The sequence below is a fragment of the Malaclemys terrapin genome, chromosome 8 (genome assembly GCF_027887155.1).
Source record: "Malaclemys terrapin pileata isolate rMalTer1 chromosome 8, rMalTer1.hap1, whole genome shotgun sequence".
Lineage (NCBI taxonomy): Eukaryota > Metazoa > Chordata > Testudines > Emydidae > Malaclemys > Malaclemys terrapin.
Window position 1 is genome coordinate 70,845,725 of NC_071512.1, and position 72,089 is coordinate 70,917,813.

The following is a 72,089-nucleotide window of genomic DNA, read 5'->3' on the forward strand; positions in this document are numbered from 1 at the left end:
TTCAGTTAATGTTTGAAAGGAGGGTCCATTGCAGAGGTTTTCTAGTTCTTTGAGATGAGGTGGAAGATTAGCTTGCAGTAAAGCCAGATCAATTAATGATGGTGATTGTGAAATCCTTCAGTGCACCCTGAGTGTATGTCTACACACTGCAACTAGACACTGGAAGCTGGCCTTTGCCAGCTCACAGGGCTCGGGAAAAAGGGCTGTTTAATTGTAGCATAAATGTTCGTGCTTGGGCTGCAGCCCGGCTCTAGAATCCCTCACCTCACAGGGTCCTAGAATCTGAGCCTCAGTGTGCTTTCAGTATTCAAAGAGCAGAATACCACACAGAGGAGCACATACATCAGGCTTGGGGTTGACCCTCTGAACAATCTCATTGACTTCTTCCTGAAAACTCTAGAGAGAGCTAGTCAATTTCCCCCAGGCGACAAGTTAGGGGAACAAGCCTCCCATTCAGTTCCCTGAAAACACCAACAGAGTTAGTGAAAATCCAGACAGCCTTAAAATAAATAAATAAATAAAAGTGCATGTGAGGAAACAGATGCTGAACTAGGTTAGCAGCTCATGGTACCTCACACCCAAGATATCACCTGCTTATTCAAATATGATCAAACACTCAGCTGAGATTTTCTTATTATCTGATATGCACAAATTCAAAGTTGTGGTTCCTACAGTAATTACTTTGAAACGGTGTGTATGCAAACCATAATAAAAAAAAATAGAAGGCAGCAAAATACTATATAGTCTAAGGGCTTGTCTACACTTACCTGGGGATCAACGAGTGGCGATCGATGCATTGGCAGTTGATTTAGCGGGTCTAGTGAAGATCTGCTAAATCGACCGCAGATCACTCTCCCATCGACTCCTGTACTCCACCAGATCGAGAAGCGTACGGGGAGTTGATGGGAGAGTGTCTCCTGTCAACATCGCGTAGTGTGGACCCCGCAGTAAGTAGGTCTAAGCTACATCGATTTGAATTACGCTATTCAGATAACTCATATTGCATAGCTTAGATCGAATTTCCCCTGTAGTATAGACAAGGCCTAAGAGAGTTACAGATGCTCTGGAAACATAACACTGGCATTCCAAACTTCCTTCTTAACTTAGTTTTTGCATTTAATTGTAGAATGCTGTTGTAATTCAGTAGGTAAATTTCCAAGCTTTCAACAGTGCTAGCTAGGCACACTCTCCCTTCAATTCAGAGCAAATTTAAGAAAGCAATTGTCATCTGTCTGGGATTAAAACAAGCGACTCTAGTATTTACTAGAATACCACTTTGAGTAACAAAGGAAAAATGGTTACCTACCTTTTGTAACTGTTGTTCTTCAAGATGTGTTACTCATGTCCATTCCATTCTAGGTATGTGCTTGCCACGTGCACAGTTGTTGGAGACTTTTGCCTTAGTGGTACCCGTAAGGTCAGCTGTGCCACCCCATTGAGTGCCGCGCTCGTGCGTCAGTATATTAGGCGCCGCCGATCCTACGCCCTTTCAGTTCCTTCTTGCTGGCAATTCTGACAGAGGGGTAGGAGGGCAGGGAATTGACATGAGCAACACATCTTGCAGAACAGTTACAAAAGGTAGGTAACTGTTTTTCTTTGAGTGCTTGCTCATGTTGATTCCATTCTAGGTGACTCACAAGCAGTATCCGAGGTGGGCTCGGAATTCACAGTTTGGCAGCTTGTAGTACTGCTCTACCGAAACCAGCATCGTCCAGGGCCTGCTGGGTGTGTAGTGGGACATGAACGTATGGACAGAGGACCAGGTGGCCGCCCTACTGATGTCCTGGATAGGCACTTGGGCCAGAAAGGCTGCCAAAGAGGCCTGTGCCCTGGTCGAGTGGGCGGTTACAATCACCGTGGGTTGCACCTTCGTCTGATCATAGCAGTAGCGAATGCCGGCAGTGATCCAAGAAGAATTCTTTGTGCAGACGCTGGGAGACCTTTCATCCTATCAACCTCATCGACTTGCAGAATGGCTTGGTCCTTTCAATGCAGAAGGCTAGTGCCAACCTGACGTCTAGGAAATACAGCCTATGCGCCTCAACTGACATATGCGGCTTTGGAAAAAAGACAGGTAAAAAAGGGTTCTGACTTGTATGAAACTGAGAAGCCACCTTGTCCTTGGCCACTTCAGCTGGACCTTGTCTTTGTAAAAGACTATATACGGTGGTTCCGAGGTGAGTGCCCTAATCTCGGAGACGCGGTGACCAGGACATGACCTTCCAGGACAGGTGAAAGAGAGAGCAGGAAGCCAGAGACTTGAAGTGGGGACTAAGGAGCTATGACAGCACCAGATTCAGGTCCCACGGAGGAATGGGGTCCTTGATGTGCTGGTAAAGGCACTTGAGGCCCTTGAGGAACCTGACCATCATGTCCTTGGCAAAAACTGACCTACCCTCGAGTAGTGGATGGAAGGCCAAGATAGCTGCCAAATGGACCTTGATAGATGAAGGGACAGGCCTTGGGAGCTTGAGATGCAGAAGGTAGTCCAGGATTAACTGCAGTGATGCTTGCTCAGACTGAATGCCTTTATCCGACGTCCAGCAGTCGAACTGCTTCCATTTGGAAAGGTAGGTTGCTTTGGTGGAGGGCTTTCTATTGCCCAACAGGACCTGTTGGACTTCGGCTGAGCACGGCCACTCCTAAACATTCAACCATGCAGCAGCCAAACCTTCAGTTGCAGTGCCTCCAGGTTCAGATGCAGAAGACTGCCGTGGTTTTTTGACAGCAGATCCGGTCAGAGCGGCAGCTGTAATGGAGCGGCCACCGAGAGGTCCAGCAGTGCCCCATGGGTTCCAATATGGCCACTGAGTGGGCCACTGTCCCTGCTGCCATGTGGTTGCTGCAGGTGCCATGCCTGTCTCACGAGTCAGCAGCGAATCGACCCTTCTTGGTGAGGTGCTGAACTCCCATTCCAATTCGGACTGCTGTCCTTCCGGTGACCAGGGAGGAGCCGTCGAGACCCGAGTCTGCGGACTGACTTTGGTCAGTGACCAGTGAGGGAGGGCGAGGAATGACACTTGCCCAGTGAACGGTATCGGGGTGAAGGGGATTGGTGCTGTGACAAGGAGCAGCTCTTCCTGGGTGGGGACAGATATCTGGGAGACCGTCTAGGCAAAAGCCACCTGGGCTGTGGTGATCTGTGATGGGAAGCTCCCTGGTACCGGTGGTATGGGAACTGATGCCTCAACTCCACTGTCCCATGTCTTGTACATGGAGAGTGCATCGAGGATCTGGGCCTTCTAGCTGGAGACCTAGGGTACAGTGCCAGGGTCCAAGGCCACGGAGATGGAGATCTGTGGCTGCGGTCTGATGACCGAGGATGCTCCACTGCCCTAAGAGGCTGTCCTATGCTCGGGTTGCCCTTAGATATTGGGGTCTTAGCCAAATCTGCCTCCTGGTGCAGCGCCTGCAGTGCCGGTCGTCCTACTTGTTTTCTTTAGCCACCGGGCCCGCTTCGGGCAACAAAGGCCCTGGGAGAGACCTGGGTCCCCTGCCACTCTCCGGAGTCGGATCCCTGGTCAGACTTGGGGGAGGGGGGAGAGTCTGACCTCTGCAGTACCCCTATGAAGCCCCAGGGCAGACACATGGCCTGACATCAGTCTTTTGGCTCAGACCCCTTTCCCTTCCGGTGCCGTGTGTGTGTGGTGGGGGGAGGGAATCGTCTTCTTTTGCCACTTCTTAGGCACCAATGAGGGGGAACGGTGCTGGGTGGAGCCCAGTGTTAGCGGTGCACTCCACACCAAAGCTGAAGTGCTCGGCCTGGGGTCCGAGTGGGAGAGCTCCAATGCAGGACAAAGCGCAACCTCCATTAGGAGGGCCCTCTAGCGGATATCCCGCTCCTTTTGGGTTCTAGGTCGAAAGTTATTACAGATTTGACACTTGTCCTTTCTATGGGACTCCCCCAAACACTTCAAGCAGCTGTTGTGGAGGTCACTGATAGGCATTGGCCTGCTGCATGACGAACATGGTTTGAAGCCTGGACAGCAGGGCATGCTTCACTCCGGGACGAAGTCCCAGACTCTAACTACTAACTAACCTAACACTTAACTTAATGGCTAACTAAGTACCTACAATCTGTGCACAAAGAAGATAAAGGTTGTAAAGAAGTGCTAATGCTCTTGTGATCTGCAAGACTAGGCACTTCAACCAATCGTCACCAATGGTAAGAAGAAACTGAGAGGGTATAGGGTCGGCAGTGCCTAATATACTGACACGAGTGTGGCACTCAAGGGGGTGCCACAGCTGACCTTACCGATACCGCTAAGGCAAAAGTCTCTGACAACTGTGCACATGGGCACGCACACACCTAGAATGGAATCGAAGAAGAAAAGTGATTAGGGATGCAATTATAGAGCCTTTCTCAGTTTGTAAAGACGAATCAGTATGATGTGTTATGCTTCTTTTATGATTGACTGATGCAGGTGTGGTTTAATGAACTAGAATATGGCATAAAACTGTACCTTCTTCAGAGCTTTTATATCGGGGTGGCCAACCTATGGCTCTGGAGCCACATGCGGCTCTTCAGAGGTTAATATTCGGCTCCTTGTATAGGCACCGACTCCGGGGTTGGAGCTACAGGCGCCAACTTTTTAATGCACCAGGGATGCTCACTGCTCAACCCCTGGCTCTGCCACAGGCCCTGCCACCAATCCACCCCTTCCCGCCCCCTCCCCTGAGCCTGCAGTGCCCTCACTTCTCCCCCCTCCTCCCCAGAGCCTCCTGCATGCCACGAAACAGCTGATCAGGAGGTGCGGGAAGGGAGGGGAAGGCGCTGACCGGTAGGGCTGCCGGTGTATGGGAGGCGCTGGGAGCAGGAGCTGATGGGGGCTGCTGATGTATTACTGTGGCTCTTTGGCAATGTACATTGTTAAATTCTGGCTCCTTCTCAGGCTCAGGTTGGCCACCCCTGTTTTATTTCAGGATATATCCTGTAGTCCTGTTTTCGTTTGATCCATTTGGCACAGTGGACACCAGTTGATACTACTTTATTTTCAAAATCCATCTCCCACAAGTTTTATACAGGTGTAACTCAACTGTACAGACGAGGACTAACTCTGTTGAATTCAAATGTGAGATTAGAACCAGGACTATTATGTCTGATGAGCATCTCAAAAGAGCATTGGTTTCCTCAGAGGGAAGTAATTTAAATCCCAGGCAATCTGTTAGTTCTCCTTAGCATTGCTCTCAACTGACTATTACCTGTCTCCTTAAATAAAGGTATTTCTAAATAAAGCTCTTGTAGGAACCATAGCCCTGTGTAGGTCTTTTCCTATAAATACAAGAAATGAGCAAATTCATTATAATACTATTTCACTAAAATAAATACAAAGGAGATCTGAAGACATACATTTTTGACTGGTTGATGGCATTTTCAGTAGTTTTCCTGCTGCATTACAACCATCTCAGCATTCTGCAATCTGAAGTAGAACTGATAGCAATATCATATGACTAAGTCAGTCATTGAAAGGCAGACCTTTCTGTCTATAAAGGAGCAATAGATAGAATCCATTCCTCTGATGCCTGCCAAGGCTGCTTCTTGAAACTATTGCTAGTAATTGTAAGTCTCTTAATGCTGCCTTCTACTGGTCTATTTGAGCTATCGATTTAAAAATTCAGTTTAGTTTAAAAACCTATTTAATATGTATTTTGTTTTAAGAGGTAGGTTTGTTTGTTTTTGAACACCCCAATAAATCAAAGACATGTGAAAAATGTTTTTTTTTAAAACATTGTTTTCAAATTCAAACCATTTGCTGAGCAATGGGCCCTGTCTTGATTCTTTAGACTTGAAAAGGGGATCAATGGGGATATGTTTTATTTGTTTCTTATGTATCACCATCTTGCTTCCATCCTATTGATTCCCTGGGAATCTGAAATGATGGTTGTTTGGCAGAACACGTAGGAGCAATGTGTGCGTCAGGGAATACAGCAGAGAAATTTTAAAACATTGTAAACTGTGTGCTTGGTGCTTTATACTTCGTCTGTTCAGTAGCCTGACTGCATCCTGCTTTGTACTGTGATCCTGTCAGTTAGACAGACTAAGGATGCCAGGCCCAACTCATTAAGGAATTCAGTCCCTTTCAAAGAATATCTAGGTATGACAGGAAGTGGTACTGGTGGACCAGCCAATATTGTCTTCTACAGACCTGCCTAGTTTACTGTTGCTACACTGTCTTCTCCCTACAAGACCGGAGTTTATCCTATCACTAAGATAAATGCAGCTGGAGTAGAGACATGTTTTCTTCATGGTGAAAACTACTAGAGCTCCATTGCTAGGATAAACATTTGTGCACTGTCAGACAAACCCAAACTGGATCCAGTTTCAGAAACTGAGGAGAGTGCCACCAGAGAGGGAAAAGCCTAAGCATGACCTGAGCAATTTGTTTGCTAAATGTGTGCTGCTATGAAAATACTAGTAACACGAACTACTGCAAATAGGTACTTAAAAAACAAAACAGTGGGAGGTAAGGCACACCACGAGTTTCCTTGAAAGACACGTGTTTTGGGGGGAAAAAAAACATCCTCCCCACCCAGGAATGGATTTTAAAAAAGGGGTGGAAATCCCATACATCTTTCTAAACGTTTGTGTTATTGGTACTGAAATTACTTACCCCACCCTTTCCTGAAATTCTATGGGGGAAAATACACCACTCCCACCATTAAAATGAAAACGAAGGAACAAATTCACCAAAGTCAGTAATATCTCCACAAAAGGAGCTCTGCTACAATTTTTTTTTGCCTGTCAGCAATTCCCTGGAAAGAGTCCTGTTCCTTAACCTGTCCTCACCAAAATCCATTCCGTAATCTTCCCTGCCAAACCCTTCAATCTTTCCATTATCCACCCCAGTACCTCTACACCCAACAGTATCTCAGAATCTTCTCTAAGTGGCAGCTATTTCTCACAGCAGTAGTGATGGCCAGTGTTTTCTTGTGAGCTCTAGCTGTGGGATGGGTAATTGAGGAAGGTGTTCTTTTTGATTCTTTAGAGAGTAGATCTGCTTTGGTACTAGAGATCTCTTACTCCTCAGGTGTTATCAGTGTACACTTCACATGAGGTTAGCTTTAAATTCAAGGAACACTTAGCTAGATGATTCATTGGGATTTACCACAAAAATAAACTGACTCGGGGTGGAAGTGCTCTTTAAGAACTCCAGTCTTCTGCAGCACAAGTGCAGCCAGGCTGCATGCATTTTCCATTTAACCACAACAATCCATTTGCATTAGTTTCAAGGCTCTTTTCAAGGAAAATGACTAGACTTACCGTGGGTTCAAGTGACCTTCTGAGGACTGGATACACTTGCTCTACAGGCAGATTCAATGCGGCACAGAATGATCAAATCATACCCAAGAATCTGGCCAAGTTTTAGATTTATGCTGTATAGAAAATGTACTTTCTGATGTCCCAAGTTCCTGATAATGCATCAAGGACTCTTTTGCTAGAAGGTCTTAATAGAAACCTTCAGGAGTACTTTATTCAAGCACATCTGTTCTGAGAATTAGCCAAGTGCTTTATTGTTATAGCCTGGCATCTGCTTGAAAACTAGTCATAGTTAACTATATCTAAATGATGTACATTGTACTGAGTAAGACGTAAATGTAATTTAAGCTTTGTGATTTTTATAAGCCATTCGTTACTAAATGTGAATGAACTTTACATTTTATATTTACACACTGAGAAACATCCTCCCATGCCTTGCTAAAAAGGGATAATTTAAAAAGGTGTTAAAGCTCAAGGCATTTAATCCTTTTAAAATCATACACAGGAGGTAAAAACTCTTTCCTAAGTAGGGAGGGGATATGGCAAGACTAGAAAGTATAAGATTAAGCTGGTATTTACAGATACTGATGAGTAGCCATCAGATGTGCTGAAACAGTGTCTGCAAAACTTAAGTTTTGTTTATAAATGTATGAGCTAGAAACTCTTAAAGAAAATGTTCTCTAATGGCTTGTCTTCACTGCAGTGTTAGCTCAAGGTATAACTAGAGTTGCCTCTAACCCAACTCCCATCTACATACACAAATCTCTAGCTTGAGTTATCTGGTGTTTTAAATTCGAGTTAGATGGTCTGCCATGGGCGGTGGGTAGATGCTGAAGTACTACTGAAGCATGAGCTAATAATGCAGTAGGGACATAGCTACAGTCTTCAGCTATAACTCTCAGCTGTTAATCAAATCACTCTGTGTAACTTGAGTTGTTTTTGTAGCATGGCTGCTCTCAAAATTTAGTAATTTAGCAAACTGTTGAAGTCAAGGCTTAAGTGTTAAAAGACCCTACACATAAGAGAAGCACCATGGCTTCGGTGAGTTGGTTAGTGAAAAAGGGTAGAAAGAGAGGGACATTGCTCATGGACCGTGGAGGCATGGCAGGTGCATCACTTACTTCTCAAGTGTGGACGATGAGTCAAAGCTAGTTTGGGAAGTTGATATGAGTACCTGAACACTTGTTCCTGTAGGTTATTCTGCTTTTCTTTAGCAAATTTAAGTAACTTAACTTGTGATGTGGCTTTAACTCTACAGTATAACTAACCAACCCCAATTAACCACCAATTATTTTGTTTGCTCGCTAAACTTCAGAAATAAACCAACATACAGGAATTAGCTTTTTTATTTTTGGTAGTGGGGGGAAAAACACCTTTCAGCATGAGTGGTGTGTGTCTATTAGTTTTAGTCATCTTAGTTGTACTAAAGACAATTAGTCTTCATTAATGACTTAGATATTGGCATAGAAAGTACGCTTATTAAGTTTGCGGATGATACCAAACTGGGAGGGATTGCAACTGCTTTGGAGGACAGGGTCATAATTCAAAATGATCTGGACAAATTGGAGAAATGGTCTGAGTTAAACAGGATGAAGTTTAACAAAGACAAATGCAAAGTGCTCCACTTAGGAAGAAAAAAATCAGTTTCACACATACAGAATGGGAAGAGACTGTCTAGGAAAGAGTACGGCAAAAAGGGATCTAGGGGTTCTTCTTCGAGTGCTTGCTCATATCCATTCCATTAGGTGTGCGCGCGCCGCGTGCACGATCGTCGGAAGATTTTCTACCCTAGCAACACCGGCGGGTCGGCTGTGGAGCCCCCTAGAGTGGCGCCTTCATGGCGCTGAATATATACCCCAGCCGACCCGGCGCCCCCTCAGTTCCTTCTTACCGCCCCTGACGGTCGTTGGAACTGTGGAGCGCGGCGTAGCTGTTCTCCACTCTCCCTAGCTTATCCAGTTATTCACAGTTATAGTTGTAGTTCTAGTTGTTTATAGTTATATAGTTGGTTATTCACTTGTTTATAGTTGTTATATAGTTAAAAAAAAAAAAAAAAGGGGGGATTAAGGGGGTTGTCTCCCCCCTTTTTCCCCGGCCGCGTGGTCGGGCTCATGCCCAAGGCTCCCGGCTTCAAACAGTGCGCCTCCTGCGCTAAGCCTATGCCAACGAGCGACCCGCACGACTCGTGTCTGAAGTGCCTGGGAGAGTCCCATCAAACAGATAAGTGCAAGATCTGTAAGGCCTTCAAACCGAGGACCAAGAAGGAGCGGGACTTTCGACTCCGGCAACTCCTTATGGAGGCAGCACTTAGCCCGGACGCTCCATCGGCGCGCCAGGCCCCGGCACCTAGCACCTCGGTGCGCAGTGCCCCAGCGGCACCGACCATGCTGACCACGGCAGACAAGCCTCCACGGCACCGGACCTCATCGGCACCGCACTCACAACAAGTGCCTCGGCGCCGTTCATCATCCCCGGGACATAAAAAATCCCATAAGGCGGGGACCTCAGTGCCGAAGACGCCGGCTCCCCCGGTGCCGGGGGTAGAGCCGCGTCCACCTGTGGAGCACCGAAAACAGGTGCCTCCAGCTCCGGCTCCAAGGCCGTTGAGTCCGGTGCAGACAGAGTCACCACCGAGACCGGCGGTGATACAGTGCCTCCCGTCGACACCGGAGACTTTCGCGACGGCGAGAGACTTGATCGCCCTCACGGAGCCGGCACCGCCACAACCACCGGCACCGTCGGCACCGTTGACTCGCCCGGTCCAATCTAGGGGAAAACCTGCCTTGATGCGCCCTCCATCGCAAGGGCTGGAACCGCGGCACCGGTCCAGGTCCCGAAGCAGGTCCCCTCGCCGCTCGCAGTCCCGGCGCCGGATATCACCTCGGCACCGGTCGTACTCGCGGCCAAGATCATCGCGGCACCGCTCTACATCTCGGCACCGTTATGATCGTCGGCACCGATCAACGTCGAGACGTAGCTCTCGGCACCGGTACGATCGACGTTCGACTTCGAGAGGCCGCTCCCGGCACCGGGCCTACTCTAGGTCATCGTCTCGATCCAGGTCCGACTCCCGGCACCGGCGAGGCCATCTCTAGATCGGCACCGGACGGCACCGTATCCCACGGGATTCGTCTCGGCGCAGTCGGCACCGCCATGGCCATCGAGATCGGTGTCTCGCTCCTCTGAGGACCTGCCAAGATCGGCATACCCCCCTCAGGGGCAAGCCGGGGAGCAAGATTTAGGCCATTGGCAAGAGGGAGCAGAGGACCCTGACCAGGGCCCATCTCACTGGTCGTTCTGGACCCCGTGGGCATACCACCAGGCGCAAGGGGCTCCAACAACCTCTCGCTCGGGTCACTCTGATACAAGGGCACCAGAGTCCACCATCTCTCGCCCTCCTCCAGGGGGCATGGAGGCCTCTGTATCCGCACCACCTGACGTCCCGGACCCAAGGGCAGGTGATGCTCCGACCCAGGAACAGGGAGACCAGGATCCTCCCCTGGATCCCTTACCACCAGAGGCATCTTCCTCTTCCTCTCCGGTTGAGGCAGTGGTGGGCACGTCGTGCACAGGTCCACCCCCGATAGATCTTCGGGCTCATCAGGACCTGTTACGTAGGATGGCCCGTAACATGGACCTACAGACGGAGGAGATAGTGGAGGTGCAGTACCCCATTGTAAATATCCTCGCGGCGGATGTCCCATCAAGAGTGGCGTTGCCCCTGATCCGCACGATCCAGGCGAACGCAACTACGATATGGCAAACCTCTGCCTCTATCCCACCTACAGCGAGAGGGGTGGAAAGAAAGTACTTTGTCCCTTCCAAAGACTACGAGTACTTGTATACCCATCCCCAGCCGTGTTCACTGGTGGTGTCATCAGTGAATGCAAGGGAGCGCCACGGTCAACAAGCTGCAGCGCCCAAATCAAAGGAGGCTAAGCGACTCGATTTGTTTGGCCGTAAAGTTTATTCAGCTGGAGGGCTGCAACTTAGAGCGGCTAACCAGCAGGCGCTCCTGAGCCGCTACAACTTTAATTCCTGGAACTCTATGGGGAAGTTCAAGGAATTGGTTCCCCAAGAGTCCAGGGAAGAGTTTGGGGCCTTGGTTGAGGAGGGTAAGAAGGTGGCTCGGACCTCCTTACAGGCCTCCCTGGACATAGCGGACTCGGCCGCGAGAACCCTGGCCGCAGGTATCGCTATGCGCAGGACCTCCTGGCTCCAAGTTTCGGGTTTACCCCCTGAATTACAGCAGACCCTACAGGATTTGCCCTTTGAAGGACAGGGGTTGTTCTCGGAGAAGACGGACTCTCGATTGCAGAGCCTCAAGGACTCCAGGACAATCATGCGCTCCTTGGGGATGCATGTTGCGGGTCCCCAGCGCAGACCATTTAGGCCCCAGCCTCAACGTTTTTACCCCCCTCCACCTCGTCAGAGACAGGACCCTGCCAGAAGGCGAGGGCGAGGTGGTAGGAGAAGATGGGCTGGCCCTCAACCCGGTCAGAACCAGGGGCCACCAAGACCACCTTCAGGTCCTAGACAGAACTTTTGAAGGTGCGGTCGAGGACGGCGCCCCAGTCATCCCCCAGGATCCAGCTCCCTCCTTTCGGGATCGCCTCTCCCACTTCCACCGTGCTTGGTCCCTTATAACTTCGGACCGTTGGGTCCTCCGCACGGTGGAGAGGGGATACGCTATCCAGTTTTCTTCGATCCCCCCCTCCGACCCCCCTTCCCCGTCCCTCTTCAGGGACCCTTCTCACGAGCAACTTCTTATACAGGAGGTTTCTACGCTCCTTGCCATGGGGGCCATAGAGGAGGTTCCGATAGAGTTAAGGGGCAGGGGATTTTATTCCCGTTACTTCCTGATCCCCAAGTCCAAGGGAGGTCTGCGGCCCATCTTGGACTTGCGCGGACTCAACAAATTCGTAGTAAAGTTGAAGTTCCGCATGGTCTCTTTGGGGGCCATTATCCCTTCCCTCGATCCTGGAGACTGGTTCGCCGCCCTCGACATGAAAGACGCTTACTTTCATATCGCAATTTACCCGCCTCACAGACGCTTCCTGCGATTCGTGGTAAACACGGTGCACTACCAATTTACAGTCCTTCCCTTCGGCCTATCCTCGGCCCCAAGAGTGTTCACGAAATGTATGGCTGTCGTGGCAGCGTACCTTCGTCGGCAAGGGATACAGGTGTTCCCGTACCTAGACGACTGGCTGGTGCGCGGTCGCACCAAGGAGCAAGTTCAAGCTCACGTCCACAGAATAGTGCACATATTCAACGAGTTGGGCATCCTACTCAACTAGGACAAATCCACTCTAGAACCTACCCAGAGAATAGAATTCATCGGCGCAGTTCTAGACTCCGGGCGTGCACAAGCCATCCTGCCAGACAACCGCTTTGGCACCATCACGAACCTCATTCAAGGGCTCAAGGCCTTCCCAACTACCACGGTGAGGTCGTGCCTTACCCTGCTGGGTCACATGGCTTCCTGCACGTACGTAACCAGGCATGCCAGACTTCGGCTTCGCCCACTTCAAACCTGGGTGTCATCAATATACCGTCCACATCGGGACAGCCTGAACATGGTGGTCACGGTCCCGAACTCGGTCCTGGCCTCCCTCACCTGGTGGCTAGATCACAATGTGGTCTGCGAAGGGATGCCATTTCACGCCCCACAACCCTCTCTGCACCTGGTCACAGACGCGTCATCTCTGGGTTGGGGCGCCCATCTCAACGAACAACATACCCAGGGCCTGTGGTCTGCACCCCAGTTAGCCCTACACATCAATGTTCGGGAACTGATGGCGGTGCGCCTGGCGTGCCAGGCATTCCTCAATCTCCTACGTGGCCGCTGTGTGTTAGTTCTCATCGACAACACCACGGCCATGTTTTACATCAACAAGCAAGGAGGAGCACGTTCGTCAATTCTATGCCAAGAGGCCATTCGCCTGTGGGACTTCTGCATCGCCCACTCAATCCATCTCACGGCATCATTCCTCCCTGGAGTCCAGAACACTCTAGCGGACCGACTCAGCAGGTCCTTCCAGACGCACGAGTGGTCTATCCGTCCGGACATCATACATTCCATCTTCCAGAAGTGGGGGTTTCCCCAGATAGACCTGTTTGCATCTCGAGACAACAGGAAGTGCCACGTGTTCTGCTCCCTACAAGGTCGAGCTCCGGGCTCCCTCTCGGATGCGTTTCTCCTTCCCTGGAAAGACCACCTGTTTTATGCATTCCCTCCGTTTCCTCTGGTCCACAAGGTACTGCTCAAATTGCGCAGAGACCAGGCACAGGTAATTCTGATCGCTCCAGCGTGGCCGAGACAACATTGGTACTCCACACTGTTGGAACTCTCGGTTCAGACACCGATCCCGCTTCCATTATGTCCGCATCTCATCTCTCAGGACCACGGCCGGTTGCATCACCCCAACCTGCAATCACTCCACCTCACGGCGTGGCTGCTCCATGGTTCACCCAGGCAGAGCAGCAATGCTCGCACTCTGTCCAACAGATTCTGCTGAGCAGTAGGAAGCCCTCAACACGGACCACGTACCTGGCCAAGTGGAAGCGGTTCTCCTGTTGGTGCGAACAACGAGCCACGTCCCCGTTGCAGGCACCCATTCCTCTCATTTTGGAATATCTCCTCTCCCTAAAACAACAGGGGTTGGCGATATCTTCAATTAGAGTTCACCTGGCCGCTATATCGGCCTTTCACCCAGGGGAACTCGCGTCCTCGGTATTCTCTAACCCGATGGTCGTTAGATTCCTCAAGGGCTTAGACCGGACGTACCCACAACAGCGTCATCCCGTCCCGACGTGGGATCTCAATCTGGTTCTCTCCAAACTCACAGGTCCTCCGTTCGAGCCACTGGCCACCTGTTCACTTCTGTACCTATCCTGGAAGACAGCCTTCCTCGTAGCCATCACCTCAGCAAGGCGCGTTTCTGAACTCAGGGCGCTTACATCTGAGCCCCCTTACACAGTTTTTCATAAGGATAAAGTGCAGCTTCGTCCACATCCTGCCTTTCTCCCTAAGGTGGTTTCTACATTTCATATCAACCAGGACATATTTCTCCCGGTCTTTTATCCCAAACCACATGCCACTCGCCAGGATCAACGTTTGCATTCCCTGGACGTACGAAGGGCCCTGGCCTTCTATATTGACCGCACAAAGCACTTTAGAAAGACGACGCAACTCTTCGTTGCAGTGGCCGACCGAATGAAAGGCTCACCGGTCTCCTCACAACGCCTATCCTCCTGGATTACGTCTTGCATCCGGACTTGCTATGACCTGGCAGGTGTCTCAGCACCGCACCTCACCGCTCACTCCACGAGGGCCCAAGCCTCCTCGACTGCTTTCCTGGCACATGTTCCGATACAGGACATTTGTAGAGCGGCGGTTTGGTCATCAGTCCACACGTTTACAGCTCACTATGCACTAGTGCAACAGTCCAGGGACGATGCTGCATTCGGATCAGCGGTTTTGCACACAGCAATGTCTCACTCCGACCCCACCACCTAAGTTGGGCTTGGGAGTCACCTAATGGAATGGATATGAGCAAGCACTCGAAGAAGAAAAGACGGTTACTCACCGTTGTAACTGTTGTTCTTCGAGATGTGTTGCTCATATCCATTCCAAACCCGCCCCCCGTCCCCACTGTCGGAGTAGCCGGCAAGAAGGAACTGAGGGGGCGCCGGGTCGGCTGGGGTATATATTCAGCGCCATGAAGGCGCCACTCTAGGGGGCTCCACAGCCGACCCGCCGGTGTTGCTAGGGTAGAAAATCTTCCGACGATCGTGCACGCGGCGCGCGCACACCTAATGGAATGGATATGAGCAACACATCTCGAAGAACAACAGTTACAACGGTGAGTAACCGTCTTTTATAGTGGACCACAAGCTAAATATGAGTCAACAGTGTGATGCTGTTGCAAAAAAAAGCAAACATGATTCTGGGATGCATTAACAGGTGTGTTGTGAGCAAGACACGAGAAGTCATTCTTCCGCTCTATTCTGCTCTGGTTAGGCCTCAGCTGGAGTATTGTGTCCAGTTTTGGGCACCGCATTTCAAGAAAGATGTGGCGAAATTGGAAAGGGTCCAGAGAAGAGCAACAAGAATGATTAACGGTCTAGAGAACATGACCTATGAAGGAAGGCTGAAAGAATTGGGTTTGTTTGGTTTGGAAAAGAGAAGACTGAGAGGGGACATGATAGCAGTTTTCAGGTATCTAAAAGGGTGTCATAAGGAGGAGGGAGAAAACTTGTTCACCTTAGCCTCGAAGGATAGAACAAGAAGCAATGGGCTTAAACTGCAGCAAGGGACGTCTAGGTTGGACATTAGGAAAAAGTTCCTGTCAGGGTGATTAAACACTGGAATAAATTGCCTAGGGAGGTTGTGGAATCTCCATCTCTGGAGATATTTAAGAGTAGGTTAGATAAATGTCTATCAGGGATGGTCTAGACAGTATTTGGTCCTGCCATGCGGGCAGGGGACTGGACTCGATGACCTCTCGAGGTCCCTTCCAGTCCTAGAATCTATGAATTTGATAGACTATAAAAAAAAAAAAAAAAAAAAATCAAAGCTCCCTGCTCTTTTATATCAACAGGTTAGTTTTCTAAAATGTCTGTTCATAGCTTGTTCTAGTGTTCCATCTCCATAAGCTGTGCTCAAAATAAAGAGCATTATGATGATTATTTGGCTGATGTGCTGTTTAAGGTTCTATTAAAGCTGTGTTAAAAGTTTTGATGCAAGTCATCTTAATCTCCCCACATACACACCTCTGTAACATAGGCATTAAAGAATACACCTCTACCCCGATATAACACGGTCCTCAGGAGCCAAAAATACCTATCACATTATAGGTGAAACCCCATTATATCGGGGTAGCAGCGGCAGGGCTCTGACAGTGATTTAAAGGGCACGGGGCTCCCCACAGCAGCCAGAGCTCCGAGCCCTTTAAAGCGCTGCCGGAGCCCCGGGATAGTGGCGGCAGGGCTCCAGCGGTGATTTAAAGGGCCCAGGGCTCCCCACAGCAGCTGGAGCCCCAGGCCCTTTAAAGCGCCGCCCAAACCCCGCTGTTGGAGCCCTGGGGTTACCGTGCTATATGCAAACCCGTGTTATATCAGGTCGCGTTATGTCGGGGTAGAGGTGTATAACAAGTACGGTTTCTTACACTCAAGAACTCATATGAAAGAGTTTTAAATGATAATAAAACCAGGTTTCACTGAAGAAAGAACATAGACATATTGCATAGGTTTAGTTAAATAGTAATGAGTAAGTACTAAGAGTGATCTTTCTTTCCCCTGTTGCTACTGGAGTGGGGACAAGAGAGAGGTCTATATCCCCTTCCACCTGCCTTACAAAGTACTAGTTCTGGATTTGATGGTAAAGTTTATTGCTCCTCAAAATATTTGTATTTCACTGACAATTAAGCACCTTTACACAGTCTTTCCCACATGATTTTAGAATAAATAAAACTGCTTGGCTTTACTATAGTTCTGAAAATTAGTATTGCATACTTTCAGATAGCCTAAAAACATTGATTTATAGCACTGCTGCTTCAATAATTGAGTAAGAATGCTAGCCTACATTGTTCCCTTGGCTTAGCAATGTTTAAAATTATAATTGTTTGGTATTTATCTTATGGTAATGTCCAGAGGCCTCAATCAGGATTGGGGCCTCTTTGGACTTGATACTATTCATATATTTTTGCAGATATGGTCCCTACTTTATTAACATCGGTCATAGCAGTATAATTCTCAATCAAAGAATAAACGACCAGCTGCAACTCACTTTCATTTGAATGAAAAAAAAAAAAAAAAAAAAATTCTGCTGGTACTGTGCCCCCAACACAATACCAGGGCATTAGTTCAGTACTGTTTCCAAGGCAAAACAAGAATTCCTGATTCACTAAAACTGATTCTTATCCCCATTTTTACTTTCTGAGAGAGCACATCAATATCCTCAAGGCTGGAAGAAAACATCATTCACCCTGGAGCCTAGGAATGTGTCTTCTGACATTAGGGTGACTAGACAGCAAGTGTGAAAAATCGGGACGGGAGTGGAGGGTAATAGGAGCTTATATAAGAAAAGACCCAAAAATCGGGACATCTGGTCACCCTATCTGACATTAAAGCTCTGAGGCATAAACATGTAAAATAATTCAGTATTGTGTTTCTGTAAGAGGTAAACGCCTCATCCTCACAAAAAAAAAAGAGCAGGTATAACGCAAAGTGAAGGGAAAAGGAATAATTTATTAGAGATTTAACAAGCGGATTAATATACATTTTTCATATATCTGTCTTCTGATAGGCTACAATGTGTTTAAAAGCATTTGGAACCTTTAAGAATGAAGAGAATTAAGTCTTGTTTTAAAAACATTTGAAATGCTACTACGCACTGTTCAACAGTCCTGTTGATCACATTGCTTCTTCCCATGGCTTGGTAACACTTGAAAGAGATGGAACACAAAAGGAACCTGGAACATTATAAAGGCATGTTAAAAGTATAAATGACTGGAAAATTACTGTGTTCAGTTGTCAGAAGCTTAACTGGAAAGTTGAAAGATCTTAAGATATAGAAAATTAGTGAATCATGTCTGAGCCAGCTAAATTTGACTTACTACATACAGCATGTATTAGTTTATATTAAACTTAAAAAAAAAAAAAAAAAAAAAGTAAGGTTAATCACAGAATGCTGTAATACAAAACCCCCAGGAAAATTATAGATTAGTTGCCATAAAACACTACCAGAAAGTGGGAAACAAAGGTAGCAATGAATAAAGTTTAGCTTCAGTCTTCATTACTTCATTATGAGACATTGCTAGATTTTCTGTTCTCTAGTCTAAAAAAAGGAAAAAGTTACAAGAGAAACTAAGTGCAGGTTGCGTCCCATAAACTGGGACACAAGCTGTCATTAAATGAATGTATTACTTAAAAAGACAACGTCAAGGATTGTTTTCTGCTTATAACCACCCCATCAAAACTGAAACATTCTAACACAGTGTGGTGTTGCTATTTTTTAAAAAGGAACATCTAGGGCCAGCTGATCAGCTGATATAAGTCAGCATAGCACCACTGAAGTCAATGGAACAAGGCCAATTTACACCAGTTCAGGATCTGGCCCATAAAATAAAGAATTATATGGATTTAGAGAAGGAACAGGGAGGAAAGGTTACATTTTGAGACTAGAAACATTCATGGTGTCCCTCTAAGTAAATAAGTGACCGGATTCACTAACTTTCTCCCTGAAAAAGTCCCCTTTATAATTTTAAAATATCTTACTTATTTTAACAGAGGTTTTCAAAATTGTAAAAAGAGTATAAATTCCTCCCCGCACCTACACTAAAAAGAGAACTTGGAGGTATTTGAGTGCTATGGAAAACATTGCACAAAAAAGGATACAACAAGAAAGGATACACTCTGCATGACAGTATTACTGCAGTATTTACGCAGGAATGTTTCTAAAGAAGAACAGCAGAATGTGGTTTAATTTTACTTGATTCTCAGTATTGCATTTACACAACTTGACTACCTATTACAAGATTGTTTGATAAAATATAGCTGTTTTGATCCCTTATCTGCAAATTAGTGAGAGCTCATGTGTGCACCAATGAGGACTCCCACACCCATAAGCAAGTGAGGCTCTTTACAAATTGAGGAACTATTAGGAAAATGCCAGCGTTTACTGTCCCATTCATTCATTGGCTGCATTTTATAGAAGGTTCTGTTTTTCCATCAGCTCATTTTTATTTATTTATTTATTTATTTTATTTATTTATTTATTTTAAAATCGTGCTTCCATCCAATGCAGTCTTTTAGGCTACCTCTCTCCCTGGAGCCAGTAACCTTTGCGACATTAGCTTCTTCATTGCTCTCTCATAAAGCTGGCATTTTATTTATATCAGAACTGGGCACCCAACTGTTCATGAAAACATTATTTAGTGACAGGAAAGGGGAATTCCAGCCAATGAAAAATATACAGTTTTGATTTTTCATCTTCTGGGAAAGCATGTGCATTACAGTATCTTCATAAAGAAGAAAGTAGTAATACTTTGAATAATTACTGTCCATTAAATTTAGCTATTTTCACTATTTAATAAAATAATTTGACACTAATAAAGTGCCATATAAAGTGACACTTAAGTAGTATGGCTGTATCAATTTACATTTGCTGTGTATACAATTCACATTTTACAGTATTTTTATTTTACTTGAATTTACAAAATTTACTTATAAACCTGAATCTCCAGATTTCATACCATAGAAACCACTATTTTGCATCAAAAGCTAGTGCACATCAAGTCATTCTGGCTCTTGGCAACCACAGAAGAAAATATATTCAAATAAAATTAGGGTTCATGTTTGTTATTCTTTAGCAAAAGCAAAGCAATTCAAAGTTAATGAAACTTAGACCTCCACTGCGCCACTTTGCCCAAGTTCTGTAGTGGCCAACTGTACACACAACAGTGTTATGTTTTCCATGATACTTAGATACAAAAGCCTGGGTTTAAATGAAGGTGTTTTGACTAACTCAGTTTATTAGACTTTTAATTTTAATTTGCTAACTGCAAATCTAATCCTTTTACATTGTAAATAAAGCTTATGCAAGTATGACAGCTGACTCCAAAACAGTACTGTAACTCTGAATTGACTATTAAAAACATGATTAGTGATCAAACCAAGGTCTAGTCATTTCTGTTTACATAACCTGAATGCCAATTGAAACTTGTAGTTAGTGTAGTCAGAAACTGGCCTAGTGACTTCTTTTTTTACAAGGAACAAATTGAGAAGACTAGAATGTCTTCAACCAATGTAAGAAAATATCTGTGAACAGCATTTGGTTTTTATTTGATAAAAATCAAACAGCTAACTTCGCTGAATGGAACCAAAGCTTATTCAAAAGTAGACAACACACCACCACAATATTGCACAAGCCAGAAGTTTCAGAGGGAGTCTTACCAACAATTCAAAAACATTAGAAATACCGCTAAAGACAATACATAGGTTAGATAGCATGGCCTCCAGTGGACACAAGACATCTACAAGAAAATGTCTATTTTAATAAATATTTCATTAGCAACAGCAATGCTGAGCATCTCAAAACAATTTTAAGAAAATGTGCTGTTATTTTTCCTTCAGAAACAGCAACATTGAAACCAACTTCATTTCAACTAACAATTATCAATAAACAAATTTAAACACGAACTTTTTGGACATATTTTCTCAGATACGCTCAAATTAAGACCTCCTCTATACTAGGAAATAGGAATGTTTTCAAACTAACATGATGTTAAATATGCTTTTGTTGGCAGTGTGGACAGATATCCTAGGGATAACCACAAGCAGCAAACACATTTTCAATCACAACTGTCCAAGTCCACAGAAAGGGAAAATCTTGTTTAATATCACATTAGCTAAAACTTTTTCTAACACCATGCTATTTCCTAGACAAGCAAGGCTTAAAGGGACCTGCAATGATGCACAGATCCCACGGATTAAACATAGGGTCACCAAAGCAAAGACTCCTTGGGAGATGCCAGCAAGGAAACTGAAGTACTATTTATGGGGTTATAGCAATGAAGCAGTAATTACTTCTGAGGTCGATAGCCCTGCTGGAGTATGATTCTGAGGTGTTAGACTGGCAGTATCCTACACTCTCCTATGTGCCACAATCCCTTAAAGTTAACTGTAGGGTCAATGGTTTGAGGATTGAATGTCAACACACATCACTACTACATTTGAGGACTGGGATATAGACTCTATGATTCTAAAAGGGAGAAGTGAAATGTTAACACAGGTCAAAAGTGACAGTCTCCTTGCACACTGGCTTCCTGATAGCGGGGGTGGGGGGGAGAGGGAGGAGTTCTACAAAGGAAATCTAAGTGCTCAAATAATGGACTGTTTTCTTTTCTTTTCTTTTCCTTTTTAAAGTCTGAATGTTCTTTTTTCCTCTCTCACTAAATCTACTTACCTTTAGCATTGTTCTATCTTTTTCTTTTCTCTTCTTTGGAATCCTGTTTTGGTCTAGCAGATCGTGCAAATTGCTAAGGTTTTGTTAAGGATTACAAGTCCAAATATAAGTGATAATTGTTAGCGGGAAGCCAGAATCAATTAGTAGAGAAATAATAATTTCACTAGAAGGTAAATAAAACTTTGGAGAACGAATGTTTGGAATGTATACATAACATGCATGTACTCAATCCAACTTTACCTCTTACTCCAGTCACGTGAAGCTACACTTACCCTTTCTTCAAATCAAACGGAAATATTTCACCATCACAGCACTTATTTGTAGTTAAAAAGTGGATTATTTTCTGTGTGATCCATGATTTAAGTGGCATATATTAACTAAAAAAACCCCTCTGAATTTAAACTTGTTACATCACATGATTTTTTTTTTTAAACCTGAATATAAACTTTAGAAAGGAACACCTTGTTGATTTGTAAAGAGAGTTTAAGAGCGAGTCAGAATCTTCCACAATAATGCCTCTGATTCTGCAAACACTTACACACTTGTGTAACTTTACTTTAGTCAATGGGACTACTTATGTGAATTACATAGAATATGCGTAAGTGTTTGCAGGACAAAGACGTAAGTGGTGATTTTATTTTAAATCTTAAAGTCATACATACACATTTACTCTTCTGTCTCAGAATGAAAGTCTAACCCATAAAGTTTTAAATGATCATTGAAGCAAATGTGAATTAAGTGATTATTACGGTGTCTATAATTTTAATAAGAAATACCTATTCTTTTCTATAGTAATTTATGAAAGAGTGAGTTTACAAGACAGGAAGCAAGAATCTCAGGAACTGACCTAAATTTAAAGGCACTAAAATGAAAATGTTCGGAAAAGGATACAACCACCATGGGCTTTTCAAACAAAACATATCCATTTACTTCTTTTAAGGCTTTGGTAGCTGATTTTTCATTAGGAAGGCCAATGAAAGCCTGTCCTTTCATGCGACCTTCTTTCATCAAACGTATGTCAAACCTGGAAATGAAATTGGGAAATGGATGAAAGGTTTAAATTTTATCCCATCTCCATCACAATTTACAATAGGCATAAATTTCACATGCTGCAAGTTGAGGAGCGAATGGAAGTGGCAGTGATGCCTACATTCTGATACAGACAGGGTTATGTCATTAGACACGGATATATTTTTCAAGACAAACTTACTAGCAATTTGTAAAAAATCACCAATAGAAGGCAGGACAGCAAGTTGCTGTACTACTGCAACAAATACCGCATACACAACCAAACATTTAAACACAGTGTTTCTCAAACTGGGGCCGCCGCTTGTGTAGGAAAAGCCCCTGGTGGGCCGGGCCGGTTTGTTTACCTGCCCCATCCGCAAGTCCAGCCGATCGTGGCTCCCTCTGGCCACGGTTCGCTGCTCCAGGCCAATGGGAGCTGCTGGAAGCGGCGATCAGTATGTCCCTCAGCCCGTGCTGCTTGCAGCGGCTCCCATTGGCTTGGAGCAGCGAACCGTGGCCAGTGGGAGCAGCGATCGGCCGGACCTGCAGATGGGGCAGGTAAACAAACCGGCCCGGCCCGCCAGGGGCTTTCCCTTCGCAAGCAGTGGCCCCAGTTTGAGAAACACTGATTTAACAGATGCATAAGCACCTAGGACTTCAATCATTACAATGCTGTACACTTTGGCCAATCCAGCGACATCAGGAACTGGGATTCGGCTCTGTGTTCTAAAGGCACAGTACACTGTTTTTATACCCAAACGTACCACTCCACTCAGTAGGTGGCAGTTGTGTGCACACCAAGTAAATGATAAATGTTGCATTAGAAAAAAAAAAGTACCCAGTCCTTCCACACTGTTATGCAGTAGGTATCAAAAAAATATTCTGTTAGTAGGCACACCGCTTCCAGATAAAATACTTAATAACTGTATTCAAAAATTTCTACTCTCCCCTAACAATTAGCATTTTCAGGCCAAAATGATTTTCTCCCCCCAAAATTAGAAGCAGACAAAAGGGGCTCAAAATGACTGCAACTTTAACTGTAGTTTTCACTATTGCTGTAAAAGTTAGTGCACAGTTTAATTTTACCAAGAATTGAAATAACTTACATAATTCGTTCAGTTTCTGATTGAAAGTCAACATATCTTCCAAAAATAAACTTGAGATCCTGAAATTAAAATGGGTGTGTAAGGAAAGACAGCAAACAAAGAAAAACAACAGAACATTTTCATAAATCTTTACTCACCTTTTCTTGAACTTGTTTTGACAAATTCTTCACATAAATCCTGCAGTTTGGATCACCTGGCTCATAGTTTTTGAAAATGGAAAGTTTTTCCATTTCTTGACCATGACAGAATGATGGGGAAAAATAATCAATATGCATGTTATATGACTTAATAAATCTTCATCTCACTGCTTTTTAAAACCTCATTTAAAAAAAATATACATTGTAACAAAAACAAATATCTTACAACACAAATAGTAAATTATAGACTATGTAACAGTAATGTAACTTAAAAATGTAAAACAAAGTATCAATAATTTAAAAATATTGATTTGTACACAATAGTTAAAATAGAATCTAATCTAAAGAAAATACCTCCTCTAGAAAGTCTGCCTTTTTCCAATTCCCTTCTAGAAACAAATTCTGATGGTATTTCATCATCGCCTTCTTCTTCTTCTGTGTCCTCTTTATCATTAGAGCTAGGAGCTGGGAAGATCTTTCCAAATCCTGCATTAGTTATTTCTTCTGAAGTTGCATAAAGATCTGAAAGTTGAATATAACATTGTACTCAATGTTTGTAAGAGTTGATTCACGTTCCAAAAGAAGGGGGGAAGGGATGGACTGCAAGCCAGAAAATCATGAAGTTTTAAAGGGGTTAAGTTCTGAATACAAGTCAAGATAGAAAGGAATTTTAGTACATACATAATGATTATTTGTCTTTTGCAGATGCATGAAGAACGTGTCCTAATACCTACTTTGACAGAAGACATCTGCTTCATATAATGCTCCAACATTTACTTTACTGGAGAAAACACCTTTCAGCAAGACCCATTTTTCCCTCTTGTCACCATTACGCTGTTTTATAAGGTTTTCTAAATTCTCATTTTATATTCCATAAGAATATCTACAGGAACTTCATAACATTGGGAAATAACGCTATTACTGTCTTTATAGTGTGGGGCATAATGAGCAAAGTGCACATCGGGGCATTACAGAAACTGACAACTACAGGAAGGATGCTCTCTTCAAAGATCTGAAAAAGAAGCTGAAGCACACATGAAGTGTCTTGAAATGCCTCTTTACACCATATGAAGTCTTCAGCATAATTTGTAAGATTGTTAAAAAATTTAGAACACATAATTCACTTTAAAAAGACAAAGATAATACATCATCTTGTGTTGATGAGGCAATCTTAGAGCCTTAAAATCCCACCCCCATCCTGCATTTTGAATTGAAACTGAACAGAGTCTTGTAAAAGACAGAATTCCTGAAAAAAGTGAAATTTAAGGCAGGTTTACTGATTGAATGACATGCTACACTGTGGTGAGCATGGTGGCATTGCTATGGCACTGTAGCTATGCCACCATAATGCCATAGCATAGATGCAGCCTACAGTGATAGAAGAGGTTTTTCCATCGCTGTAGGAACACTGTCTCCCCAACAGATGGGAGTTTACACAAGGTGTTAGGTCAGCATAGCTCTTCACCGTCTGAGCATCGCAGCTATATCGACCCAAAATTTAAGTGTAGACTAGGCCTTAGGGTTGAATTCCGTAAAAGAAAACTCACATTAAATAAATATAAAAATAAACCAGCACTATTTACAGAGTCGTCATTCTCCAAGTCACAGAACATAAAAATATTCAACTCATATATGATGTTGTTATATACATATTATCTTGCCTGTTCTTTGCATCTTAAAATAGTTCACAATATTTAACAGAAGAATTTAATGATAAGCATTCTTACCATTGTTTTGGTCTCTCTCTAAGCTTTTCTGAAGAACATCCGGAATGTCTGCAGAAATTTGGAATTTAATTTTTTTATGACCAACAGATTGCAGCTGCTCAAACACATCCGAAGGTGATAGTGTAGGGTGCAGATTACTGTTTAAAACAACAATATTTCAATCTCACTTAAAGTTTAAATGGTCAATGGAACAGACATGGTCAAACAAAATATATGCATCTTTTCCAACTATATTTCATGCTGTTTACTGTTAGCACATCAGTTTTCTGTTTCCAAAAGAACTTTAAACTTTAGACTTAACTTTTTGTGGGTTACATTTAGTTCATCAGTGATGAGACACGTTTAGTTGGCAAACAGAAAAAACGAAGACCAGAAATTACCTTACACTACAGGTAGACTCACATACAAAGGAAAATTATCTTAAGAGAAATATTAAATGGAATAATATGAGGCACAACCAAATACACTTTCTTAAAGATTGCATACCAAGGAAAATAAATTAGGCTTGTTTTGTGTCTCTACACAAAGGAGAGTTGAAAAGATATTCGTTTTTTTTTTTTTTTAAAAAGCTTAGCTTCAATCTTAGGCTCAAAATTAGATGGATGTTTCTAACCATGAAAGAAGTGAAGTTCTGGAACAGTCTTCCAAAGGGAGAAGTGGGGGGAAAAAAACTAAATTGTTTCTAGACTTAGCATAAGTTTAGAGAGGGGATGCTATGACGAGGTTGCCTAAAATGACATATAGCCCATCCACGTCTGCTGGAGATGGGACTCTACATGGGGAGAGCTCTGAATTATTACAGAAAATTCTTTCCCAGATGTCCAGCTGTTGGGTGTCACTACATCCTCAGGGTTTAACTGATCACCATATTTGGGGTCGGGAAGCAATTGTGCCCCAAGTCAGATTGGCAGAAACCCAGGGAAGAGAGGGGAGCTTGCTTTCCTCTGCAGCATTGGATGCACTAGCTGGTTTGATCTAGAGTAAACGGTAGATTCTCTGTAATGCGAAGTCTTTATATCAAGATTTGAGGACTTCAGTAACTCAGTCAGAGATTATGGGCCTTTTATAGGAGTGGATGAGTGAGGTTCTGTAGCGTGCAATGTGCGGGAGATCAGACTACATGACAATGGTGGTCCCTTCTAGCCTTAAAGTCTATGAGTCTTTCATATTAGAAAACAGGTCCTCTCTTCGCTGGAAGATTCTCTCATGAGTGAGAACAAATGATATAACGACATAACAAGAACTACGAATGTAAGGTAAGCAAATGATTGGAGAAGCAGACTGTATTTGGCTTCAATGACTGGTAAACATTTTGGGTAAAAGACATCTTTGTTAAATATTCAGCACCAACATTCTTTCAATTAGAGTGCATGGGCGCACGTTAATTGTACTTTAAGATTCCACAAGGGCCCTTCAGCAATACTATGGAAGACCAGACTTAACACCCCTGATGTTTCCAGGGCTATTTCTAGACCAGGATTTAAAGGTGTGATGTCAGATCATGTTAGCTAATTCACTTTAGCTAACAACATGTACAATTCTAGTAAAGAAAGGGCAAGCTGTACTTTAGCAATCTGTCAAGTTAAATGTCTAGGGGAGAGCCTAAGCTTTAAGTGCACCAATTTGGCACATGCTAAAGTACAACTTGCCTTATCTGAATTAGAATTTTAGAAGGTGTTAAACAGTATCAACTAAACTGGTTTAAGTAGAAAAAAATATTTTAAACCACAATAACCCCCGCAACCCATCCTCCAAAACTTCCAGGCTTTCATCTTAAAGAAGCAGAAAAGGGCACAGCCCAATTTTTGAAAAAAATCTTTTGCAACTCATCTTTAAGGACCAATTTCTTAAATCACCAGGACAAAAATAAGTCTAGACTAGTTTTTCTTCAAACAAGCCAAGTGAAAATTAAGTGATTTTTTTCTTTCCTTCACAGTTTTCTATTAGAGCTCTGCAACAGCGGAACTGTCATATATTATTTAAACGGACCACAAAGCAAAAACAACAACAAGTGTCCTCGGCTATTCTAACACAGTATAAAAATGTGCCATTTATTTTCTTCAGGTGTGCAGGGAAAAGTGAATATACTTGTATAAATACATTTTTAAACAGTTGATTGTCAGGAGATCAAAATATTACTTCTGTTTTTTAGGGACACAGTGGAATAAAATTGGAAATGCTAAAGCATTTAAACAATATTATTTTCTGTATTTTCATATTTCTACTAGAGATGGCCTAAGCCTATTCAGATCCATGTTCCAGCCTTTAGCCAGAAGGGTAGACGAGAAAACGGGGGTTCTGTTCTGATCTATTTCAAACTTGATATAAAACAAATTGATAGAAACAAACAGATATGGTAGAGACCAGAACAACAGTCTCAATAAAGGGTCCATGGCTGTGGAACTAGCTTGATATCAAGGAAAGCTCAAGTCTTGGAGACTTCAGAGCATGATACAAGTGCCATCTGTTCAGGGAAGTTTTAGTAACAATTGAAAGGGACCACCCACAGCACTTCATCTTGCAGTAGGACACTCTGTATTAAAAGTTCTGCGGTAGAAAAATAAAAAAATCTTGAGCAAGGCACTTTTTTGTGATTATTCCTTATACTCAGTACACGATGAGCACTACAGAAATACAAATAATAATAATAATAATACAAATACCTGTGGGGAGCAGATGTGGGAGCATTCAACAAGTCTTTTATCTTTTGCTTTTTTCTCACACTACGCTGCTTTGTGGATATTGGTCTTTTAGGCTGAATGGCTGCTAATTCCATCAATTTAGTCATTCTAAATTGGAAACACAATAAAGACATTCAAAACAGTTTAGTTTTTAATCTACAGATGCCATCTTAGAAATGTAGCCTCTTATTTCTGACCAGGACTTCTGAAACTCAAATGTGTTGAACTGTTCTATTATATCCCACACATTTGTGATACACTAGCAGAATGCAGCTACACATTACTTATTATACAGTAAATAATGTTACTGTAGAACATTTAGATTAATGAGACTGTGGATTATTAAATTAGAGTACTACTCGGGCATGAGGAAAGGATGTATAAAATCTGCCTAAATCATTCACCAAAGTAAAAAAAGGTAAATTTACAAGAAACACAGAAGTTTCATTACTGTATTATGAGTCATAAACGGAAATCTTTACTCAAAGTAATGTTAAAAGTATTTGTTCTAATTAGGATTAGTTAAAATCTTTCAAGGAATTTTAGATACTTTTAAATTGGAAGCAACAGATTAGCAGTGAGAAATATTTTTAAAGACTGCCCAAAAGGCCTAATCCCACATAATACATGGCATAATGCATATAATACATAATCAATTTCTGGCCTTGTAAGTCAGGCAAGCCCTTGACACCAGCTTCAATGCAGGATAATAGTGGGGTGGAGGGCTAGAGAAAGTCAGTTTTCCACAAATGTCATAAAATAAAAGAGCCAATCCAAAATTAAAAGCAAGTGGCACAGCTACTTAATGAGAGGAGACCACATGCAAATGAGCGTTGCACCTCCTGCATCATATTCAGTATAGAGCTCTGTTAATCCCCCCAGATATGGGACTGAACACTCAGCATGCAGGTGGGTAGAAAGCTGACATCACTTCCAGAGCAGACTAGATTTTCTGTGTGTCTTCCCTAACAGATAAGAGATCCTCCCTATTCAATAGGAATTTTGGAAGAGTTGGGAAAGTAAAAGTGTACGGAAACTAGTAATGTTAATTTTTGAGCCACACGATCATATTCATCCTTGCCCTGACTGACTTTCAGAAGAGTACTGTCAGCCTTAGGGAGAATATTAAGAACTGCAGCTTCTTTAAAATTTATGTCTGGAAAGGCCACCTACATATTAGAATAGCTGAGGATATTCAGTCACAAAATTGGAGCTTCTCTGGGCCAGGAAGCACAGAGGATTTTTTTTTTATTTTTTATTTTTTTAAAAGCATGATTGGTTACCGATTATAATTACAAACCTCTCCTTTTCTTCCTCATCAGCACTTTCATATTCAGATTCTTCTCTGCTAGATTCCTGATCTTCCTCTTCTTCAGGCAAAGGAGGCTCCTCCGGAGGCAGTGGTGGGATAGGTGGTGGCGGCACTGGCGCTGGTAAATATTCTTCATACTAATCAATGAAAGACATAAAATTGAAGTCTTTAAACACTCATTTTGGAAAAATGTATGTTTTAATTTCTTCTGCATAAATAAGCTTCAAATGTGATAAACAGGCAGATGGCAAAGAAAGCTTTTCAAAACAAGATGTTTGAGATCTATCTACTCACTCTTGACAAATTCAGTTTCATGAGAATTTTACATCAAACAATTCAAACTCAAAAATAGTAACAAAATACTTAATTCTTCAAATTAAGATTGGGAGTAAAGGATGGGGGAAAGAAGAGATTAATTAGAGCACTTCAGAAACTAAGGAAGGAAAAACAGCTAGCTTCTCCAGAAGTTTTGCTTTTCCATTCTTGGTTTTACAGACTAGAAAGGAACATGGTCTGAGCATATAACAGGAAGACAGATGCTCTCAAATTCTAATCTTAGCTATTATGCTGAATCTCCTCTGACTTTGAACAAGCCATAAACTCCTTCCCTCTATAAATAGGGATAACACTTACTTAGCTACAGGTGTAGTAAGGATTAGTTATTGATTACAGAGATGAAATTACTGTAGGAATATTCTGAGCAGTTTCCTGCCAAAATAACCTCACCCCAATAGGATTCCCAGTGCACTTTACTGTAAAGCTTACAGCCACTTGGATGAACAAACATGGGGACAGTTGCAAAAACTGCTGAAGTCAATGAAAATGAAAACATTCAGTTCTTTATAGAAGCTGCTCAGCACTTTAGAGACTGGGTCTTTTGAACGGTTACTAATTTTTACCTGATCATAACATTCCTAGTATTTGATCCTGTCCTATAAGATGCACAGGGTAGTTTAAAAAAAAAAAAAAAAAAAAAAAAATCAGGGAAAATTCACTGGTCTGCTAAATTTACTGTGCATCATGTAACCTCCTAAAGAAACTACCCTCCCAATCCCTGAAAAAGCAGAAAGTGGTGGTATGCCAGGGCAACCTGTGGAATGTATTGGACCTGAGCTTCCCTATGCCGGATCCTGCCAATGGCACAACTTACAGTAAGCCTGCCGAAGCTCTAACATCTGCTGGAGACGGGGAGCTAGAGCCAGCTCCCTCTATCCAGACATAGTGGAGAACTGGAGCCATAGATTCAGGTCCTCCCTCTCTCTTCCCCTTCATAACAACCTATGAAATCCTAGGGCCAAAGTGAGTGATTATGTGTTTTCACATCAGCAGTCAGAATCTCATAAAAACTCTCTACAAATGCATAGATCAAAGAACATTTCATGTGCTGCTTATGCAATAGACTAACCGTGTAGTATTCAAATGATTTTCATGTTTCCTATAACTGCTACAAGATATTGTTTGCACTACTGTAATCTCCATTTTACTGCCCTCCATTATTTTTGAAATATTCTGAAGATATTACTAAAATGTCACAACACATGTTTTCATCTCATACTGTTGGAAAATTCAGTTTTCCTTGCAACAGAAAATAGATATATACCAGTTTGGAGCTCATGCCAACATATCCAACAGCTGCACAAATGTCTAGTCAACAGCAAATACTGATGAACCTCCTAGAACAAGGCACACATATTAAATGTAACATACAAAATTTCTTACCATGGGTGGTCGAGCAGTAATGGGTCCAAAGGGAGGGGGTAGATTCATTTTATTCATAAGGTGCAGCACCTGAAGTAAAAATTAGGTAACAATTCTCGTTATAAACAAACTAGTTCTTTGGCACAGTACTTTCTAATGCTTTCATATGATAATTTTTAGTATTCTACTCAATTGTAAATCATCCAGATAAATCTACAGACTTTTACAACAGCCATGTTTGTTAAATGCAGAAATGTTATCAGTACAGTAGAACCTCAGAGTTACGAACACTTTGGGAATGGAGGTTGTTTCTAACTCTGAACAAAACTTTCTGGCTGTTCTTTCAAAAGTTTCCAACTGAACATTGACTTAATACAGCTTTGAAACTTTACTATGTAGAAGAATAAAAAAAGGAAAGCATAATTTAAGTTGTTTACAACTAACAGTACTGTATTTACTTTTTTTGGGGAGGGGGGTGTCTCTGCATCTGCCTGATTGTGTACTTCCGGTTCCAAATGAAGTGTGTGATTGACTGGTCAGTTTGTAACTCTGGTGTTCGTAACTGGGGTTCTAGCACATAAGCTATTTGCAATCTTCAATTTCCACTCCACTATGGGGGTCTTTTTGCAATTATTTTCATATAGAAGTATACGTTAAAACTCAGTACAACTATAATAAAAACAGTTACTGTTATCGTTATTTTTTTTAAGTACTTAACACTTATATTGTACTCTATCAGCACTGGTATTGTAAATTAGCTAAGCACCCCGGATGCAATCCCTAATGGCGTACACTGGTGTAGCTCCACGGAAGTCAGAGCTATGCCAATTTACACCAGCTGAAGATCTAACCCCACATGAAGCTTACCTTATGAAGTTAACATTCTGCTATGAAGAAATAAAGACTAAAATTAAAATGTAGCTAATGAGTTAGCAATGGAGGCCAGACACACCTGACAGTGGCTAAGTACAATTAACAGAAAAGCCAATTTACAGTATTGGGTACCTGAGTCAAAAACAGTACAAAAAAATTATCCACTGCGTCTTCAATGCTAGTGAAATTACATCCACTTCTTGCTAACTAAATCTTCTCTATATTTATCTCAACTTATTTAATAGCAAAATGTTAACTCGTAGCACTGGAAAATCAAGTCAATTATCCACAGGAACAAAAGTAACAGCACTGTTCTATAGGATAATAGTTACTATAGTATATATTATTTAAAAAAAAAAAACAAAGAAAATATTGGTATCTGACTTGTATTTCTTTGATTTTCTCCTTCTTCACTTACCTGTACATAAAATTTAGGCACGCTTGCCAAGGCATTTGCTATATTTGCTAGGATTGTACTTGAAGGCGGTGGATATAGATATTTGAGGCAAGAGTTTATAGGAAAGGTTAGCCTGAGGAAAAATAAACATTGTAGAAAATTTTAAAAATCAATAAACCAGCAGCAACATCAAATAATCTTACATTCCCTGAACCCTACAGGTAAAATTAAAGAAATATTTAACTTCTGAAATACTTCTTGAAATACATCCTCAAAGCCACCTATGGTTAATAGAATATAGCACTCCATAAAATCCAGACATCTCAGCCAAAAAAAGTACAGCACAAAACTAAACCTTGAATTTCAGAACTGATCTCCTGTCCAGAGTTATCATACTTAATGATACAAAACAAAAACAAATAAAACCCAGTGGATCCAGTATAGCAATTCCTGAAGATTAAAATATGTTAACCACAAAATACTGTAGACAACTTTGACTTTTCTCTCCTCAGTTTGTAATAGTTACAGTGCACCCTCCCTCCCCCCAATAAGCTGTGTGTGGTTACACATCCATATTAAGGCCTCAACTCCACCAACCCTTATGCACATACTTAACTTTACTCTCATGCCTAAAGTTTTAAGAATATAAATAAGTATTTAGAGGATAGCAGACTAATACAGTATCTATACTACCCCAGGAATATAATAGTTAAGAAGCCAAAGAATCAGTACTTACCCATGGCTGGGAGCAATTCCATTCTCTATTTTAGGACAGCTTGGCTCTTTTCGTTCTCTCTCTTCTTCCACTGGTTCTTCTGACCTGAAAAATAGATTAGTATTATTTAAAGTTGGGCAAAACTCCATGAAATACGTGATACACAATGCCTAGAAAACACGTTTCACATGTAACATTCATAATTTATTCCAAAATACAGTGGGTTAGTCTACTGGCCTTTACAACTTTTGTAGATGATGCTAGTACTGTAATTATAGCGCCTAGACCTTTAAGACTTGTCCTGAGCTCTTTAAAAAAACCAAAGAAATCCAGAGTTAAATGCATCATTCCCTGCCCCCACCTCCCACAGTGCCAGATGTTATGAAAAAACCAATGTCATATTACCTAGTGCTTGGAGGTTTGTACAATACCAAAGTACAAAATTGTGATTTGAGAAATATTTCAGCCTTATTACAATCTTTCTTCTTTTGGGTGTACAAGTCAAATGTTTATTTTAATCTGTGGTTGATTTTAATTTTACATAAACACAAATTTGTCAGACAAAAGCTTTTCATACAATGTATAATGTAAGTAGTCAGGCAACCAGATAGTCAGATCTATTCTGATATAATTTAGAATTTTTAAATCTTGTGACCTGAAATCACGAATTTAGAATTTTTAAGTCTTTCATTCTTTTACTTGATCCCCTAATGTGTTTTTGGAAATGAAGTATTATATGAAAGATTATAAAATGAGACCCAAACTATCAACTCCTTGGTTATATACTTACAGATTTAGAATGAATGGGGCTAAAAAAGGCTTATACACCTCTACCCCAATATAACGTGACCCGATATAACATTATTTCGGATATAACGTGGTAAAGCAGCGCCCCGGGGGGGCGGGGCTGCGCCCTCCGGCGGATCAAAGCAAGTTCGATATAACGCAGTAAGATTTTTTGGCTCCCGAGGACAGCGTTATATCAGGGTAGAGGTGTATTTTGAAGAATAATTACACATTTTTGTATTGTATTCAAAATCTTAAAAGTAATTCAATAGTATTATGAATTAATCACTAAGGCCCAAGCCAGGTCATCCCAGGTCACAATGCTCAGGGCAGGAAGCTGGGCCCATCCTCAGGGGACAGGAGCCACCACTGTGGGGTGAGTACAGGGCAGGCTCATTCTCCAACCATCTCTCTCCTTCATGGACTGCCCTCTGCACAAGACCTGTGACCCATCTACAATCTTTCCATGAGCAACTGGTGAGTCGAGACCAATCATTTGGGAAACACTGGATTAGGGTACTATTCTATATAACAGTGGCACAACTGGACCTGAAGTCAAGTAATGTGGGCAGGATTTGGGCCTTTAGTCTAGAGATCTATTATTATTTTAATTTAGTTTCTACAGTAAGAACATGTTAATGTTTTTAAATGGACATGTTTTATTTTTTGACTGAAAATAAATGACTATTAAGATAGTGTGAACATTTTAAAAATGGTTTTTCTTATTATTATGGTCAAAGTTATAAAAAACTCTAAACATGGAAACAAGCTATTATGCACATACATACCTTTTATTTTTCTCTGAGAGTGAAGGTTGGCTAAGAACATGAACATTGTCTTGTTCCCTTGCAAATTCAACAACTAAAGTGTGACCTAAAAGTCTCAGCTGATGCAGTCTTGACAATGCCTTAAAATAACCACAATAGCAACAAAGAATATTAAGTTTCAGTTAAGTTAATAACTAGAAATATTTAAATACATTCCAATAAAAATAATATTTTCATCATTTTTCAAGGCTCAATTTTTCTTCCTGACATTTTTTCACCTAAACTTCTGCTATATACACAATGGAACAGGCAGAAGCCTACCACAACACTTGCCAACCTGGGTGGAAGTTGCTTTTGGAAAGGGAAAAGTAAACACATTAACTTTTCTGAAGTGCTAAGTCAAGGCTGTCAACAGTCAAAGTTTTAGTGATTACATGTTTTATTTTTAGCTTACAAAGTTCAAGCCTCTTTGGTTATAGCGAGTTATTTTTGAAAAATGTTGACATTGTATAGGAGAAATGACACCTGTATCAATATTAGTAACAGTCAGATATCCTTCAAATAAGGAAGTAAAATTTAATTATTAAGCCAAAATTTATTCAGCTAATCTGTTGCTCTCCATGTAGCACTTAAATATTCTATATTTATTAATAGATCAATGATTAAAAATAGACTTGTAGAACACCTGGAGAAACATGATATGATAGGGTCTAATCAGCACAGTTTCTCCAAAGGCAAATCATCTCTCACCTATTATTAGAAGTCTTTTAAAATGTCAACAAAGCAATGAATGAAACAAAACCAGTTGACATAATGTATGTAAACTTTCAAGAGGTATCTGAGGGCATGTATGTTTACACTACAACATAAGCCCATGTTTGAAGCCAGAGTCAGGCGTAACCCACTTTGTGTCTTCATTGCAATTGCACTAACCCAGGGCCTAAGTTCCCTCTAAGCTTCGTGGCTGGGCAGGGGCCCAGGGCTGTGGCGGGGAGAGATGCCTCTCCACCAGCACGGACCTACCGCGGCTGGGAGAGGTGCCCTCCCTGCCGGCCCCAGCATGCCGCAGCCAGGGGAGAGGAACCCTGCCCTTGGCCCAGGTCTACCAGAGCTGCCAGGGAGAGGAGCCCCTCCCTCAGCCTGGCCCAGCCTGACAGGAACTGTTGCAGCTGGAGAGAGGTGCCTCTCCCCCAGCTCTGAGCTGCTGCAGCGAGAGAGGGCTGGAGGGAGTCCTCTCTCCCCACCGCAGCCTTGGGCCAGCCTGCACCCCATACTCCTCATCCCTGGCCCCACCCCAGAGCCCGCACCCCAAGCCAGAGCCCTCACCTCCTGCGGCATGCCAATCCTCTGCCCCAGCCCTGAGCCCCCTCCCACACTCCAAACCCCTCAGCCCCACTCCCATCACATGCATTCTGTTATGTGCACCAATATGAAGGTGTCACACATCACCTCCATATTGGTGCACATAACAAAATTAATTCCGCACATGGATGTAAAAAATTAGAGGGAACACTGCCCAGGTCTCAGACCCAGGGTCCCAGGACCCCACGGGGTGGAGGGTCCAAGCTCGACTTAAGCAGGGCCCAAGCCCTATTGCTTTGCAGCGTAAACACAGCCCCGTTGACTTGGGTCCTGGGAGTCAGATGGAAGAATCCCACAGTTTCATGAGACAACTTCCTTAGTCCTTTCTATCCCAACCATCTACAATCCACTCTATTAAAAATGGAAGTCACCCATCCTTTGCAAACGGTAGCAGCTCAGATCAGCATTCACCCATTTTCTTCTGATCACTGATCTGCAAGTACACTATCAGAGAACCTTCTCGGTTTGCAATGTAGCACGAACCAATCAAACCCTTTGCACAGCGAGCTGCTTCCTGGTTGCGTGCAGGGCAGGCAGTAAAGTTTTCCCACAGTGCACCACGGTTCTAGAGCTAGAGCAGCCATATTTTGTGGGGGAGAGGGGACACTAGGGACTCTGGGATATAGTTATTTTGACTCGGGTCTGTGCGCTGCACTGTGGATTCCAGAGTCCTAGGTTTGAGCATGGGTTATAAAAGTCTTAACCTAGGGTTAAAACACAACGTAGACACTCAATATCAGTGCACCCTAACACGGCTCAGTGGACTCGAGTCCCAATAATCCTGGGCTTAAATTGCAGTGTAGACACATGCTGAGAAATTTCTTCCCAAGAGGCTATTAAAGAATCTAAATAGTCATGTGGTGAGAGGGAAAGTATTGTCATGGATCAAAAACTGTCCAGTGAAGACTGAGGAACTTCAGGGATGTTTAACCAAGCTAGTCAACACAATGGCAAATGAAGTTGAATATTAATAATGGCAAACTACTCACTCACCTTACAGGATTCTAACCATATCAACTCAGGAAAACATGGGGGCCTCTACATACTCTACTCTGTTCTAAAACAGTTCTCAAATATAATACTCCTTTCCACACAACTCAAGGAAATCATGCTAGAACCCTAGAATCAACAGCCATGTTTAAATATGGTTGTAGTTAGCATGGTTCAAATCTCATTGCATATAGAACAATGCTCTAGAACCAAGATTCCTGAACTGTAAATTTATGAAGTTCTGGCAAGTCAGCAAGCCTGTATTTTGGTGCGCAACTAGAGTTGATAACTAACATTTTTTCACATTTGTGGCATGACAATAGAGAACAGCAGAGTCACTTGAAGCCAAGTCACTATTCAACTGACACATTCAATATCACTTTCTTGAAAATTATAGTACACAGTGTGGCCTAAAACTGTATTCAGAAGACCTGGGTTCTATCTCTAGCTCTTCCACTGGTCAGCTGGGTGACACTGAGAAAATCACTTCATCCCTCTGTGCCTCAGTTTTCCCAACTGTAAAATGGACATAATGAATCTTACCTCCTTTTTGAAGGAATATAAAATCTGCCAACAAGAAGTGCTATATAACATTATTATTACCTCTCTATCTTGTTTGCAAGGTGCCTATCAACATGACAACATCCCTGCTCTTATCAAAGTAGGGCAAAGATTTTTTCAGGGTGCAGTCCTGAATGTGCACCTATGAAGTCCTTCAGCAAGCATTATAGCAAATGTTCAATTGTAGTTGGACACACGCTTTATGTTTGCTATAACCAAACTGTGATATAACCTGCAGTATGAATAGCATGCTTATACTTGAAAAAAATTTTACTCTATTTTGCATCTTTTTCCCAAACTCCCAATACTGGGAGATCCAGGAAATGTTAAAAGTTAGCTGGAAACTTAGAAAAAACATTTGCTAAAATATTTAACGAAAAGCCCAGTACAAACCTTTACAGCTGAATTTTCATTGGGGAAAGTAGCAAAAGCTGTATGTTTCTGGAAAACAAACATAATTATTTGTCTGTTATAGCTTTTTAGATCAGAGTATGAGAGATCTCAGCCATATACACACACTTTTGGACTACAGTTTTTTACCAAAGATTTAGCACTAGAAAATACATTTAAATTAGATTTTAAAGGTAAATTTGAAATTTTTATTTATAAGTTAATTAAGTTATTTGCAGGTTTCAAGTTTTCTGGTTTTTAGTCTACTAAATGTATATTTGGGGCAAGAGATGGACGACCAGGGAGTGCATGGCTCACAAAAAGGAACAAGAGGGAGAAAAAGTCAGCTCTGTGTCCATGAAGGCAATGGAGCTCTACAAAGAGGTAGAGGGTTGTGGGGAAGAAGTGAAGATTTGCCAGTGTAAAATTAAAGCATGCTTAGTCTGTGGCCAAGCAGATATTGGGGAAGTTTATCAAGCCCTGATTTTCACATGAGTATACCATCTCTAAGTCATCATAATTGTATATTAGACATATTTTATGGTACAGGCTTTTCTAGTGAATAAAATCTAAGTCAACAGTGCCAATTGGCGGAACATCTTCCTCAAAGAAATTCTTACCAACACTACTTCCCTGTGGCAAAGGCAACATCAGACCTAATGCCATGTTCTGACATTTGGGAGGTTTTTCTGCTTATTTTCTAGCCTGGATGATTTACCTCTTTTTCCTAAGTACAAGCCACTTTTTCCAAAATGCCTTCTCAGATTTCAAATCTGAAACAAACTATCATTTAATGAATAGTTTAGACTTCAGCCTAAAGTTTTATTAGCTGGCATAATTTTATATGTATATATTGGAACAAAATTTTACTATTATTTTGGCATTTGTTTTGCATCTTTTTACAAAGATCCTACAAACACTAAAAACACATACTTAATTTTATTTTCCCAAATGGTTCCAGTAACTGAATTTTAGACTGAGGTTTAAAGACTATAGTCTGTTATAGTGAAAAAGCATTAAGGGTCTAACAGAAGATGATAAAGAAAATTCACATTTCAAGATGACAGACCAAATATATAACAGGGCATTGCTGCAACTACTTCCTGGATTGAGCCTCTCTATTCTGGAGAACATAAATTATTAAGTGCACTAGTTCAGGCTTTTAAATCATCTCGCAGTTTTTTAAACACAATTTGGTTTTGTCACCTCTAACCAACAGTCCACACATCTTGTGTCCATTTGCACCATTATAATAATTTTTGTCACTACAAAATTCTAAGTTAGAGTTTGAAATGGCCTTTATAGTAAATAAAGGTCATTTTCAAATTCCTGGTTCAATAGGGTTTGACAACTTTTAACCCCAAACTGGAAACTCTGTTTTTACTCCTATGACCCTGAAGGCTAGCCTCACTATACATCAATAAAAACTAAAGTTGTGTGGTTATTTTCAGAATGCTTTCATAATATTGGGCATGGGAATCATATTGCATAATTTTGGTGTATTATTTAGGGTCCAAACAAATCTTCTATCATCCGTTTATCATTGTCACAACAAAAGCTTGATCCTGAAATAAGCTCTATGTGGACAGATCCCTGCGTCTCTCTGGAGGCCCACTGAAATCAACTAAGCTCTGTGTGAGAGCCAGTCGGGAATTTTTCAACGTTTTGAAGTTTTATGGGAACTTAACAGTTTCAACAAAACTTTAGTTGGGTCCGGGGTGGGAGGATGCCCCAGAATAGCCTGGCGAAAGTGGCAATTAGGGTGCTCCGCTGTACTGTGGGAGACGCAGGTTCAAACCCCTGCTCTCCCAAGGGAACTGTTGCTCGCTATCCAAATTACATGTTCAGGGACTGGAACCTGGGTCCCTAACCACAGTGCTACCGAGCCCCATACAGCTCTAACTCTGCACCAAGCAGTGGCCAATAGCCAGGAGTTTCCTTCTCAAACATAATTAGTATGGAGCGGCACCGAGGCGGCCGGACAAGAACAAACGCAAAGGGGAGGTTTCAGAGTAGCAGCCGTGTTAGTCTGTATCCGCAAAAAGAACAGGAGTACTTGTGGCACCTTAGAGACTAACAAATTTATTAGATGCATCCAAAGAAGTGGGCTGTAGTCCACGAAAGCTTATGCTCTAATAAATTTGTTAGTCTCTAAGGTGCCACAAGTACTCCTGTTCCTTTTGCAAAGGGGAGGGGGAAGAGAGAGGCCAGTCCCCGCATCAGGCGCCCCGCCCCTCCCTACCCCCTCGGGGGCCGAGGCTTCCGGGGAACGACGGGACGGGGAGAGGCGGAGCCTCCTCCCGCAAAGATAGCGCCGTCAGAGCACTGGAGCAGGGGGAGGGGTAACCACGCAACCTGCCCTGCCCTGCCAGGCTCGGACGCTGCGGGGTCACCCTCCCTCAAGAGCCCCGCCGGACACGATCCCCGCCCCCCCCGGCCGCTCCCGCTCCCGCTCCCTACCAGCCGCCCCTGGTCTGACAGGACCCGCACGGACGCGGCCCCGAAGTGCCTCAGCAGATCCTCCTTCTCCGCGGCCGTCAGGTCGGCGGGCAGGTGCCGCACCAGCAGCGTCCGGCTCCGCCGCCGCCGCCCCACGCACGGGGGCCCTCCCCCTGCCGCCGCCTTGTCCTCCTCAGAGCCGGGGGCCGCCATCCTGCGGGGTGGGGAGTGACCCGGGGTCAGAAAGGCCGTGCGAACCCGGCCGCGACACCCGGGGACGGCAGCTACAACCCTCGCGAGAACTCCGGCGGGGAGGGGCGGGGCACACAAACCTCCCGAGAGTCTGTGCGCTTCCGGGTTGTGCCGGCGCGCGCCCAAGCTGCTCTTGCTCTGCTGAAGAGGGGGCGGTCCCTTGAGGGGCGGGCATGAAGGGATCCCGGGGTTTCGCACCACTGCCGGAGCTAATAGCGATTGTTCCTGGCTCGCCCACTCCAGGGCCCGTGCAACCTTTGAATAATTTGCTTTTCAATCCCTTGCTGTGTGAATACTTTGACACCAACAGAGAAGGAGAGGAACTTCCAAACACACATTTTAATGAAGAATCAGCTTGACAGGACACGTGTGAGATAATGTCATAGAAACACAGACAGTGCAGTAATATTGTAACATTGTATTTAGAAAAAAGAAGAACAGGAGTACTTGTGGCACCTTAGAGACTAACAAATTTATTAGAGCATAAGCTTTCGTGGACTACAGCCCACTTCTTCGGATTAGGGTGACCAGATTACCACTATAAAATATCGGGAAGGGGGCGGAGCCAAAAAGGGGGGGCGGAGCCAAAAAAAGTTTTAAGGGGCCTGGGGCATTAGCAGGCCCTGCACGCTGCCCTCCCTGAGTCCCCGCGGAGCCTCCCGCCCCTTGGCCCGCCACGGGCATATGCGGGAGTCCCTGCGGAGCCTCCCGCCCCCTGGCCCGCCACGGGCATATGCGGGGCGCAGTGGGTCTGGGCGGGGGCAGCGCGGAACGGGCAGGAGCCGGGGGGGGCGGCAGGGGCCGAATCCCCGCTGCTGCCAGGGAGCCCCGCGCCTCTCCCTCCCGCTCGCGGCTGTGGCTCCTTCCCGGCGGGACGCGCCTCCCGCTGCCCCGGGCACATGCGGCGCGTGTCCCCCGCGCCTAGTCTCCCTCCCACCGGGAAGGAGCAGCTGGACGCGCGCCGCATGTGAGTGGGGCAGGCCGGGGGGGCGCGTCCCACCAGGAAGGAGCCGCAGCCGCAAGCGGGACGGAGAGGCGCGGGGCTCCCCGGCAGCAGCAGGGATTCGGCCCAGGCCCCCGCGCCGCCCACCTGGCCCCTGCCCGCTCCGCGCTGCCCCCCGACTGGACCCACCGCGCTGCCCCGCGGGCTGCAGGGCTGGAGCAGCCTTCAGGCTGCGCTCCCGGCCCCGGGTGCAGCAGCCCGGGCAGAAGCCCTGTCTCCCTCCCTTGCCCGCCCGGTGCCCGGGTGCTGGAGCTGACTCACCAGCTCCAGGATCCAGGCACCGCCGCCGCCGCCACCCCCACCCTCCAGGCTTGCACCGCCATGCTGCAAGCCTGGGAGGGAGGAGGAATGCTGGGGAAGAGGCGGGGCCAGGGCGGGGATTTGGGGAGGGAGCCAATGGGGGAATGAGGGGGCGGAGCTGGGGCGGGGGGGGGCCCGAGCGCCGGAGCGGAAGGGAAAATTTCTTCTTTGTCCAGTGTCCCGACCAAACATTGGTCGGGACGCGGGACAAAGAAGCAAATATCGGGACAGTCCCGATAAAATCGGGACGTCTGGTCACCCTACTTCGGATGCATATGCATACAAAGAAGTGGGCTGTAGTCCACGAAAGCTTATGCTCTAATAAATTTGTTAGTCTCTAAGGTGCGACAAGTACTCCTGTTCTTCTTTTTGCGGATACAGACTAACACGGCTGCTACTCTGAAACCTGTCATTGTATTTAGATAATTTCACTTTCCTCTTTTTTCATTTCTCCCTTCAACTTAGGGATAATAAAGGTCACTCGTTCCAGTCCATGTGTCCCTCCACCCCAACTCGCATTTAGTGATGCCCATATTAACAATGACAGGTTTCAGAGTAGCAGCCGTGTTAGTCTGTATCCGCAAAAAGAACAGGAGTACTTGTGGCACCTTAGAGACTAACACATTTATGGCACCTTAGAGACTTAGAAAGCTTATGCTCTAATAAATTTATTAGTCTCTAAGGTGCCACAAGTACTCCTGTTCATATTAACAATGTACAGAAGGGGATCAGATTAACATTAACCCAGCAAAACACATTTTCATGATTTCAGCTATAAATATTTCCTCCCATTTCTATAAACATTCAGTCATTGCCAGGAGGGCCGGCACCAGGCAACCAAGCACATGCTTGGGGTGGCACCTGGTAAGGGGCGGCCAATCTTGGGGTGGTGGGGGGCAGCGCGGCGCGGCATTCCGCGGGGGGGAGGGGCGCTCCGGCAGTGCGGCGCTCGGCAGGGGCGCTCGGCTGGGGGGCGGCGCGGCGCACGGCACTCAGGGAGGGGTTCCGGCGGTGCGACGCTCGGCGGGGGGGGGCGGGCTCCGGCGACACGGCGCTCGGGGGGGGTTTCCGGTGGTGGGGGGGCTCGGCCGGGGGGCACTTTTTTTTGCTGCTTGGGGCAACAAAAAAGTTAGAGCCGGCCCTGTTGCCTAGCCAATCCATGACTTTACCTGGAGCCTTCCAGGCCCCTTATTATAGTTCTTCTAACTTAATCAATCCAGTTTGTACCAGTCTATTTGTCTCCAACTTTTGCTGACTTTTACAAACAATTTTATTTAAACATATTGAGTTGGACTTCTGTTACTTTGGACAACGTAGAATTAATGAGATGAGGCTGCCATCCCTTGTTGGACATTGTTCATCGGGAATGGAGTGTGTGTGTGTGTGTTTGTGTGGGGGGGGAGGCACATGGACTAGGAGGTGTGAGCTTTACCATCCTGGCTTCCACCCTACCATTTCCTGAATCCCGAGAGGCACCAGGTTGCTGATAGTTTAATTTAGGAAATGGTTGATGAAGACCTAAGTTTCAAAATCTTGTCTGCTGCAGACACGGGAGGCTGATAAACTTCATAGTTGCAGACCAGTACAGATTTTGACATTCCCTCGCTGGCTGTGATTGTGTGTGTCACTTTCAAAGTTCTTTACTTAAGAAGCATCTATTTCTAAAAAGGTTGTGTTTATAAGATGCTGGAGAGGAGAGAACAGAGTTAAATTAAATATGTCACTCAGCTCAGCAGTTAAGAATCAAATGGATAGAACAAATGAAATGTGGTACTGTACCAAACTATGCCTCGCAAGCTGCAAAGGCCCAATTGTGTGATAGATCCAAGATAAGGGAAGTCAAAAGTTATTTATGAAGGAAACTTGAAGTTGTGGAATTCCTTCCTTGAGTGTAAATGCTGTTTCTATAACCACAATTTTCATGACTTTCTGTTTTAAAGAATTTAACAATAAGTGAGAAGCCATAATATTTGTGTGGAATATAGGTAACTTTGAGACTAAAGTGAAGTGAAAGTGAAAACACTTGAAAGCCACTCATATAGATGCACATTTTTTTCTCTTGTCTTTGGTAGGCTAGGAACCAGTCAAATAGGTCTGATTTCACTAGAGATTTCAGAGCTTCACTATTAAAGAAATCAAAACTAAACTAAATATGATCATTTTAACGAAGTTTTAAAAACTGATATTTTTGCAAATTTTTAAACTGTACAAGAAATTTTGAAACAATTTGAACATTGCCCCCACCTAGTACCAATGCAATCCCAAGCAGCTATTTGCAAACAAATTCTAAACACTGAAAGCAAGTTCACAGTGAAAATAACTGGCCAATTTGGAGGTGAAGTGAACATAAGTTTTCATGAAGTTTGAGTTAATATTCATGTTGATGCTCTTAAGATGGAAAGCATTTCTTCATGGGCATAGTGCATAATGCTTTTAGATCTTAATAGCATTCATTCAGTTCTCTTGCTGAGGTGTTATTTCCTGATGATAAATTCACAATTTTGAATTGGTGCTAAGTCGCCTAGTGGCAAAAGGAGTTACATTTTCTATTCAAGAAACGTTCTTTTTCATAGTTGTAATGTATAAGGCCAGATTCTCCACAGCATGGGTCTGTTGCACCAATCAGATGGGAATAAAGGAGCCATAATCTAGCTGCAAATTCCTGAGTAGAACTGTGCCACAGCTGAGTATACACCTCTGTCCAGTGCTTAATTTGTGCCACGGCTGACACCTCTAGGTTTGCCAGTTCATAGTTCCAGCACCTCTGGGCTTGCTGAATCAGTTATGCATGTAAAAAAAATTGCTTGAGTCCCAGCACCTCTTTCATTACAATTTAAGCACTGCCTCCGTCCCCCTTTCCCAGCTCTTCTCCAGCCTAGGAAGAAAGGCAGTAGGAATGGGAAATGGCAGAGCTATGCTATGTTACAACAATCCTCCATGACCTTATAAGCTCCATTGAGGATCTTCCATCAGTGGCACAAACTAGAGCTGCATGACAACAGCTCTAAATCCTGCCAGGATCAGCTCTAAGAATCACAGAGTTGTAACTGGCTCTCTGAGGGTCCCATCTCTGTTGCACTGAGCAGATCTCTGGTATAGGAGATAATCTTGTCTATAGTGTTTAAGAATAGTATTGTCATAGTTTTAAATTCAAATCAGTTCCTCTTGTTCAAGAGAATCAAACATATTTCTGAGTAACTCCAGCATCCCTTGACGCCCTATTCAAGACAAAAATCACCACATTGTGTATTGCAGGACCGGCTCCAGGCACCAGGCAACCAAGCACATGCTTGGGGCGGCACCTGGTAAGGGGCGGCCAATCTTGGGGTGGCGGGGGGCAGCGCGGCATTCCGCGGCGGGGAGTAGTGCTCCGGTGGCGCGGCGCTCGGTGGGGGTGCTCTGGTGCGCGGTGCTCGGCTGGGGGGCGGCGCGGCGCTCAGGGAGGGGGGGTGGGCTCCTGCGACACGGTGCTCGGCGGGGGGGCGGCGCGGGGCGCAGCGCTCGGGGGGGGTTCCGGCGGCGCTCGGCGCGGGGGCGGGCTCCGGTGGCGCGGTGCTCGGAGGGGGGGCAGCGGCGCGGCACTCGGCGGGGGGGGGGCTCGGCGGGGCGGCACTTTTTTTTGCTGCTTGGGGCAGCAAAAAAGTTAGAGCCGGCCCTGGTGTATTGTCATTTATGTACTTAGTTCAGATGCTAACCACATGTTCACAATGCACCTAACAAAAAGTTGCCACCACCAATGCAGCCCCAACAAAAGCATCTGATCACGTCTTTCTTTCTCTCCAAACAGAGTTTGCATGGTTTGCTCTGTGAAGAATGACTTTTGACCTTTTTATTTCTTATTACCCTTTGTTCTGGTTGCATTTTTATTCATCTGAGTGATGAACACGAAGTTTTTGTTCAAAGCAAAAGCACTGCTTTTATACCAGTGACAGCTTTACATTTATTTTACTGCATATGAACAGGAATTTTCTAGTGAGTACACCTCCTCTTTATGAGTTTGAAGTGCTACATTTTAATAATAAAGAACTATTAAAAACTGCTTTTCACATATAATGACCAAGAAAAACTACATGCTAATTTTTTTAATAATTCTAGGGCGTCTGTTCTCAGATTGCTGAGTGCTAAGGTGCTGCACAAAGTGAGTTTCTTTGTATTTGCTTTTCCATTTTTAAAGAATATCTTCATTTTTTTTTAATTGTTCATTCAAAACATGCTGACATCCTCTTGCCCAACTATTTGGTCTTGGCTGTGGCACTGACCCTTACACAGAGGTAGATCAGATTGCAGAATCAAAACCTTACTTTTCACTATGCATTCATTTTTATATTTTAGTGGCTACATTTTTCATCCAATGCAACCTCAGTTATATTAGAAACTAGTGAACTATAAAATTTCGAACAAACATTCCATTGTATACTGAAATGAGCATCCTTTAAACTTGCGGTATGTCTACACTGATCTGCAATTTGACTACAGAGGTGTTAATAGAAGCATGCACCAAGTGTTATAACTCCCTAACTTGGAGGCTGTGAGCACAAACTAAAAAGTTCCTACTTCTCATTAACATACTCCTCTTCAAACAGGACTATGTTAATACAAACTAGGAACCTTGTCATACATGCCTGCAGTGTCCACATGGGGGAGCTACAGAACAGCACTTCAGTGCACGCTGCTTATTAAAACCCTGTAGTCCAAACTGCAGGGAAATGTAGACATTCCCTAAGCAGTGCCTTGGATTGACATTCTAATTGTTCTCCTGCCTAATCCTGCTCAGACTGTCTAACTCAAAATACTCTGTCAAGCAAGATTTGGACACTGTAATCTGGAATTTCCTTCTTCCCCAAAAACGTATATATAAAGTATATACCTACCTGCGTGGGAGGCATGAGTACAAAAGACAGAAAAGGGTGGAGTTTTTTGTTTTTACTTTCAAAAGAGTTAAGGCATAACAAGAGAGGAATCCAAGCATGAGACTTTTTAAATACCAATGTGGAAAGCCAAACCTCTGGCAAGAAGGAACAGATTTCTAGTTCTCCAGCCTTTTGACTAAATTTATTTGACATTTGTCAGAATTCATTATTTCCCTTTCATTCTGTTTTAAAATTCAAATATTTTCTGCCTTATTTCAAAGTGGACAAAAATGTCCTAGTTTAATCAGTCAGGGAATATGCATCACAGTATACATTTATTACCCATGGATCAGGGCTAATTTATCATTTAGTACCAAGGAACATTTTGTTCCAATTTTAACATTGCAAGATTAAAAAACTGAGTTCCAACTGGCTTTAAATGCTTTCTGTTTTTCATATTGCATGCAAACATCAAAGTCATGCATAAATTTCAGTGCACTCCCAATATCTTGTATATATTCTCAGAAGATCAAGATTTTTTTGTCACATTAAGTTGCAGTACACCTTTAGACTGGTATCATGTATTCACCTGTTGAAAATATTAAGTTATTTTGCCGTTTCTGAGGGTACATAATTTGGAGCAGAACTTCTCCATCAGTGGCTCCTGATGCAGAAGCAGGTTACATCCACTGGCTGAGTGGGAGGTGGGGAGGTTGTCCACGTGTAGCAGCTCCAGCACCTGATGGGACCATAAACAATTTACTGGTCCAACCTGCCCTCACCACAGACAGAAACCACCAGATCCAAACAAAAACAGAGTTCCTCAGGTTCTAGGCACAAGCTACACCATCCATGCACAGCCTCACTCTCAGACTCACCTCCAGACTGAGGGTAAGCTAACTGATCCTGTGAAGTCACAGACTCCATTTTACTTCAAGTGCTTGGCACCACATGGAGAGCGTAATATGAACAGATAGTTAAGCACAAAGTGAATTTGATGGGAGTTGTGACAGATGAGGCCTTGGAAGCATGCAAACTTCAACAGATATATACCAAGATATGCCAGACACTATAGGCAGAGAGATTAGTTGGATTTTTGTATCTATAAATGTTATATCTATCTCTGTGAACTATGGATTGTGTTCTAGCTCCATGTGGGACAGTTACCAAGCTTCCCTCAAATTAAAAATCTGTGTGTGTGTGTGTGTGTGTCTGTGGGGAAGGGGTAATTACTGCAAATCCCAGGACAGGTAAACAACTCCAGAGAAGTACTACTTCCGAGAAGCAATTGTGTATACTGGTTCAGACCAGGTTCATGAAGCCCAGGAGACAAAGAAAGGGCTTTTGGTAGAAAGGGTCAGCATGAACTGACTCAGAGACCTTCATTTTGATAAAAAAAATAGACATGAGATTGTAACCAAAAGGGCATAACCATGCTGGAAGGGTTTGAAGGACTGGAAACCTACTGGTCTTCTGCAAGTGGGAGATGATAAGCTTATCATGCTTCTTGACTGTTTATTGTTTTATTCTATGTTGTCCCTAAGACCTAAAAAGGCATCCTTGAGAAGACCATGGAGGGGGCAGAAGTGCAGTTAACTCAGGAACTGTGACAGGGGCTACAATGGTCAGGTGTGCTATGACCCCTTATTACAATGATCATAACTGTGTCAATGTTAACTTGTGCTCTTCCCATCTGTTGCATCCACCCCACCTATTGTCACTTGTCTTTTAGACGGTAATTTTTTTTGGACAGGGACTGTCTTTATTGTAGGTTTGTATTGTGCCCAGCACAATGGGGCTCTGATCCTTGATTAGGGGCTGTTAGAATACTACTAATAATATTACAGGAAGATCTGTTCCCACCTCCTCTCTAGAGGGGCAGAGAGGGAATGCCTGCTATCTCCAGTTCCACCTTTAGCTACAATCTAGGGAAAACATTGTGAATTTCCTCTCCTCTTCCTGGCATGCTGTTGTGAAGCAGGGAAAGAGTTGGTAAAATTGGTTGGTGGAACAAGGGAAGTTTCCCTACAGATTTTGATACTCTGCGTGCATGTGAATGCACAATTTTTTTTTTGTTGGGCTTCTCCTCGCCCATTTTAGGAACATGACTCCTTTCAGATACATATATTGCCTTGTCCATATTCTCTCATTGTTGAGCTGGTATATGCACAGAGGCCTAGGCTTCTCAAATAAATCCAGCAAGCTAGTGAGCTCACAGTGACCTGCCCCTTGGCATCAGCTAAGCAATCTAGGGGTACTTCGTCACTGACCACCTCACAAAGGCCTATTCCTTGATCTGAGGCCAGCAAGCTAGAGGTATTGAACTAGTAATTGGACAAAAGGCTGGGCACCAACTTCAGTCCAGCATGCTAAATCTGTTGAGCCAGTTATTTCACAAAGACTTACACCATGACTTCAGCTCAGCGCTGCTGAATCAGTAACTTCACAGAGGCCTGTAACTTGTCATCAGTTCAGCATGTTCAAGTTCTTCAGCTAGTGGAGCTTCATATCAGACCAGCACACTAGAAGTATTGAGTTGTAATCTTCAGAGAGACTAGCATGTTTCATTGACTTTGCACTTCTAGACTCTGGGCCTGACATAGAGTTGCTCTAACTGCAACAACCCTCTATGAGAACACCAAAAATCACAATCCAGATCCCCTGACTCCCTGTCCTTGGTCACTAGACCATCTTTTCTCCAGTAACAGTTATGCAGAACAGAGAAGTGGAAAAAGGGTGTGGATATTACCAGTCATTCATTTTCAGATATTTTTAAAACGGATCCTCCTGTGCATAATGTATCTCCCGTCAGCTTGTGAGATAACATCAGGGAGGCAGGGGTTATTTCAATAACAGTGTGCTGTTTTAGTAGCTTCAGGGAAAATGGTTTTAATTATTAAAGACAATTCAAAAATATACCAATCCATGAGTAGGGTCAAAATGACAATGCTGCTGGGAAATCAGATTTTCATAGTAGGAAACCCGTATGGCTGAGTATTAAAATTAATAGTGTACTGTGACAAAGTGGCATTAGAACTGGTAAAGTTAGAGGACTAAATATCACACAGTTAGCATAATGGTTCTTATTATTACTATTATTCATTTGTATTGTACTAGTGCCTAGGAGCTGCTGGCATGGTCCAAGGACCCATTTGCTAGGCGCTGTAAAAGTGCATAACAAAAGACAGTCCCTGCCTGAGTTAGCATCATGGTTGCTACATTTCATTTTGCTTGGCATACAGTGGACCAAATTTTGAGGATTTGACTCATTTACAGTTTACCTAAATAAAGTCTAAACATGGAATAAGAATCTCAAGATTTTTCCACTGGGACTGCAACATACATTACATATATTAGGGCAGATGATAATAACTGCAACACAACTATGTGGTATTTCTTTGTCGCCCTTTACACCAGTGCAGAGTGGGTACAATATGCTATCCTGATCTGGTTGCATTTTGTACCAACCTTGCTGTCAGTTAACAATGGTGTAAATGACTGCACAAGATGCAAGGCAGTGTTGAATTGGGCTCCAGATTTCTATTTTTAATAACTGACCACTAGATGATGCTCTGACTCCAACTATGTGTGAAGCTGGAAGTCTTAAGATTTTTTTTTTTTTTTTAATTATTCTCTCATTTGGTAGAATTTTGAATCCTATGCAACATTCTATAGATCAGTTATATATAATATGAAACACATACGGAAACAATATCATCTCTGCATAGCTTCACTCCTTGGCTACATCTACGCTACAGACATCTACTGGCATAGCTATGTTGGCCAGGGTATGAAGAGGTGTGATCCCAGACCGACATAACTATGCTAAGCCCCTAGTGTAGATGCAATTATACAAGCAAAACTGCATTTGCCAGTATAGGTTGTTTCGCTCGGGGGTGTGTGGCAGACGCTATGCCAGCTCTGGCAGCACAGCTTTGCCAATATAAGCTATGTCAACACAAAGAGCTCTTTACCAGTGTAGTCTGCTGGTATAGAATCATAGAGCTGGAAGGGACCTCGAGAGGTCATCTTATCCAGTCCCCTGCACTTGTGGCAGGACTAATTATCTCGACCATTCCTGACAGGTGTTTGTCTAACCTGCTCTTAAAAATCTCCAATGATGGAGATTCCACAACCTCCCTAGGGAATTTATTCCAGTGCTTAACCACCTTAATCCACCCCACAGAAACATTTTCCAATCATTGCTAGTGTTAGGAGTGACAATTTGTCTGTTTCTATACTACTGCTAGAAATGAGTCATCTGCCTCACCATCATCCTAGGCATTAAAGTCTGTGCCCTCTCACCACAGGACACCAACCATTCTTTTGATGTTGCTTTCTTCTAAGTATCTGGTCACTTGATCCATAGTCTATTAGCTGTGTTGGTCCAGGACTCAGATTTTCAAGGTTCACATACCACTTTGTTGATTGCTTTTTCAAATGGCTTGCAGAAGAGTACTGTTATTCTTTCTGCTGTTGTATTAATTAACTTGCTACCAGTTTACATTTTAATTTCTCTGAATTTTTGTAAGAACTTTTCAGTAATTTCATTGTTAGTTCCATAATTTTGTCTATCATCCTGGAACTACAGTTGCCAAACTGAAACTGAAGAGAAACAGAAAAGATTGCAACTGTTTACTTTAGAGAGAAATAAATAGGAGAGGATATTGTGACCCTAAGAGCCTCTCAATGTCAACAGGCAAAGGGTACACTATATTGTAACTCATAACAGGCCTGTCTGACTGGGTGGATCTCACCACTGCGGCACCTCCTCCTGGCTGTCCTGGGGTTTAGGTCTGCTAGCCAATGTGCCTTCTTCTGGTGCTATCTCACCATCATCATTTCTGCTCCTGGACTGGTGTCGTTCCAAGGACCACAATGTCCTCTTCAGGATACACCCTTCCAGCTGTGCCGCACTCTGTGCTCCCCCCTTCTGGGGGACATCTCTGTAGTCCCTGTCCAGCCACTTCTCTCAGTAGTGACCGCAGTCTACTGCCTAGCCATTTCCGCAGTGGCAAGGAGTGGTGGGGGGAGACCCGGGCCTGCCCACTATTCCCGCCCCAGAGACCCTGTAGATAGCTGCTACTTGCTGCGTCCCTTCCAACTGCTCAGTCTATTTCCCTGGGCCACTTCACCTGCAGCCCTAGCACCTTCTTCACCCTTACCTCAGGGCCTCAGCATGCCAGTCTTAGTAGCCAGCCAGGAGCTTGCTCTCACTCCCCTGATCCTGCCCAGTACTGCTTTGCCCCAGGTGCTAGCTTTCTTCCACCTGCAAGGCAGCCAGTTCTACCTCCTCAAGTTCCAGGGAGCAACTAAAACTGCTCTGTTCTGCAGCTTTTCTTATATGGGCCTGCCAGGCCCTGACTAGCTGCTCCTCGCAGCCTCTCTCCTACTGGCTGCTTTCTGCGCAGCCTCTCTAGGGCTACATTAACCCCTACAGGCCAGTGTGGGGCAGATGCCCCATCACAGCCTGACATACTCACTACTCCTAACACATTGTTGTCATGATAGGTATCTTGTAAGGTATTCTATGGAAGTTGGTGTCACACTGGTCAGGAATATCACTGTGTGATTATGTACAGGTTGTGTATCAAGAATTATGTTTGTGTGCTGGAAATATGTTCTTAAAATCTGTTTGGGAGGCAGTGCATAGATCAAGCCTGCCCTAGACAAAGGAATGTGGATTTACCTGTCTGACTAGCTTGATTACAGGCAGAGGAAAATGGAAGAACATTTGCATATAAGTTAAACAAAGCAATCAGGCTAACAAGCAATTTAGTGAACACACTGGGGTCTGAATCTGCACCCCCAGGAAGTCTTCCTGGCTCTTGAGACAAAGTCAATGAACTTTGGAAAATATAAGGGGGATGAAAAAAGACAATCTAGATATCCATCATATAGGTGGCATAGCGAACAGCACCCTCTTTGCATGAAGGGCAGGAGCAACTGATATGTTGCTGTAAATAAGAATCTGTTTTAGGCAAAGATATAGCTTTCTAGAATTAAGTTTTAAGCACTAGAAGGAATGTTCTTTTTGTTGTTGTAACCATTCCTGTCTGTTTTTCTCTTGCTTAGTATCACTTAATCTCTATTCTTTATTAATACAATTATTCTTAGTTTTTATCATAAACCATCTCAGTGATGTTATATTGAAGCACAGAGAGAGTCCTCAGCTAACTTAATGGGTTGGTGTGTACACTATCTTTTTAGAGGCAGCAAACATAATTTCTGTGAGTGTCCAGTGAGAGGGACTGAACACTACAGTGAGACATCTCTGGGGAACTGAGGTTCACTTATTGTTCTCTGCAAAACAAGGTTAAGACTGGCAGAGTCTCGAGGAGTTTGCTGGTAAGGCTGACAGAACTGGTGTGGCAGGGAGCTGGCACACAGTCTAATCTCCGTAATGCTCATTCTTGCTAAGGCAGAGGGGCAACACAGTTGCTTGCAGTTCTGGATGTCCTTGACAGAGCAGCATGTAAATTACAGAGGAATACAACATAATGAATGGGAAAGTGAAGTTAAATCACATATTCCTATTTACCATCTCTTAAGACATGAACAACAAAACTGAAAGACAGCAAATTTTAAACTGGACACAGAAAAGTACTTTATGCAATGCATAATTGACCTATGGAACTCATTGCCACAAGATATTACTGAATAGGATTAAAAACAAGATTAAATATTTATATGGATAATGAGAACATCCAGTGTTATAATTATTTTAATACTATCAAATGTATTAAAATAATACATTTTTCACCCTCCTCTGTGATTTACACAAAGCCCTAATAATATGTGAGACACTGTGACTCAAAGAAATATATCTCCAGATGGCATTTTTTAAAAACAGTTGTGTTAAAAAAAAATCCCACTTGCATTGAGGGAGTTTCTCACGAGCAGTGATGTTCTGAAAGAACAGCAGGAAACATATGTAATATTTTTGAAAAATGGGGTGCAGACTAAACGAAAAAATAGAGACCTGTCAATTTAACATCTCAAATATACTAAAGAGCATTTACATTTCAGAGCATAAGCCAACCACTAAATGACTAATATCCTAATCTTTTAGAGCTATGCATTTAACTGTAATTGTATTCTCTTTAGTATATTTGAGATGTTAAATTGACAGGTCTCTATTTTTTCGTTTAGTCTGCACCCCATTTTTCAAAAATATTACATATGTTTCCTGCTGTTCTTTCAGAACATCACTGCTCGTGAGAAACTCCCTCAATGCAAGTGGGATTTTTTTTTAACACAACTGTTTTTAAAAAATGCCATCTGGAGATATATTTCTTTGAGTCACAGTGTCTCACATATTATTAGGGCTTTGTGTAAATCACAGAGGAGGGTGAAAAATTCCATAAAATAGTCATGGGGAATGTGACAGATTTCACCCTTTGTCTCTGATTAGTAGAGGAGTCTCAAAACAGTCATTTATATGTTTAAAGTTGCTTTATATCTGTTGTTCCCAACCCGTGGGTCACAATCCCAAATGGGGTCGCACCATCAGCAGATGGGGGCGGCAATCCCTATCGTGCAGAGGATGCCATTTTGCTCTACAAAATGGGATCCTCCGCACAGCATGACCTCATGTATATGGTGCGTGTGAGATCATGCTGTGGGGAGGATGCCATTTTGTAAAGCAAAATGGTGTCCTCCATTCATTGTGACCTCACACACACTGTACATGAAAGTTCATGCTGTGCGAGGATGCCATTTTGCTCTTCCAAATGGCATCTCCCTGTATGAAGTCCCGGAAGCAAATAATTAATTAAAAGTAGGTAGTGCCAGAAAAAGTTTGGGAACTCCTACTTTATATACTGATACAATCAAATTTCAGTCTGTGCTTGGCATCAAGAATCTAAATTTTAAGAAGAGGAACATGACACAGTAACAGAATATCTAAGACAAAACTACAGATCTATACAAACCCAGAGCATATTTACTGGGGGTTAAATTCATCCCAGTGAAGAGGGTCTAGTCAAGTTCTTCTGCACCACTTATACTACAGTTAAGAACTTTATTTTACTGAGGTGAATTTCATCCCAGGTCACCCTAGTTGTGACAGCCTAAATAGGAGTATAGTGTTACAATGTATCAATGTGAGGAGAGAAATTAAAGATGTTATGGACCCCTGCTAAGAAGTCACAGGTACCACTGTCCTTGAATTAGGATCTATCACCTAATTGAACTTAGTGCGAATAAGGATAAGGGACAAGAAAAGGTAAGCTAAAAAGGTGCTTTATTTAACATAAGGTAAATATATGGACAAAATATTTCAATGGTTTGCATGGGCATGAAGCTCAGAACCCTCTCCCTCTACAAATGACAGACAAAGGTATTTATACTTTACAGATCAAAGTTCGTCTGATCATCTGCCTTGGCCTCCAGATGTTGGATCCGGACCTACCACTGCGCTTGGGAATGATGGGCGGCGCAGAAGGGACTCAAACCTTTGATGACTGCTGGACCAGGATCAGATCACTTCTCAGGTAAGTAGGTGGTATGGTATCTCTCAGAGATCTTCCGATGGTTCTTGATCCGACGACGTGAACGTGGGCTGCTGGTAGGAAGGACATCACCCTAGAGCCTGTGGGTGGGGCTTTTATATTCTGTAGTCTCTAGGCAGATTAGTGAACACCTGACCAGTCCTTTTCCCGTCTTTCCACAAAAGAGCACCAAACTCAAACAAAAGGGCTCCAAAGTTTCAAAGAGAAGGGTGCCAACATGGCTGCCAAACAAATACTAGACACCATTCAAGATGACGATTTTAACAAATTTTTGACATTACCATTTCCCAGGTAAATAATACAAGATACCACATAGATATAAATCAGAGCATGCATATTAAAACATAAGTACATGAATAATGCTGTATAATAGGACTGGAACGGACCCCTAGATCATCGAGTCCAGTCTCCTGCTAGGTCAGGTAACCCTGTCATATAACCCCATTCATAATCTTAGCAAGCTCCATTTTAAAACTAGTTAGGCTGTTTGCCCCTACTACTTCTATTTGGAGTCCTCCAATCATTAGAAACCTTCTAATTTCCAGCCTAAATTTATTCATGCCAGTTTATATTCATTTGTTCTTGTGCCAATGTTGTCTTTTAGTTTAAATAGCTCTTCTCTCTGCCTGATATTTAGTCCCCTTGCTCCAAGTATTTATTGGGAGCAATCATATCCCTCGCTGCTTTCATTTTGCTAGGCTAAAGAAGCCAAGCTCTTTTAGTCTCTTCTCATAAGATAGGGTCTACATTCCCTTGATCATTCTAGTAGCTCTTCCCCGCACCTGTTCCAGTTTGAATTAATCTTTCTTGAACCTGGATCACCAGGACTGTACACAGTGTTCCAAAGGAAATCTTACCAGTGCCTTGAACAATAGTGTTAATACTTCCCTATCTCTACTGGAAATACCTCGTCTGATACAACATATAATCACATTTCCCCTTTTCACAACCACATCACATTTCTGGTTCATAGTCATCCTGCATTTGACTAATACACGTAGGTCTTTCTTCTCCTCAGTCATTGGCAAGTGATGAGCCCCCATTTTATAGCAGAAATTCTTTATTAGTCCATAAGTGCATGATTTTGCACTTTGTACTATTAAATTTCATCCTATTGTATTACGTCAGTCCTCAAGCTCAGCCAATTCTTCCAGTGTAATATTCTGATCCACCTCTGTATTGACAGTCTCCCAACTTTGTGTTATCAGCAAATTTCATTAGCACAATTCTACTATTTGTGCCAAGATCATTACTGAAAATATTAAGTAAGATTAGTCCACAGCTGATCCCTGAGGAACTCTGCAAGTAACCTTCCTCCAGCTTGACACTTCTCCTTTCAGCACTATCTACTCTCATTGCCCCTTCAACCAGTTCCTTATCCACCTTACAATTCTTGTACTAATCCCCATTGTCTCCATTTTAACTAATAATTTCCCATGTGGTACCATATCACTTTACTGAAATCCAAATAGATGAGATCTACCACATTTCCCTTGTATAAAAAAATAGTTATCAAAGACAGATATTAGGTTAGTCTGGCATGATGTACCTTTGGCAAACCAATATTGCATTTTATTCCAACTTCCATATAACTCCATGTCTTTAATCTTTCCTTCAAAATTGTTCAAAAGCCTGGCATATTATTGAGGTCAGACTAATGGGTCTGTGGTTACCCAGATCACTTTTCCCTCCCTTTCTTAAATATAGGTACTCTGTTTGCTATTCTCCAGTCATACAGTACCACCCCATATTTGACAGATTTATGAAAAATCTTTGCTACCAGACTAGCAATCTCATGTGCCAGTTCTTTCAGTATTCTGGGATGGAGATGATCTGGTTCCTCCCGATTTGAGCACATTAAGATTTTTGAGTTTTGCTTCCACTTCAGATGTGATCATTTCTAAACTCATTCCCATTAGCCATCCTGCCTTTGTCCCCATGTTCTACATTATCATCTTTATTGATAACTGAGGTTAAAGTATTTAATATTCATTTCTGCCATACTTAGATTATCTTTAATCTCTACCCCATTCCCTTTTTCCACTTCTTTTCTTGTTCTCTTTTTATTTATATGGGTAGATAAACTTTTACTTTTTAATTTCCTTTGCAAAGTCTAACTCAGCTTGTCTTTTGGCAATTCACACTTTATCCCTACTCATTCTGACCTCTAAAACAGAGCTTTCATTGCCGGTCAATTTCTTTTTCCATTCCTTGTAGACTTTCTAATGGTTCCCTATAGCCTTTTTGAGGTATGGTTGTTTTTTTCTTTCTTCTTTGTTTTTAGGTCCAGTTAGGTCTGGAGCCCTTCCCTACATGTTTTTTCCTCCCATGCTTGGGATGTAAATACGCCACATTAAGGTCTCTGAGCTCTGAAGTCCAGCTAAATTCACTAACTAGTTCCCTTAATTTCTTAAAGTCTTGATTTTTGAAATTGAAAGCCTTAGTTACCAACCTTCCATTTAATTTATACTGAATCAACTAGTGATCACACAATCCAAAAAGTTATTTTCTAAAACCAGCTCTTCTATAATGTCCTCACTAGTTATCAAAACCAAATATACAATAGCCTCACTTTTTTTGTTTGTTTGTTCAGTGAATATTTGGTGAAGACACTGGTCAGCTATCAAATCCAGGAATAACTGGGCCATGCCATTATTAGTAGCAAATGTTCTCCAGTCCACAATTCTGAAGTGAAAGTCTCCCATAATTGGCACATTTATCTAGAAATCCTTGATTCTTCTAATGCTTTTGAATGCGAGTGTGACTCCTAAGAAAGTTTTCAAGTACACAATTTTCTATTCTGTACAGAAAGCTGCTTTAAAATCACTAATTTTAATGTTTAATGATTAGATTATTGATTCTTAGCTTGTTGCAAAGCTAGTCAAACTTTTTACATGCTAACAAATAGAACTGTGTTGTAGGAACCCAGCCTCTTGCCTCACACTACCCATTTAGAGCAAATTTTTGGACTATGGATTTGATAAATTCAACTCAACCTACCATCACATTACAGAATGTTCTATTAGAGAGCTTTCAAAATGAAAAATCCTCAGCTTTCTTTCTTCAGCTCATGCTTCCTTTCCTAGTCCAGTAAGGTAGATACATTTCAAGCTGATTAGCCTTAGGCGATGAGTGTTCCATTCAGTTTCACTGAATTCTGATAATGGTTATGAATATATTTGCTCTATTCACCAAGGGCTTGATTGTACAAGCTGCTGGGTACTCTGACCCATTATAGCAAAGCCTTTTACGCACAAGCTTAACTTTAAGCATTTGAATAGTCCCATTGACTTCAGACTGGATTGAGACCAGAGTGCTCAGTATATTTCAGATTTGAAACCCAAGGAGCAGATTCCAATTTATATTTTGCCCTGGCCTTTGAAGGCGGTGGTAGTGGCATAAGAGACACTGCCCATGAGAGTACTCTGGGAGCTCCCTCCCTGAGCTCTCTCGCACATAGAGGGAGTGCATGTGCCCTGTTCCTTTGGATGGCATAGCCTTTGTCACAAAAATATCCAAACATGGCTCTGCCTCCTCCCTAGCCCTTCCAAGTCCCCTCAGTGATTTGCAGAATCACAGACATAGGTAAGAGCAGTCTTTGCACTGAGTTATTTTGCAAGAGTTGTTTGGGGAAACCTCTTTGTGCTTTCACCCACCCCTACACAGCCAAGACCAACCTAGCCTCAATATGGCTACAATATTTTGCTTACAGCTATCATAATACTTTTTACTACATGTTTTGAAAATCATTTAAGCAATATGGAGAGCTGAGCCACCAATATGGGGAATAATGCTAGAATGAGGCCTTGTCTACACTACGAGAGTAGTTCGATTTTACTTAAATCGAATTTTTGGAATCGATATTGCAAAGTCGAACGTGTGTGTCCACACTAAGGACAGTAATTCGACTTTGTGAGTCCACACTAACGGGGAAAGCGTCGACATTGGAAGCTGTGCACTGTGGGCAGCTATCCCACAGTTCCCGGAGTCCCCGCTGCCCATTGGAATTCTGGGTGGAGCCGCAAATGCCTTCTGGGTAAAAAAAATGTGTCCAGGGTGCTTTTGGGTAACTGTCGTCATCCGTCCATCACTCCCGCCCTCCCTCCCTGAAAGCGCCGGCGGGAAATCAGTTCGCGCACTTTTCTAGTCAGTGACAGCGCGGACGCCACAGCACTGCGAGCATGGAGCACACTGCGACCATCGCTGCAGTTGTGGCCGCTCTCAACGCCTCGCAGCTTATCATACACCTTTCCCTGAGGCAGATGCAGATAAGTCAGGCGAGGAGGCTACGTCACCGCGGTGATGGCCTGAAGTCTGAGAGTAGCACAGACCTCTCAGAAAGCAGGGGACCCAGCGCCGAGGACATCACGGTCGCAATGGGTCATGTTGATGCCGTGGAACGGCGATTCTGGGCACGGGAAACAAGCACTGAGTGGTGGGACCGCATAGTGCTGCAGGTCTGGGATGAATCCCAGTGGCTGCGAAACTTTCGCATGCGGAAGGGAACTTTCCTGGAACTTTGTGAGTTGCTGTCCCCTGCCCTGAAGCGCAATGACACCCGGATGCGAGTAGCCCTGACTGTCCAGAAGCGAGTGGCCATAGCCCTCTGGAAGCTTGCAACGCCAGACAGCTACCGGTCAGTCGCGAACCAGTTTGGGGTGGGCAAATCTACTGTGGGGGTTGTTGTGATGCAAGTAGCCAAGGCAATCGTTGATGTACTGCTGCCAAAGGTAGTGACCCTGGGAAACGTGGAGGCGATCATAGATGGCTTCGCAGCGATGGGATTCCCAAACTGCGGTGGGGCCATAGATGGAACTCACATCCCTATCCTGGCACCGGACCACCAGGCCAGCCAGTACATTAACAGAAAGGGCTACTTTTCCATGGTGCTGCAAGCACTGGTGGACCACAGGGGACGTTTTACAAACATCTACGTCGGATGGCCGGGCAAGGTTCATGACGCTCGTGTTTTCAGGAACTCTGGTCTGTTTAGACGGCTGCAGCAAGGTATTTACTTCCCGGACCACAAAATAACTGTTGGGGATGTGGAGATGCCTATAGTCATCCTCGGGGACCCAGCCTACCCGCTAATGCCCTGGCTCATGAAGCCCTATACTGGTGCCCTGGACAGTGAAAAAGAACTCTTCAACTACCGGCTGAGCAAGTGCAGAATGGTGGTGGAGTGTGCTTTTGGCCGTCTCAAGGGGAGATGGAGAAGCTTGCTGACTCGCTGTGATCTCAGCGAAACCAATATCCCCATTGTTATAGCAGCTTGCTGTGTGCTCCACAATCTCTGTGAGAGCAAGGGGGAGACCTTTATGGCGGGGTGGGAGGTTGAGGAAAATAGCCTGGCTTCTGATTACGCACAGCCAGACAGCCGGGCGATTAGAAGAGACCAGCGGGACGCGCTGTGCATCCGGGAGGCTTTGAAAGCTAAGTTCCTGAGTGAGCAGGGTAACCTGTGACTGTAAAGTTTGTGTACAGAGAAGCCGAACCTGCCCCCGTTTCTTTACCCAGTTTATGTTGACTATCCTCTCCAGTTACATACCCCCTTCTCCCCCCCTTCCAACACACGTTTCGAAATAAAATCAGTTCTACTTTGTTAATGAACACCGTTTTCTTTACTACTGTTTTCGCGGGAATTTTTTAAAACTGGGACGCGGATTGTGGTGCGGAGCGGGTGTAGTGTAGTGACGCAAAGAAAGCTTTTAAACTCAAGGATTGACAGGCTCCGCTGTGGTGGGCTGGTTCTTTCAACGGAGCCTGTCACCCCTCCTGATCGGGACTGTGTGTATGGGGGGGCTATGTGACTTTGTGGCAGGGGGAGGACGGTTACAGATCTCCTGCTGTGTGGCTCTGTGATCCTGCATAAGGACCGCCGCTTAAGATCTGTAACTGCCCTCCCCCGCCACAAAGTCACAGAGCAACCCACCCCCCACTACAGAACATGAAAACCACCTCCCAGACTGACCAGGGCAACTAGTCACTGCACTGTGTATGTGCCCTGCTGCTGTACCTGCCCCCGCCTATGTACCCTGCCAAAGGTGACTGTCCTGTCCAATTACCATCCCCCTTTCCCCCCCTCCTCCAAAAGAACATGATGGAAACATTAGTTAACAGAAACATATTTTTTATTATCAACTACACATGGAACTGGGAGGTGAAACTTGGACGGGGGCTTGTGTCAGGCGGGAAGGAAAGAACTTGTCAAATTTTGGGGAATGAGAGCCTTCTGCTACTAGAGCTCTCTGCAGGGGTGGAGTGAGAGTTGGCGTGGACTCTGCCGCCTCTCCTTCTGTACACTTTGGGTGAGGGGGGTATGGGACTTGGTGGCGGGGGAGGGCGGTTAGAGATGGACTGCAGTGGGGCTCTGTCCTCCTGCAGAACATCCACAAGGCGCCAGAGCGTGTCCGTTTGCTCCCTCAGTAGTCCAAGCAGGGTTTGAGTCGCCTGCTGGTCTTCCTGCCGCCACCTCTCCTCCCGATCCATGTTTGCTTGCTGCATTTGGGACAAGTTCTCCCGCCACTGGGTCTGCTGTGCTGCCTGGGCTCGGGAGCAGGCCATAAGCTCTGAGAACATGTCCTCCCGTGTCCTCTTCTTCCTATGCCTAATCCTCGCTAGCCTCTGGGAGTGTGATGCCAGGCTAGGTTGTGAGACAGTCGCAGATGGGGCTGTGGGAATGGGAAAAAGGGAGTGAATTCCTCAGAAAGATAAATGTAGTTGTGAACAAAGAACATAGTCTTTCTCTGTGAACAAGACCATGCACAGCACCTATCACATGCGCACTCAGCACAAGGTCGAATTCTTGGCCTTCGCATTCAGTGCCTGGGGTCTTGCACAGCACATTTGAGAACCGTGTCAGGACAACGGAATTTCTGTTGCAGGCAGACATGGTAAGCCGTAGACTCGTGGCAGCTTAAAACTTTAATATTAGCAATGGCCTCATTTCACATTGAAATCAATGTCGGTCCCTGCTGCCAGCAATCCGGCAAGCAGGAACTCTGCTCCTGTCCCACACCCTTGCGGCTGTCCCCGGGAACGATCCCTTTCGGCTGCCCCTCTCCCGCCTCCACCGCGTGGCTGCAAACCAGCGGTTACAGTTCTGTAAAGGAACGGTAAAGCAGTCCCAACACTAACATTCCCCTACCTCATTCAAAGCAGGTCACCATGAGCGATATCACCCTCATGAGGATCTCTGACAGCGAGAAAGAGAGAATGCTCCAGGAAAGCCTCCAAAGACCAGGGCCGTATGCCGCCCTGCTGTGCAGAGCAATGATTCCCGAGTACTTGCTTGTCTCGTGGCGCGGCAACGTGTCGTACTACGGAGGACCCAATAAGGCCGCTCTCCCCAGGAACCTAATGCAACGGATTTCCAATTACCTCCAGGAGAGCTTCCTTGAGATGTCACAGGAGGATTTCTGCTCCATCCCCGGACATATAGACCGCATTTTACTGTAGCTGCTGTAGCAGTGACTAAACAGTAGAGCGGCTTGGGCAGGACAATCATGCAAAACTGGACATTGCTAGATTTTTTTTTCAATAGTTGCACTGCCCATGACTGAACCGTTAAGCGCCTAGGGCAAACTAATCATGAGAAACCCATTTTTTTAATTGTTAATATTCCTGTTCTGTTAAAAATAAATGTTTAGATGTTTACAACACTTACTGGCTGATCCTTCCCCAGATTCTGTGTCCGGGGTAACGGCTGGGGACGGTTGGTAGGGGATCTCTGTAAGGGTGATGAAGAGATCCTGGCTGTCGGGGAAACCAGCGTTGTGAGTGCTGTCGACTGCCTCGTCCACCTCTTCTCCTTCCTCATCTTCCCCGTCCGCTAACATGTCCGAGGATCCGGCCGTGGACAATATCCCATCCTCAGAGTCCACGGTCACTGGTGGGGTAGTGGTGGTGGCCGCACCTAGGATGGAATGCAGTGCCTCGTAGAAACGGGATGTCTGGGGATGGGATCCGGAGCGTCCGTTTGCCTCTTTGGTCTTCTGGTAGCCTTGTCTCAGCTCCTTGATTTTCACGCGGCACTGCGTTGCATCCCGGCTGTATCCTCTCTCTGACATGTCTTTAGAGATCTTCTCGTAGATCTTTGCATTCCGTTTCTTGGAGCGCAGCTCGGAAAGCACGGACTCATCACCCCACACAGCGATGAGATCCAAGACTTCCCGATCAGTCCATGCTGGGGCCCTCTTTCTATTCTGAGATTGCACGGCCATCACTGCTGGAGAGCTCTGCATCATTGCCAGTGCTGCTGAGCTCGCCACAATGTCCAGACAGGAAATGAGATTCAAACTGGCCAGACAGGAAAAGGAATTCAAATTCAAATTTTCCCGGGGCTTTTCCTGTGTGGCTGTTCAGAGCATCCGAGCTCGTACTGCTGTCCAGAGCGTCAACAGAGTGGTGCACTGTGGGATAGCTCCCGGAGCTATTAGCGTCGATTTCCATCCACACCTAGCCTAATTCGACATGGCTATGTCGAATTTAGCGCTACTCCCCTCGTCGGGGAGGAGTACAGAAGTCGAATTAAAGAGACCTCTATATCGAACTAAATACCTTCGCGGTGTGGACGGGTGCAGGGTTAATTCGATGTAACGGCGCTAACTTCGACATAAACGCCTAGTGTAGACCAGGCCTGAGTTTTACCATGCTTGTTCCCTCCAGATTGGACTAGAGAAGCTATTGATTGTTTGGCTTTCCTGATTAAACTTTGTGTAAGCTTCAGTCAGGTGAAAAGGTGAAAGAAGCTTCTTATCTGCTTTGAAAGAACTACATTATTTGTTAGTCAAAAATTATTTTTGCAAAAGGTCATTCTTCTGATATATTAGTCATTACAGCCTTTCCCCTGAAAAATCTCGTTGACAATCTTACTTGTTCCTATACATTTTTCATGTATTTATTTATTGAGGCAACTCAAGGTTTAGATGTAAATTCTATAAAGCAAGACCTTTTAGTCTGTCTCTCTAAAACTTTTGCTACAGTGCCTGGCACTTGGCCTGTCATGTGTTTTAAATTTAACTTATTTTGACTAAGATTTCACTAGTTATTGAATTTTATATCTGAGTTTGTAAGCTCCAGCACTGTTTTTATTGATTTACTCATTTTATTATGTAAAATGTTTTTGATGTAAACTCTATTGACTTTGTTTATATATAGAATACAAGGGGGTCCTCAGGCTTCATTGTCCTCTGACACCAGTACAAAAATAAGTAGTAATTCCATTGAAACCAAATGGAATTTTGCTGGTATGGGGGCAGGGGTGGGGAGTGGGGGGAGAGTTTGAGGGAAGAGAAGTGGCTTGATATAGGAGGCTTCGGGAATTGAGGAAAAAGAAAGGGTATGTAAGGAGGGGCAAGCAGAGAAGAAGGAGCCAGAGCCTTGCAGAGAGAAAACTGTCAGGAAGTTTGGGAACAGACAGAGAGGACAGAATTGGGTTGGAGCAGAAAGTTGAGAATGATCACCCATCTCAGGGCACAGTGGAAGCATACCTGGTGCTACAGCTGTGATGCATAAAACTGAGAACATTACATTCTTTCTTCAAAGATGGAGTAGCAGAGGGACTAATTGATGGGTTTTTGTTCTTGTGGCTTAGGGTGGTGGAGGAAGTGGTGCTGATTGGAGCTAGTGGGGATTGTGTGTATGTACACCTGTGGGGAATTGCTGCCCACATAACATTTTTCACGTCTTTTCAGAAACTGCAGGACCAGCTTGGTGCATATCTTTCCCTTTGATGGAGCAATTTTAAAGAAACTCCATGAGGAGGAATCTCAGAGTTTTTCTTCCCTATGCCCCCTCTCTTGTATATATTGTTACAGGAAGGGGGGGGGGAATCTAGGGCCTTGGTTTTTTGGTTCAGATGGAACCTTCTTTTTGAATTTGTTTCCATACTCTTGTAATAGTCTTTTTCCCGTTCTCATTAGATACCAGTTCCCCCCCTCCACACAACTTTTAAAGTGTGAGGTAGTTTAATTTCTTTGAAATTCCAGAGGCTGAAATGGTTTTATTTTTCCTTGTAGTGGTTTTTGCTACTCCCTGGTGTTGACCACTGAGAGTTGCATATTCTTAATCTTTCTTATAGCAGTAGCAGTCTTCATCCCTTCCTGTTTCTCACAAAATATTTTTTTCCTATCAGATTCCTGCAATTTAGAAACCCTCATTTTGTGATTTAGGGGCCAGATAAGTGGTTCGCTCATTTTGTGCCAAAACTCTACTTGTCTGGTGCCTCACCTGGTTAATGCTTCCAGAAAGCAGTAACCAATGAGTATGTACAGGCTGCTTTCTGCTTTCTTCTTTCACATTAAAAAAGAAAATATAGGCCTATATTTTGAAAAGCAGCCATCAGTACTTTGAGTGCAAATCAGGTAGCTAGGCTTCAAAATGAATGCAAATTATGGATGCTATTAAACATGCCTGTCATTTAGTGCCTACACTGAATTACAGATGCAAAGTTTTACTCAGTTGTGGAGACTCAGTTGATGGCCTTGGAATGTATCCCTTTAATCTTTTATTGTGTGAGATAAATGGATCATTTAATACAATATAGAATTCTCTTCATTCTTTAATGCAGTATTTTTCTGCCCCTTTAATGCCCCAATGGAGCTGAAAACAGGTGAATCTAGGGTCATTTGACACTAGATAGATATTAGATTAAATTCAGTTTTTTTGCTTTAGGATGATGTCATCTGCACAACATTGGGATGCAGCCTTAAAAGGGTGTATTCTCTGTATATGGGATATTTTTCTAAATCAGGGGAAGGTATTTTTTACTTGAACACACAAATCAGTCCTTATATAGCATTTCAAGCATACATGAAATGAACCAACTCACAAGTGCTGCAGTTTAGACAAAGAAAATGGAACATGTGCTGATCAGGTCAGACAATATCCCCTTTCTCTCTTATAATAGTAGTCTTAAAAATAATGTAGTTCTTGATCAGACAATTGTGGGACAGGTCATATCATTGAGTTTATTGTATTGTGTTGTGTTAAAAAAAGTCTTTTACAGCCTGAACTTTATTCCTATCAAGAAAAAAAAAATTTAGACTGACATAGAACAAACAAGCTCCTGACTGATACTTCTGCTTTCAACAATTTTTTTAAAAACATTTTGTAACATCAAAGGCAAATCTGAATTCAGAAATTCAGTTGAAAAAAGAGCTGTAATTTCTCCAGGAAAATGTGTTCCACTTCCCAAAATGACTTTGATAAATAAAAAGCTAAAATGACCTTGACATTTGTAAATCCTTTAAAATGTATCGTGTACCCTCCGGACATAAAATTCTATTGTAGATCTACTTTTTTTTACATTAGGCATTAATAGTGATGTTCCAGCCAGTTTAAAATGAATTTGGTGTGCAAGAAAAATGCTTTAAAATAACCTAGAAATGCATCAGCTACTAGTTATTGAAGCCACATGCTGTTGCAAGCTTTAGACTTCAAATTCCTTCTGTATCTTTCTATGACTACATTACATGTATATTCACTAAAGGTCAAATACTTCAGTCCTTACTCAAGCAGAACTCCCACTGACTTCACAGAGAATTTTGCTCATGAGAAGGCCAAATTCTGTAGCCTAAGTGTAGACATTTTGGGACAAATATATTCCTTAATGTGTTTTGAATGTATTGTTCATCTATTTAACATTAACACACAGTATATTCTGGTCTGTAGTACAGGTCAAGTGCTCACTCACACTGGTATAAATCCACATAGCTTTCTTGAATCAATAGAGCTACACTAGATTTACATCAGAGGTCCTCCAGATGGAGCAGATGTCTGTGTAGTTCTGCTTCTCAAGCAATTTTGCCTGCAAATCTCTCCCTCTACTATCCTTGGTACCAGCTACTATCAACAACAAGATGCATGAAGGGAGAAGGAAAGTGGGAGACATGTAGGCAGAGTTGCATGGAGGCATTTTCTCCTGTGGCTTGCCAGAAAAAAGCTCAGGTTTGCACTTAGTGGATTCATGGAACTAATATTTCCTCTGGTGCAATGGGGGTGGACAGCAGCTGTAACATAGGAGTCCTCAATAGGCAAAGAGTTAGTGAGGCTGGCTCCTGTGTCACTTCAATCTTGCAGCCCTCAGCGTAGGGAACAGTGAGAGACAGTGAGGTGATATAGCCAAAACTCATCAAATAGTGAATAACCCCTTAGGAACTGCAGCCAGGGCCGCCCAGAGGATTCAGGGGGCCTGCGGCAAAGCAATTTCAGGGGCCTCTTCCATAAAAAAAAGTTGCAATACTGTAGAATTCTATATTCTCGTGGGGGCCCCTGTGGGGCTCGGGGGCTGGGGCAAATTGTCCCACTTGCCCACCCGGGCGGCCCTGACTGCAGCCAGCCACTGTAATTCAGAACAGTCCTTAAAGGTGGGCTGGGACCAGTTTTAAGCCACCCAGGGTTTGGGAGCCTTAACCATGGTCTTTTGCCTTATTCCCATGGGAGCACCAAGCTGAGGATTTGGCCCAATGACTTAGTCAAATGAGACCTTGCTACGAAACATTTTCCGAGGAGTGGTGGCTGGCTGCCATTTTTTTAAAACAAATTACAAAGAGTGCAGATTAGCAGACCGCAGATAATTGAGATTCCATTCACATTTTGCTCACAAATGAAAGTTTCACATACACTCTAACTGGTTTTCCTCCCCCTTTTTTGGGGCGGGGGAAGGGCACATAAAACCTCCCCAACAGTCAGGTTTTTAGTGATTTTTTTTTGTGTGAACAACTCAGTGACACAGCTGCCAAAGTGTAAGTATAAACATCTCATGAAATCTAGGGCACAAAAATAGGCAGTGATATGCCAGAGAATCTACAGTGATTATTTACCATGCATGATCTACGATGTCAAAATGTGAGGTCCATCCAGTGTTTAAATGCAATGGATGACAGTGCTGAACTGCTAAGAGGGAAGGGAGCCAAAGCATGCAGGGATCTGCCATAACTTTAAGTAGCTGATAGTTACACAAATTTCTCTCTTTCAGAGACAAGAATGGTGGTATCGTGAACCTCTAAAAATCTAACATATGCTTTACCACAGTGATCTACAAGTGAAATATATCACTCCCAGAGTAAACCATTTTTCTTTCTAGTAGATGAGTAGAGCTCATATCTTAATGTTCACTCAGTAGACTTAGGGTGAGATTGTGTTTTGTGCATTGTCGCACCAGGCAGAATTCCTCCCCAGCTCCTTCCTACACAAAGAGCATATGCATGGTGCACCATCCCTTTGTATAGTACAGCCTGCTCTTCCCGATGCAACTGGTCAACTGGCCTGATCCCTCACTGCCTCTTTTTTTCCTGTGTGGGATGACCTCTGAAGTATGTCAGGATGGAACAGTTTCTGTGCACAACGCGTGAGGAACTGTTATTATAGCTGGCCTGTTTACCACAGGCACAAAGAATGGAAGCTAGAAGGCTTACACCCTCTTCCCTTCTGGGCACTTGTACTTGGACCAGGTACAATCTGGCCCCTACTGCTTTTTCTAATTAGATTTGCAAGACATAAAACTTGCCATCTTTGTAAGCCCGAGCAAACATGTAACACACAAATATAAATTAAAACAATTCCACACTAAATTCAATGGTTCCTTCATGGTCATTTCATTTTTTCCCAGTCAAACATGTAGTGGATAAATCACATACTATAGCCAGTCTGCAGTGGTGAACAGAATCCCTGGATTCTCCCTAGTCCCTTTTGGCTACTAGAATAGAAACACAGTGTTGTATATCAGTGTCCAGAATGTTAAAAAGCCTTTAAAGAATTTAAATACTTGAGTTATTTAAAAAAAAAAACCCCACACATGCACAATGCACACTTTCTTGTCATCAATTCTAAAACTTACTGTGTTCTGCTAGGCCTGTTTTAAAGAGGTGTTCTGATGTGAACATGTATGAAATATTTTAATTTGGATAGATCTTAGGAAGAGAGCTAGAAGTGTTCCTGATATTTTTACCACAAAGTTTCCGTATTATAAATATGCTCAACTTTTTATCCTTTTTTCCTTAAACATTAATAAAAGGCATATAGTAGCAAACTGAATCATAAGTATTTCCTGTAAAGTAGATTTGATTTTCAAAGTTGCTGATATGATTTCTATGGGTGACTTTGTCCTGGATGACCACCTGGGAGAAATGTGTTAGACTGTCATCTCTCCCAGTAGGGTTGCCAACATTCTAATTGCACAAAACCGAACACCCTTGCCCGGCCCCCTTCCCCCTCCTTCCCCAAGGCCCCGCTCCCCCACTCCATCCATCCCCCCTCCCTCCATCGCTTGCTCTCCCCCACCCGCACTCACTTTCACTGGGCTGGGGCAGGGGGTTGGGGTGTGGGAGGGGATGAGGGCGTTGGTTGTGGGAGGGGTTGCGGGGTACAGGCGTGAGGGGAGGAGTTTGGATATGGGAGGAGGCTCAGGGCTGGGGTTGGGGTGCGGGAGGGGGTGCAGGCTCCAGGAGGAAGTTTGGGTGCAGGAGAGGGCTCAGGACTGGGGTTGGGGTGCAAGAGGGGGTAAGGGCTCCAGGAGGGAGTTTGGGTGCAGGAGGGGGCTCAGGGCTGGAGTTGGGGGGCAAGAGGGGGTGCGGGCTCCAGGAGGGGGCTGGGGCAGGAGGTTGGGGTATGGGAGGGTGTTCGGGAGACACTTACCTCAGGCGGCTCCTGGTCGGCAGCACAGCGGGGCTAAGGTAGGATCCCTGCCTGCCCTGGCTCCACATGGCTCCTGGCAGCGGCCGGCATGTCTGTCTCCTAGGCGCAGGGGCAGCCAGGCACTTCCACAGCCGCAGGCGCTGCCCCCGCAGTTCCCATTAGCTGCGGTTCCCGACGAATGGGAGCTGCGGAGCCAGCACTTGGGCAGTGCGCAGAGCTTTCCTGATCGTCCCTGCGCCTAGGAGCTGCAGGGACATGCCAGCCACTTCTGGGAGCTGCACGGAGCCTGCCTTAGCCCCACTGCACCGCCAACCGGACTTTTAACAACCTGGTCAGTGGTGCTGACCGGAGCCACCAGTGTCCCTTTTTGACCAGGCGTTCCGGTCAAAAACTGAATGCCCGGCATCCCTATCTCCCAGACAGATCGCATATCTTACTGTATGCTTTTTAAAGTGCCGAGTAGACTTATAGTGCTATACAAATGATATTTAATACACAATTGTAAAGAATTGATCAGCATGCTGATCAGATTCTATAACTGTTGTGAGGAGGAAGTACATGCGGGTAACAACCTGTATTTGAGGAAAATAAAGGAATAGACTTTTTTTCTTCTTTCAGATCCACACCTTTTATATAGCAATATACCACTTTACTCTTCAAACACTCATGCACATGCTTAACTTTACACTTTGCGTCTTCAATTACAAATAAGCATCAATGGAACCACTCACAGTGCAGAACATTAAGCATGTGTGTTTTCACGACCTGGGCCTATATCTTTACATGTTATTTTTTTCTTAGTTTTGAAACATGGGTTGTTTCATAGTATCATGTAGAGACTTAGAAAGAGCAGCGCAGGAAAGGGGCTTGACTCCCTGAAGGAGACTCCATGTGGAAGTAAATACGGAGCCCTTTTCTTATGGATCAGAAAGACACAGCAGGAAGGGAAGTGTGAAGTGCACTGAAAAGCTCTGCTAGATCTGTGTCAATTTCAAGCCAGTCTGCTGTACAGACAAACCCATACTTCCATTTTATGGATACACCAATTTGCCTTGTTGTTTTATTCTATATTAGAAAAATGAACTGGTGAAAAAATGACAGACTTCACAAAATATAAATATATTGTATTGCAAATTTCCTAAAGTTGAAAATAAGACATAATTCAACAATTACATCTTTAAAAACCACACAAACAACAAACCCATTTATTAGTTTTATGTTCTGGAACTATGGGAATGTATCTTCACTGAATGTACTGGCATGACAATTCTTAAGACATTAACTATTTAACAGTAGCCTTGTCTTATTTGTTAGCGTGCCATGATGCATATGCCTTTCTCCATTTAAATCACTCACCACTGCAGCAGAGTAATTGTCACTGAAAACCACTGAAGTAGAGTAATTCCCTTGTGTTGTATATTGTAAAATAAATCTGCCATCACTACTTAACACTGAATTTCTAACACACAAAATGGATTGGCTATCCATAGATGTTACATTACACATGTTCATGTTTCATGTGGATATGTAGTATGGCATGTTTGCTTGGTTTACCAAAGATATTCAGAAATAAGGGCAGTGTCTGCACACTGAGAGGAAATCAGTTACAGGAATGTGTTGCCTTTGATAATTGTGCATGGGTATGGTTGTGATCAAATAAGGAAATGGAGAAGTCAACAGTTAAAATGACATTCTCTTTCAATTAAGTTTGAAAAATAAGAAGCATTTTCTCTTCTTATCACATACCAGGAAAGAATCTTCAGATTCATTCCATAATTAAGGCTGAATATAGGCCATGCCACAACTGCAATGTGTCAGGACTTCAGTGAAAGAAAAATAGTACCACTCTCATTTTATGGAACCATAGCTGACTGTTAGAGAGAGAGAGAGAAAAAAAAGGCCTGATCCTAGCATGGGTATTTTGAGTATACAAGGAATGCAGAATTGACTCTTTATTTATATATGGTATTTTGGTATCAGATTTTTGTAGTGTAGTGGAGGGATCTTGCATTTAAAAATATAAAAATTACAGGTTTCACTGAAGCTCTGCACAGGTCAAAAGTCTGCCTGAATGGAGCCACTTGCAAAATTCTACAAGCTATCATGTATTGTTAGGCAAATCTCTCTGCTGCAAATTCATGTGAATGATCCTCAATTTCCTGACATCTCCTTATGGCAACCCTCCTTTGTCTTTACCATATTGTTCCAGCTGCTTAAAAGAAAAAAAAATTGTACCCAAGTTTATTTAAAAGTCTCAAGGTCTGGAAATCAAGGAGCACTTACATAATATGTTAAATTTATTTGGAAATAATGGGCTCCATTGTCCCTTTCCAGTATAGCCTCGCGCTCAGGTGG

At 43.5% G+C, this 72,089-nt stretch overlaps 1 protein-coding gene across 2 annotated transcripts; it reads right to left on the reverse strand.

The window, feature by feature from the left end:
* Nucleotides 1–17,492: 17,492 nt before the first annotated feature.
* Nucleotides 17,493–40,490, reverse strand: RNPC3 (RNA binding region (RNP1, RRM) containing 3). 2 transcript variants are annotated; one of them, XM_054037998.1, is made up of 15 exons: nucleotides 40,201–40,490; nucleotides 37,744–37,791; nucleotides 34,459–34,577; nucleotides 32,906–32,989; nucleotides 32,191–32,302; nucleotides 30,921–30,989; nucleotides 29,190–29,338; nucleotides 27,872–27,997; nucleotides 25,209–25,345; nucleotides 23,836–24,003; nucleotides 23,482–23,576; nucleotides 23,345–23,403; nucleotides 22,122–22,254; nucleotides 21,231–21,303; nucleotides 17,493–17,736 (listed from the first exon to the last, which is right to left on the reverse strand). In XM_054037998.1, the coding sequence occupies exons 1-14, from the start codon at nucleotides 40,390–40,392 to the stop codon at nucleotides 21,244–21,246; spliced, it is 1,551 nt and encodes a 516-aa protein (XP_053893973.1). In that variant the 5' UTR covers nucleotides 40,393–40,490; the 3' UTR covers nucleotides 17,493–17,736; nucleotides 21,231–21,243. The 2 variants fall into 2 exon arrangements, with proteins under 2 accessions (XP_053893973.1, XP_053893972.1); XM_054037997.1 differs by having other exon boundaries at nucleotides 17,493–18,720.
* Nucleotides 40,491–72,089: the final 31,599 nt, after the last annotated feature.

Bases quoted from the DNA above. Each gene is read 5' to 3' on its own strand.
- RNPC3 (XM_054037998.1), bottom strand. From the start codon at position 40,392: ATGGCGGCCCCCGGCTCTGAGGAGGACAAGGCGGCGGCAGGGGGAGGG. The intron at 27,998-29,189 runs GTTTGTAATTAT...TTTCCAATTTAG, and splicing joins GATGAGGAAGAAAAGGAGAG to AATGACTAAATTGATGGAAT. The intron at 23,404-23,481 runs GTGAGTAAAGAT...TTTTAATTTCAG, and splicing joins CAAAACAAGTTCAAGAAAAG to GATCTCAAGTTTATTTTTGG.